Here is a 72,089-nt window from a genome sequence, read left to right as displayed (position 1 = left end):
GGATATAGTTGATGTTAGATCATAGCTCGGTTGAACCCACCAAGCGTTGGTATGTCAAGTTTGGTTGTCATATTTTCGTATCAAAACTCATCTAGAGTCGCATGATTAACTACTGTAGTCAACTTCGATTAGGTTAGACTAGAAATTCTAGGAATGTTGAGACATACAAGTATTATTCCGAAGACCTGAAGAATGAGAAGATGTAACGACTACAACGACGACATCATCCTTCCACTTGAGGTTAGTAATATTGACTTGATCTTGTTTCCATTCCTAACGTATCTTTCAAGTCGTGCTATATTAAAAACGTAACATGCGAATCTGTATATATTGTACATAATACTCTAGTGCCGAGACTTGGTCATAATAATATGATCAAAGTATCAAGGAAAACATCTTACGAAGTATAAAGGCTTAACTTTTGGAACTTCATAAATATGACATCGACATAATCTATTGTATATAGTTATTTGATTATGTGTGCATTATATGGGTGTGATTTCATCCTAGAAAACTATGTATCTTTATATAAGTTTAAGGAAGTAGATGTATGAACTTGTTTTCATAATTGAAAGCGAAATCATGATTGGTCTTGTTATTCATTGAATATCTTTTGGATGAACAATGGAAGATGACTATGGTAGAACCTATCTTAACTTTATTGAGACTTGAGGAATAACCGGTCATAGCCTATATGATATAGCTAGTTATAATTGGTCATGAGCTACAATGGAAATAAAGGTCTAGCAGATCATAAGCTATATTGGAATGCAAGTTGTAACCGGTTACAAGTTACTTTGGAAACCAAGGTATAACCGGTCACAAGATGAATTGGGAAGTTAGTTGTAATCAGTCAAAATCTACCTTTGGGAAGCAAGGTGTAACCGGTCACAAGATACTTCGGGAAGCAAGGTGTAACTGGCCACAAGGTACTTCATAGACAAAGGTGTAACCGATTACAGCCTATATTGAGAATCATGTTATAACCGGTCACAACATATATTGGAGTGATGGTTTATTCGGTTCCATGTACAAAACCAATAACCATGGTTCATGGTGTATGTGAATTAGGGTTTTGTGTTTGTCAAGATGAGAAGCTTCCAGATGTCGACATATTTGAACATGTACATAAATCTTATCATTTGTTGTTCAAAGATATTCCTTGATGCTCATGATGATCCCTGGTCCAAAATATTGAAAAATACTTAGTTATGATTTTCATCATATATGTTTTAATTACCAGCAATTAAAGCATATCATCTGGAAAATATTATTAGTTAATGTGCTAGACTAATAGTAGAAGTTTTCTATAAAAGTTTTCGGGAATATTGGATTAACATTAATTGGAAATAAGAAAACCGAATTTAGGTACTTTAATGCATATTTTGAGAATATTTTCAGTTTGGAATTTCTCAGTTATCGAAACAACCTTGGTCTATAATACTTGAGTTTGCATTTCTTGCAAACTATCCTAAGAGCCAGGCAAACTTCATTTCTTGTTGTTTCTGGTGGAGCCGTCTATTCAGAGAGGAAAGTACCTTAATTAGGCGAAATCTCTTACGACCGCTCGTTCAAAGACTTCTGTGGGATCAAGAAGCTCTACGAAAACCATTGGTGGAAAACTACATAATTACAGTGTTATTAGTTTTCGATTATTGATTTTATAGATGTAGATACCAAAAATCTACCGTGCCACGAGGCACAATATTAAAGGTGGAGCAACTTATTATGTTACAACAACGCACACTACATCTCTCCTTAGGATGCTAAGTTATGAAGTTATCTCTATCAACGTGTGGCGCAATGTTAAAGGTTGGAGTATCAAAGTATGCTACAACTGAGTACACCAAATCACTACCAAGAATAGGCACATGGGTGTGTCTGTCTGCCAGAGGTAGCTGAGCAGTCTGCACAACTTTTAGTACAAAGGCGCAGTCGTCAACCACGTGGGTTCTAAGTATGTGGCATCCTCTGATTGGCGAAGGTTCGCGGCCAACGAAGGTACAACTTGTACGAAGGTTTCACAGTTCACGATGGCATGTGGGGGAAGCTAAGGTGGCATCGTCTGATTGGAGATGGTTGGCGGCCAACGAAGGTACAATCTGTACTGAGGATGGGTAGTTCCCCAAGGAACGTGGGTCAGCTGAGGTGGCAGAGTCCGATTGGATAAAGCTTTGGGGTGAGCTAGGATTAGAGAAAAGACTCATCTCTCTACTTTCTCTCTTATTTATTATAGCTTCATACTTTCTTTGATGGAGTTCTTCCACCCAAATGTAACAAGAACAATAATAAACTTATCATCTTTACCCGTAGACGTAGGTTAAGATTAACCGAATAACGTAATCTCTTGTGTGTTGATAACTTAGATGCACTTACATTATCTTTTCTCTTAGAGATTTACTTACCGAGTTATCTCTGTTTTATGAGTTATCTCTGTATTATGAGCTATCTATGTTTTCTGAATTATCTATTCATCAGAGATATCTCTTTATTTAGCTTATTTGTGTACTCGTTTTTGTGTTACGGAGATACCTTTGATTTCTTAGCATCTGCTCTTGCGAAGTATCTTTACTTACTTAGTATATGATCTCCTGAGTAGATCTTATTTCGAACATACCTTACTTACTCAACAATATCATCTCAACTGAGGTATCCATACTACTTAGTATATGATCCTCTGAGTTGCTCATATTACGTAGACTACGAAAAAAATTAGTAGTCACAGTTTGGCGCTAGAAACGAGATGGACCGAAAAGCTCTCGATTTTCGTTATTTTGGATATCTCATCATCTTTTTTCTTTAGATCTTTGTTAGAAGATCGGATCTAAGAATAAGAGAGTTGGATCTTACTTTCTAGTAACGATTTATCATTCTTTGACAAGTTTTCGAGTATTAAACCTTGAAAAAAGATTGAAATCTTACGGTTCTACAAAAAGTGGTTATGAAACACCATTAAAAATATTTTTCAAATCTTAAAAAGCTATTATTTTTATTGTTATTTGCTTGCTCATGAGCAAACCTTTTCTGGATCTGAATACCCTTGTCTCCGAAGGAACTCGGTAAAAAGTTTTGGAGTAAAATCCCCAAGGTTATTTATGATATGAGGGTCTTTTTCCTTCTCATACACCTTCTTTTACTCAGCTTGCGGTATTCTCTGTCATTTTTTAGTATCTAAGCAAACCTTCTCTGGATCTGGATACCTCCGTTTCCGAAGGAATCTCAGTAAAAAGATTTGAAGTAAAATCCCTAAGGTTATTTATGAGATGAGGGTAGTTTTCTTTCGCATACCTTCTTTTACTCATCTTGCAGTACTCTCTGTCGATTTTGAATCTGAGGTTCATTTAGGAACTAAGTCTCAAACATTGGACAGTTCTATTAAATACGAACTCAGCAAACATATCTCTGTTAAGATTTATACTAAACTTTTTTTTTTTAATTTCCGTAATGGGGCTACTAGGAACGTAGCCTACCCCTTTTTCTCTTTACTCTCGGGAAACGGAAATACAAAGGTACAAAAAAAAGATGCCTATGGCAAAAATGAAGCTTATCTTTGGCTCGAGTGTATTCATATACATTCTCAATAGCCAAATACAGAAATGAAGGTTGTCCTTGGTTCGTACGTATCTAAGTATACGAATCCAAGGGAAATTACGAAGGTGATCTTTGGCTCGAACGTTTCCATACACGTTCTCAGCAGTCAAAGGCTATTACGAAGGATGCCCTTGGCTCGTACATATCTAAGTACGAGTATACAAGAGCAAATATGGAGCTTAACTTTGGATAGAATGTATTTATACACATTCTCAATAGCCAAAGACAATTACGAAGACTACCTTTGGCTCGTACATATCTAAGTACGAGCAGCCAAGGGAAAATATGAAGCTTATCTTTGGATCGAATTTATCTATACGCATTCTCAACAGCCAAAAAAAAAAACGAAGGTTGTCCTTGGCTCGTACATATCTAAGTACGAGAAGCCAAGGGCAAATACGAAGGTTATCTTTGGCTCGAACGTGTCCATACACGTTCTCAACATTCAAATACTATTACGAAGGCTGCCCTTGCTCGTACATATCTAAGTACGAGTATACAGGGGAAAAGATGAAGCTTATCTTTGGCTCAAATGTATTTATACACATTCTCAACAGCCAAAGACAATTACGAAGACTGCCTTTGGCCCATGCATATCTAAGTACGAATAGCCAAGAGAAAATACAAATCTTATCTTTGGTGCGAATGTATTTATACACATTCTCAACAACCAAAGACAATTACGAAGGCTGCCTTTGGCTTGTACATATCAAAGTACGAGCAACCAAGGGAAAATATGGAGCTTATCTTTTCCTTGAATGTATTCATATACATTCTCAACAACCAAAGACAATTACGAAGGCTGTCCTTGGATTATACGTAACTTAGTACGAGCATCCAGGGGCAAAGATGGAGCTTATCTTTGGCTCGAATGTATTTATACACATTCTCAACAGCCAAAGACAATTACAAAGAGTGTCCTTGGCTCGTACGTATCTAAGTACGCGAATCCAAGGGAAAATACGAAAGTTATATTTGGCTCGAACGTGTCCATACACGTTCTCAGCAGTCAAAGGCTATTACGAAGGTTTCCCTTGGCTCGTAAATATCTAAGTACGAGCATCCAGAGGCAAAACGGAGCTTATCTGTTAGAGCACTGCTCGGTTGAACCCACTAGTGTTGGTATGTCAAGTTAGTTGTCAATTTTAGTTGCCAAAATGCATTCTTGATTTAGTATACTAAAGATAGTTTGGGACTAGATTGGGTATAAGAAGTTGAATCAAAGTTATCCTTAAAGGATGAAGATTGAAGTTTGAAGACTACAAGAAGACATCAACCAGTACTTCATCAACAAAGGTATGTGATTGATTTCATTTGGATTCTTGTTCAATTCTACCTTTCTAATCTATCAAGATATATACTCACTCTATGGAACAATTCCGATGACGGTAAATGTACATTTATGTATATATACTTGAGGTTATTTGATTCATGACCTTGGAGACAATAACCTTTATCCTTATAAACAATCTCATGTTATAGTGAATGAGCTTACGAATCCAACGAGCCAAGAATCACTCAATTCCGAGTTATAACGATGAAGTTATGAGTGATTTATTAAAGTTCGTTAGTAGGAAACAATCCATGGGCTGTTTGTAACAGTTCACGGACTTGGACCCAATTACGTGACTAAAAGCTATTTTTGGTCAAGTTGGTGATGTTTCCTTGTCTAGGAAAGATGGCTATTAATCCAAACACATTTGATTACCATATTAAAGTGTTTTTGATAACTTTTAATTACTTCCTAAGTTAAAATGTGATTTATTCACATAAATATATATTTGCTAATTAATTATTTATTTAATTATTTATGCATAATATTATAACTTAGGAAAGACTCTCATAATTAGGAGAGTCTTGAAAAAGGAAAATAGATTTGCTTAGCTTCCAAGCTATTGTTCAATATAAATAAAGGGTTCATGAGTTTACACGTTTTTCATCCCCTTTTGGAAAATTGGCGTAAGCTTTGCAGGTTGTTTCCATGTCTTTTGTTCTTCGTGAACAAGAGTGAGATAAAAGTCTTTGTATTGGGGATCACGAAGCCAAGTTGGATTTAATCTTCGTGATTGATCATACAACTTGTAATATAGGTTTTTCACCTCTTGTCTATTCTAAGGTTTTCTCTTCTGATATAAAACCATATAAGAGTTGTTGATCATAAACCCTAGGTTTTGATAGATTTCAGTTTCCGATCGTATACCAACACTTGTTAGTCGAAATCGGAAGATAGAAAGAAAACTTCGATTAAGGTATAAGGTGTCTCGTAAAAATCCTTAAGAAGTTTTAAACAAGATATCTCTAGATTTATTCTAGTTATTCTTGTTGTAAAATTATTAAGGTTTTCATAACTTGGAAATTGATCTTTGGAATCACCCAAGTTTACTTACGGAAATCAGGTTCACGGACTCCTTGTGTGTACGCATACTGATTGTAAGTTAAAACCCTAATCTACAAGTTTGTTTGATATTACTTTTACCTAGTAATTGTTTTTATCAAAATAAACACAAGATTTCCAAAACCTTGATTCACATCTAAAGAGAAATCAAACCGGTGTTTTGTGAAAACAAAATATCAAATCATATCAATCGTGTTGGTGTATCTTCTAAAGAGAACTCTGGGTTCTGCTAGAAGATTTGTGTGAAGAGTTCTTAAAGAGAATCAGTATTCTGCTAGGAATTCTACAAGTGATGAATAAGGTATTACATCTAGTCCGAATAGGTAGTAAGAAATTGGTGTAACAACTTATAATCAGTGTGTGTTTATTCTGGACTAGGTCCCGGGGTTTTTCTGCATTTGCGGTTTCCTCGTTAACAAAATTCTTGTGTCTGCGTTATTTATTTTCCGTATTATATTTTATTTATATAATAGAAATATCACAGGTTGTACGTTAAGATCAATCAGTTCTTGTAACTGGCCTTTGGGTTATTGAGTGAATTGATTGACACTTGAACATTGGTCTTTGGTACCGTTCAAGTTAATCCTCTTATATTCATTCGGGCTCGCAAATCCCTATTTGTTGATTGCGGATTGAATCAAGATATAGAGATATAAAACTCTTTGATATACTTTTCATAGATTGAGTCTAACTGTCTAGTTGATTCTCTTGAAACTATATTGGAGTTTGTCTATTCAGATTGCCAAACGAAATATTGGGTGTGGTTGTTAGACCCCCGCTTTTTCATTATCTTTGGATCGAGTATTTTCATATGGAAATCAAGGGAGATCAACAGGATGCAAGGCTATGCAACCTAACGGAGGTAAGGCTGACGAAAAAAGAGCCGCCGAACAGCAACATGAAAGGAAAAAAAGAAGGGAGAACACCAAAGAAGTGAAAAACGAAGACTTCAAGGTTCCCGGAGCCCCCTCGCCTAAGGATACAAGCACTAACAACGCTCCGGAGGGTGATAACTCCAAAGACTGTCCTTGATTCGTACTATCTAAGTGTGAGCAACTAAGGAAGAAGATGAAGCATAAGGACGAAGGTTCAAAATACAACTTGCATGGAAGGACAAAGCTTCGTTTGTCTAAAATTCTTAAGCTTATCGCTTTGCGAATTTCTGGGGGCAAAGGAAGGTATGTAGCATCAACATCATCAACGAAAGTCAATCCCCCCAAACCGGACCTACAAACGAAGGTGGAGGTCATAATAATTGGAGCCAAAGACATCAACAATGGTTGTATTTTAAAATTTAAGTTTGAATCCTAAGGTATGCATGGAAGCGAAGCCCCTTAAAGGCATACTCCCCAGCATCAGGCATACATGGGAGAGAAGCCCCTTAAAGGCAGACTCACCACCGCCAGGCATGCATGTGAGCGAAGCCTGTTAAAGGAAGACTCACCATTGCAAAGAATGGGTTTTTTAATCCAAAGCTACATGGGAGCGAAGCCCCTTAAAGGCAGACTCCCCAGCATCAGGCATATATGGGAGCGAAGCCCCTTAAAGGCAGACTCACCACCGCCAGGCATGCATGTGAGCGAAGCCTGTTAAAGGCAGACTCACCATTGCAAAGAATGGGTTTTCAGTCCAAATCTACGAATTAAATGTACAAGTCAACAAATCCCGTGTGCATAGGTGTACGCATACACAAATAGGCTACAAACCATATTCAGCTACGAGGAGTCACACGACGACGCATAAGCAGACGCAACCTGTCAACCACCACTATTGGGATGCTTTCAGTCTAGAAATGCACGAAGCCTGTATACATTTGTATACCCACAAGTGCACAACTCAATTTCAGCTAAGAACGAAGTTTGTATACATATGTATACCCCAACTCTCCAACCTAAGGAACATACGAAGTGCCAACGATTAATGCAAGGGGAAGTTCGTTGTAAGAAGAAATTTTTCAATACTAAGAAGAAGAAACAATTCAATTCTATAGGGTACCCTTCGAATACACAAGGTTCCAAAGGAATTTGTATTTCTATACAGGAACGAAGCCTACGAGATCAACTCACTGCAACTATAACGAATCCTATAAGGGGCATCTCACTACAAGCAAAGTACCACGTGGAACCCAAGGCGAACATGTAGCTGACAAAGACGAGGAGAAAAACTCAAATTACATGGACGAAGGCTCCATAAAATGCAAATACTTTTCCTTTCAAAAGATGCAAGAACCAGCTTTCAAAAGCAAAAGGGGGCAAAGATACATCAATCACGGCGCCTCTACAACATCAACTAAAAACAACAAATACATGGTGAAGATAATACAATTGTAAGGTATACTTATATACGTAGCAATCAATATAAAGCTTGGATTTGGAATATTGATTTTAATGCGTGTGAAATAAAATAAACGTGCAAAAACAAAGGGTTAGAAATGACACCCACCGTCAAAAACTGACACCCACCACGACAAAAACGAAGAGTTAGAAATGACACCCACCGTCAGAATTGACGATGAGGCAAGGCAAGACATAACTGCACATATGTCAATACTCGGATCCTCAGGGCAATAGCTCCCTTCATGAGGCAGTAAGAAAAAGTAAGATAGGGATACCTTGTCGAAGTAAAGCAATCTTCGCGCTGAACGCGTAGGGTTACATGAAAACTATTGACCACGTAGGAACCTTCGCCACCACGGTATCTTCTGTCCAAAGCATACTTAGGTAGGACGATAAATGTTCCACCAACGGTTAATCATACCTTAGCACCGAGCGATGGCTTGATTGTGCAACAAACTTGACATCACACACGTAAATATTGTGCAACAAAGCAAGAAAAATGCTATAACACACACTACCAAAAGGTGAAAAATACCAAATGGTGTATTACGTATATTATTTACGCAGGTACAACAATATGACGAAAAGCTTAACCAACGATAAAGGTTCCAAAAGGTACACTTCCATTGCAAAGGAGTGAAGTTACAACAACGAAGGTACACCAGGAGACAACTCCATACCAGGCAAGTAAAAATACATCTTAGAGTCACCTTAGCCAAAAGAAAAACTAAAATGTAAATAATATATGCCTAATCAATAAGCTCAAACTCATCTAAAACTTAGCTGCATGCTAAGAGGGGGGTACCCTTTGGCCTAATTATATCTTGAAAGAATGACGGCTAGCCCAAAATTTAGCAAAAATACCTAAGCATCAAGCGAAGACTTCGCTTTTAAAAGGGTGAAAACCACTACCCCAGTCTCAGGTTTCATTTAACGAAGGCGTGGACTTCATACATACATACATACATACATACATACATGCATACGTACGTACATACATACATAGGTACGTACATGCGTACATACACACATGCATACACACATGTATACATACATGCATACATATATACAAACATACGCATATTTGTATGATAATATTAGCATTAGAATCTTATACTCCGAGGGTGCCTCAGCAAATTACTTCGATACTTCTATATTTCGAGGGTACCTCAGTAAATTACTTCGATAATTCTATACTTCAAGGATACCTCAGCAAATTACTTCGATACTTTAATACTTCGAGGATACCTCAGTAAATTACTTAGATACTTCTATACTTCGAGGATACCTCAACAAATTACTTCGATACTTCTATACTTCGAGGATACCTCAGCAAATTACCTAGATACTTCTATACTTCGAGGGTACCTCAGTAAATTACTTCGATACTTCAATACTTCGAAGGTACCTCAGTAAATTACTTCGGTACTTCTCTACATCGAAAAACTACTTTAATACTTCAAAGGTACCTTAGCAAAATACTTCGAAGGTGTCTCAGCAAACCTATTCGATACTTCGATGATACTTCAACGAAAATAATGAAGGAGGACCTGGATTTTTTATTAAGGATCGTTCTTCGAACAACCCTCAAGAAAAGGGGAAAACTGTAGATACCAAAAATCTACCATTCCACGAGGTACAATATTAAAGGTGGATCAACTTATTATGTTACAACAACGCACACTACATCTCTCCTTAGGATGCTAAGTTGTGAAATTATCTCTATCAACGTGTGGCACAATGTTAAAGCTTGGATTATCAAAGTATGATACAACGGAGTACACCAAATCACTACCAAGATTGCTTAATTATTAAGCAATAGGTTGTAGTATAGGCACATGGGTGTGTCTGTCTGTCAGAGGTAGCTGAGCAGTTTGCACAACTTTTAGTACAATGGCGCAGTCGTCAAGCTCAGAGTACGTGGCATCCTCTGATTGACGAAGGTAGGCGGCCAACAAAGGTACAACTTGTACGGAGGTTTCAAAATCACGATGGAACGTGTGGGAAGCTAAGGTGGAATCTTCTGATTGGAGATGGTGGGAGGCCAACGAAGGTACAATCTATACTGAGGCTGGGTAGTTCCCAAAGGAACATGGGTCAGCTGAGGTGGAAGAGTCCGATTGGATAAAGCTTTCGGTGAGCGAAGGTACCATTGGTACGGAGGATATCTCAGGATACGATGGACCCAAAGACAACAAAGATATATCTGGAGCAGAAGAGGCTATAAATACCAAGCTTCACCAACAAAGAAAAGGGACTTTGGGGTGAGATAGGATTAGAGAAAAAACTCATCTCTCTACTTTCTCTCTTATTTATTAGAGCTTCATACTTTCTTTGATGGAGTTCTTCCACCCAAATGTAACAAGATCAATAATAAACTTATCATCTTTACTCGTGGACGTAGGTTAAGATTAACCGAACCACGTAATCTCTTGTATGTTGATAACTTAGATGCACTTACATTATCTTCTCTCTTAGTGATTTACTTAGCGAGTTATCTCTGTTTTCTGAGTTATCTCTGTATTCTGTGCTATCTCTGTTTTCTGAGTTATCTGTTCATCAGATATATCTCTTTATTTAGCTTATTTGCTTACTCGTCTCTGTGTTACAGAGATACCTTTGATTTCTTAGCATCTTCTCTTGCGAAGTATCTTTACTTACTTAGTATATGATCTCCTGAGTAGATCTTATTTCGAACATACCTTTTACTTACTCAACAATATCAGTTTAACTAAGGTGCACATACTACTTAGTATATGATCCTCTGAGCTGCTCATATTATGTAGACGACAGGAAAATTAGTAGTCACAATAGACTAGCGTTTGTTGTAACTTTGATTGCATCTAGTTTGTTTATTCTTGAGAACCTTCTCTACTGATATAAGGCTCACTCAAACTACATCAAAGTAGCGACGAAATCTTTAGAACCATCTTCGGATCTAAAGACATCTTGTGATAATCCATTGTTAACAGATTCCGTTCTGTGCATGATTGATCACAAGAGGATTCAAGTGTTATTATGCAGGTTATTGAAGGCAATAGATGATTTGAAGACAAAAAAGAATTCTTATTAGTTTTCGTATCTTGTGGATTTAGTGCACAAACCTTGATCGACTGGGATCCAACCAGAATCCGTTTATCTTTGATAGACTTGATTGATTAGTTGCATGAGATTGGCATCTCTTTATAGTTTTTTTTTTTTGAAATCTATATTGATTAACTGCGGATCTATAGTTATATTATTTCGGTAATCAAAAGATAGATTGATCTAACCAGATAAAGGAGTTTATTAGATTAAACAAAATATCCTTTGTCAACGACTCATTAATATCTTCTATCAAGATTGTTTATAGTGGTTACCAACAGATTCTTCATTTGATGTTTGGAATACGATCCAAAGGACTTGTTATTCACGTGCATGACCCTAGAAGTCGAAGGTGCAGGGATCTGACAAAACTAAGTAGCTAGGGGTAGCCTGCTTGGTCTCAACTATATGAAGTTGGTATAGGATTTTCTATAGCGGCTTAATTATCAGAGTATTCAAAACTGGACTAGGTCCCAGGATTTTTCTGCATTTGCGGTTTCCTCGTTAACAAAATCTTGATGTACCTATTATCAAGTGCAAATTTTGTTGTCGTATCGTCACAGTCTTTTATCAATAGTCAATCACACAAGTGATATCGTTGTTGTGTTGTCTCGATCTCGTATCCATAAACGACCACACGAAGTGTCAACCGAATCTGTTGTATTGTCTCGACTCTGTCCATAGACGATCACATTCGGTAAAGGATTATAAGTGGATAGTTAAATATTATGGTGTATTTGGGTACCATCGTCTTTTTAATTGGTATCAGAGCAAGCAAACAAGAAATGATCTAAAAATTTGTGTTTGGTGCAATCCAACTGTTAGAGCATTGCTCGGCCGAACTCGCAAGCGTTGTTGTGTCAAGATTGTTTTTCAAGTTTAATTAACAAAACTATAAGTGTTGATTTCTAATCTACTTATAGCTAAGTCTCGGATTAGGATAGTAAGTGTAGTTGAGCTCTAGACTCCACGATGTTCATCAAATGAAGACGAATAACTACTCGAGGGAACTTGTGTAACTTCATCGACAAAAGGTATGTGGATACTTGAACATATCTATAAGTAAAGAGTCTATCTACTCTATCTCCTATTTGAAACAAAATTCGTATTGCTATATAGACTTCAATTATACACATTTGCTATTTCGAGTCGAATTTATCTCACTTATCTATTTCTCAAAATATGTGTTGGTAAGCTTTCGCTTTGTCCAAGTTCATCTTTACTCGTGATGAAAGTCATGTTGATTATTTCAATAACTTGAAAATCGGTTTGATGAAAATAGTTTGTGGATAACGACTATTTTAACATCCTCTAAGAAATTTTCAATGATTGAAATAAGAGTTTGGAACAAGTAACCATGTTTGGATATAAACATAGTGTGTTCTCACATTTGCGTAGAACTCCAAAACCGGGAACCTAAAGTATGCGTACCCTTACGCGTATTGGTGGTTGTCGGAAAACCGGGCAAGTATGCATACCAGTACGCATACTGGCGGAAGTTTCACGTCCGTGAATTTCTGCTGGAGTTTGGAAGAGTGAATATGTATGCGCACCCGTATGCGTACTGGCGTAACCAAACTTGGTCCGGCTACTTAGGTATGCGTACCCGTTTGCATACTTAAGTAGGTTACTTTCTAAAATCGGTTTATTCATGAACTAAAACATTTATATAATAAGGAATGCAATATTTGCAAACCGTGGCTATAATGTTCATGAATTGATTCGAGTAAATCAAAATGTATTTTGCTTTAATTGTGTCTTGTATACTTCTATGAGATCTAAGCAATTGAACAACTATCAAACTAGTTCATTTGAGTCATTTGAACTAGTTATGGTGAAGATGAATAAGGTTGATATGAAAGTGCTCATATGGCTAACCATTGGTTAACTATTGTTGAACCAACTAAGTGTACACGTTTAGGTACGGTTACTCAAACCTAAATGAAGGTGCATTTCATTTATGTATAACAAGCTAAGTTCGATATAACGGTTGAAAGATATTACCTTGAATCTAATCAGGTTTTCATCTAACGGTGAATATTGAATACTTTGTTACCGAGGTAACTTAGATTTCAAACCATGATTTGAAACCTATGTAAAGGATAACTCTAGCAACTGGGAGACCTAATCACCACACCTCCTCTGTGTTACTAGTTCTATAAGCTAGAGTCGATTCTCCTTTTATGTTTTTCACGAAACCCTATAGGTTAACGACTTAAAGACTTCATTGGGACTGTGAAGCCAGACCCAACTATTTTCTTTGAAGTTGCGTGATATGATCTTGTTGTTTTCTATCGTGATTGAGTGCAATCGTAAGATTGGAAAAGTAGTCACAAACACCTTCTTCTCATCGTTTGTGATTCCACAATATCTTGTTTCGTTAATCGATTAAGATTATTGTGAGGTGATTCATAATACCAGGCCGTTCTTCGGGAATATAAGTCCGGGTTATCAATTGGTTCCTGTTCACCTTAATTTATCAAAAGACAGAACAAAAACTCGTAGGTATATTTGTGGAAGACAGATTTATCTATTCAATAGAATTTTATGTGTGAGACAGATTTTTTTATCAAATCTTCGACTTTGGGTCGTAGCAACTCTTGGTTATGGGTGAGATCATCTAAGGGAATCAAGTTCATAGTATACTGTTGGGATCATAGACGTAAGGAACGTAACTGTACCTTAAATCAGTGTGATATTGATTAGGGTCCAACCACAGTCCAGACCGGAGTTAGATTTGTAGTAGGCTGGTGTCTTTAGTGGATTAATACAGCGTGGTGTTCAAATCTGGACTAGGTCCCGGGGTTTTTCTGCATTCGCGGTTTCCTCGTTAACAAAATTTCTGGTGTCTGTGTTATTTCTTTTCCGCATTATATTTTGTTATATAATTGAAATATCACAGGTTGTGCGTTGAATCAATCAATTGGTAAATCACACCTTTGGTTGTTGATTGAAATTGAATTATCTTTGAACATTGGTCTTTGGTACCGTTCAAGTTATTTTTATTATATTCAATCAGGCTTGAAAATTGTATTTATTTGATTGCAGATTGAACTGAGAGATTGAGATATAACTCTTTGATATACTTTTATTAAGATTGAGTCTGACTGTCTAGTTGATTCTTTTGAAAGTATATTGGAGTTAGTCTATACAGATTACTAAGTGAAATATTGGCTGAGGTTGTTAGACCCCCGCTTTTTCAATTGGTATCAGAGAAGGAAAACACGTTTAAGACCTCATAAGTCTGTGTTTGTAGCGATCCGACTCTATAGATAGAAGAGCTATCTCATTAAACGTACCCCCAGTCTTCGATGGCTCGAATTACTTATGGTGGAAAATTGCGATGCGTGACTTTCTTCAAGCGCGTGATTTTCAATCATGGGTTTATGTTGTTAATGGCTATAGTCCTCTGGTTGTTACAATAGGCACTGTAACTGTTCCAAAGGATATTGGTAATTATGATGCTACCGAGATTCTTGTTGCGAAGCAAAATTCTGACGGATTGAACGCAATCATCCATGCCATTACCCCAGATCTTCAACATCATATGACTACTTGCACAAAGTCTAAAGATGCTTGGGATATCTTAGAAACTGTATTTGAAGGGAATACCTATGAAAAGGAAGCTAGGCTTCAAAACCTGAATTCTGATTGGGAAAACCTTCGCATGGCAGATGAAGATTCATTTGATGAGTTTAATCACAAAGTGTTTGAAATTGTTAATGCATCTTTTGCATTAGGTAAGACTGTTCCTAAAAAGGACATTGTGATGAAGATTCTCAGATCCCTGCCATATATATACGATTCTAAGAAACACGCCATCGTTGAAGGAAATAACCTTGATGTGCTTTACAGAAATACTCTTGTTGGGAAGTTAAAGATATTTGATAATGAGCATATATACAAATCTGGAAAGGATTATTTCTTTCAAGGCACAAAAGAACACTAAATTACTTGATAAAAGTAAAAGTGTTGGCATCTCTGATGATGATCTTTCTGAGACTGATTCTTCAGATGAAGATCTTGACAAGTCAGTCTCGTTGATCACAATACAATTTAGAGATCTTCTTTTGAAGAGAAGTAAACAGTTCATTAGAGACAAACCTAAGTCATCAGTTAAACCTCATAATCGTGTTCCTCCTAAAATATGGGATACTGATGATACTGATGACGAGGATATGCCACATTGCTTCAAGTATAAAGATTTTGGTCATTTTTCAAATGAGTGTCCAAATCGTAGAAAGTACACTGGAAACAAAGATCTTCTGCAACTCTTAATGAAATGTCTGACCATTATGAATCTAATGAAGACGGAGAACAAATGGATTTTGATAATTATAGCACTACATTCATCAACACTGATTTTGATAATTATAGCACTACATTCATCAACACTGGAAATTAAATGTTGCACTCTTCTGTGAAAACACTGATTTTGATAATTATAGCACTACATTCATAAACCTCGATATTCTTCCAGAAGAAACTTCAAACACATTGTAGGATAAAAATGGATTTCTCTTTTCTCTCTGGAAATTATTTTTCTAACATTGCTGGTTCTACCGTTTGTCTAGCAGCCTGCACAGATGTGATGTATAGACCTTCCTCCAGTTTGACATGTTCTTATTGTACTCTCAGAGGTCATGAATTATCAAAATATTTCAAGTACAAACATAAGATAAGATATGTCAGCAAACTTCAACGGAGAACAAATCGATTGGCTAACAAGCTTAAACTTGTTCAAGAATCGACTGAGGTATGTAATCTTAGCTCCTCTTCAAAGAAGATAATATCCAAAGATGTGTCAAGACCATTAAGAAAAAGATATTGGTCTAAACAGTCTGAGAAACAGAGAACTAGGAATTCCATTCAAGAAAGGTATGGTGGACAGATTGTTGTTCACCCCAGAACAAAGTAATTGTGTTAATTAAAGTGTCTTGTCTCACGCGCCTGGATCAAAAGAGACAAGATTTGGCACTCCACATGCTTTAGAAAAGGTGTTTCTTCTTGGTTTTTTTTTTTTTTTTTTTTTTTGGATTCCTCCATCTTTTCATATCTCATTGATATTGAAAGGACTCTTCTCTGTTTTATCAATAAAAGAGGGTTAAAATAGACAATTCTGCCTCTTTTTTTGTAAGAGTTGTGCGTACATGAATCCTTTAAGTGTGTAAAGGTTCCGTAACCCTACATTCCTTTTTCCTTCCTTAAGAAACTCTTTTATCACAAGTTTGCTTGTGAGCTTGTTCTGAGAAATTCCTCTCACATACCCATATTGTTATGGAGACTCCAAGCATCATAACTTCTGATGGAAAAGATGTTGATATGATTGTTAAGCCATCAATCATGAAGGAAAAAGATATTCCTCCTGTTTACCCAAACTTGAAAACAAAAAGGAGGAATGTGAGAAAACCAAGAGTTGTCCCTTCAAATCGTCAGAAATTTTCTGGTGTTCCTGAAGAATTGAAGGAATTAAGAAAGGAGGTGCAGCAAATAAAGGATTTTATGTTTAGGACTCTTGAAATTCAGAAGGCCCTGGTTCGGCATCAGTCAAGAAGGTTTGTTGATATCAACTCCTATATTCATGAACCTTATGTCCCAATGGATGTTGACGACAAGGAGTTCAGGTACGATAAAGAATTTTTCAAAGGTCATAATTTCCAGGAAACTTCTTATAATAATTTATTCTTATGTTTTAAGAAGGATAACTAGGGTTTGGAATAACCATTATTGTGAGTACACATAGCTATTTCCAACGATTTTCATCTTGCAATGTTTTTTAGATTTATTTATTTAAATTCTAAAGTTTATTTGGAAGATAATTTTGCAGTATTAATATTTATGGTTTCATATATTGCAACTTGTTATGGGATATGTGTGTTTGCGTCCGTGAACTATGATTGTCCCATACATGTTCAAAACTTAAGTCAATCACAAGTCGGTATGAAAGTATTGATAAAAGATAGAATGAACTTTTGACAAACAAAAGTTAAGCCTTTTATGTCATTATGCAAATATTGATGGAAAAAAGGATGAACTTTTGTTTAAAAAGGTTAAGTCTATTATATGTCCTTGTGCAAATAGTGACGAAAAATAGAATGAATCTTTGTATATTCCGCAGTATTGGTCTTACCTGATCCATATCTTTATGTAAATACTGTGAGGCTCCGTAAGTTCTCTTATGTGAGCATTTCCGATTAAATTAATCATGGGTTTTCTTGTGGTTAATTTAATTGAGATTTTTGGATCCAAATTCATATTTCATGTGATTTGTTAAAGTCTAAAGAAATCCTTCTTTTCTTGTGAAGGTAAGGTCGCTCTTGTTGTTCTTTTGGGAATGACATTATATGGGGGGGGGGGGGGGGGGGGGGGGGGGGGGGGGAGGAGTTCTTAATTGAACTTGTGCTTAATTGCCAAATCTTTGTGGGGAGTGTGACTGTGGAATATTATAGGGGTTATCTTGTATCTTTATAAACTCCTTGATGAATGCATTTAGTTTCGGCTATATGATTGCATCTAAAAAAGTTGATATGTGCTTTCTTTTGGTCATGAAGTATCTCTATGGAAATTTCATTAGGATCCCACTAATTTCCGTACCTTTGCCAATTTTATTGACAAAAAGGGGGAGAATTAATGTGTAATTCATAATACAAATACATATGGTTTCCGGATCATTATTATGTAAGGAGGAGTGGTTTCATGTGAGATGAAGTATTGACTAAGAGGAAGTGATACATATCGCCATAGTATTGTTGTCGAAGTTGTGATACAGTTGAACTTTGATGCCATGTAATAATACTGTGACACTGTATAACAATGATTGAGAGCTATTGTTTTCTCATTGTTATAGTTGCGGATCTTCAACAACGATGACGCTGAACTGAACATCTTTAGAATCGTTGGAGTACTTGGAAGTGACAAAGATTTCGAGTAATGTTGAAGAACCAAGGAGATCAAGCATTTGGATGAGAATCTACAAAGTTTATTTATTGTTAGATCATTGATCGGTCGAACTCTAAAGCGTTGCTCTCTCAAGTTTGTTTGTCAAGTTTAGTTGCCAAAACTATGAGTCTTGATTTTTATTCTACTTATAGATAATTCTCGGATTAGGATAGTAAGTGTAGTTGAGCTTTAGAATCCACGGTGTTCATCAAATGAAGACGAAGAACTCCTCGAGGGAACTTGTGGAACTTCATCGACAAAAGGTATGTGGAGACTTGAACTTATCTATCACTCAAAAGTCTATCTACTTTATCTCCTATTTGAGACAAAATTCGTACTTCTATATAGTCTTCGATTGTAAACATTTTCTATTTCGAGTCGAGTTTACCTCGCTTATCTATTTCTCGAAATATGTATTGGTAAGCTTTCTCTTTGGCCAAGTTCATATTTACTCGTGATAAAAGTCATGTTGATTATTTCAATAACTTGAAAATCGCTTTGATGAAAATAGTTTGTGGATAACGACTATTTTAACATCCTCTAAGAAATTTTCAATGATTGAAATGAGAGTTTAGAACAAGAAACCATGTTTGTATATAAACATAGTTTGTTCTCACATTTGTGTAAAAGTCCAAAACCGGGAACCTAAAGTATGCGTACCCGTACTGGCGGTTGTTGGAAAACCGGGCAAGTATGCTTACACGTACGCATACTGGCGGAAGTCTCACGTCCGCGAATTTCTACTGGAGTTTGGAAGAGTGAATAGGTATGCGCACCCGTACGTGTACTGGTGTAACCAAACTCGGTCCGGCTACTTAGGTATGCGTACCCGTTTGCATACTTAAGTAGGTTACTTTCTAAAATCGGTTATATAATAAGGAATGCAATATTTGCAAACCGTGGCTATAATGTTCATGAATTGATTCGAGTGAATCAAAATCCATTTTGTTTCAATTGTGTCTTGTATACTTCTATGATATCTAAGCAACTGAACAACTCTCAAACTAGCTCACTTGAGTCATTTGAACTAGTTATGGTGAAGATGAATAAGGTTGATATGAAAGTGCTCATATGGCTAACCATTTGTTGACTATTGTTGAAACAATTAAGTGTACACGTTTAGGTACGGTTACTCAAACCTAAATGAAGGTGCATTTCATTTGTATATAACAAGCTAAGTTCGATCTAACGGTTGAAAGATATTAGCTTGAATCTAATCAGGTTTTCATCTAACGGTGAATATTGAATTCTTTGTTACCAAGGTAACTTAGATTGCAAACCATGATTTGAAATCTATATAAAGGAGAACGCTAGTAACTGGGAAACCTAATCCCCACATATCCTGTGTGTTACTAGTTGTATAAGCTAGAGTCGATTCTACTTTAACCTAAGGTTTTTCACAAAACTTGTAGCTTAACGACTTAAAGACTTCAATGGGATTGTGAAGCCAGACCCAACTATTTTATCTGTAGTCGCGTGATCTGATCTTGCTGTTTTCTATCGTGATTGAGTGCAATCGTAAGATTGGCTTGAGATTTCTATCTCCGATAGGCAAGATATAAAAGTAGTCACAAACACCTCCGTCTCATCGTTTGTGATTCCACAATATCTTGTTTCGTTAATCGATTAAGATTATTGTGATATGATTTATAATACTAGGATGTTCTTCGGGAATATAAGTCGGGGTTATCAATTCGTACCTGTTCACCTTGATTTATCAAAATACGGAACAAAAACTCGTAGGTATATTTGCGGGAGACAGATTTATCTATTCAATAGACATTTTTGTGTGAGACAGATTTGTTTATCAAGTCTTTGACTTTGGGTCGTAACAACTCTTAATTGTTGGTGAGATCAGCTAAGGGAATCAAGTGCTTAGTATCCTGCTAGGATCATAGACGTAAGGAACGTAATTGTACCTTGAATCAGTGTGAGATTGATTAGGGTTCAACTACAGTCCAGACCGAAGTTAGCTTTGTAGTAGGCTAGTGTCTGTAGCGGCTTAATGCAGTGTGGTGTTCAAATCTGGACTAGGTCCCGAGGTTTTTCTTCATTTGCGGTTTCCTCGTTAACAAAACTTCTGGTGTCCGTGTTACTTCTTTTCTGCATTATATTTTGTTATATAATTGAAATATCACAGGTTCTGCGTCGAATCGATCAATTGGTAAATCCAACCTTTGGTTGTTGATTGAAATTGATTGATCCTTGAACATTGGTATTTGGTACCGTTCAAGTTATTTCTCTTATATTCAATCAGGCTCGTAAATTGTATTTGTTTGATTTCGGATTGAATTGAGAGATTGAGATATAACTGTTTGATACATTTTTTATTAATATTGAGTCTGAATGTCTAGTTGATTCTCTTGAAAGTATATTGAAGTTAGTCCATATAGATTGATAAGCAAAATATTGGGTGAGGTTGTTAAACCTCCATTTTTCGCCAACCTATAAGAATTAAATCAAATGATTGATTCAGTTAACGTTGTGCAAGATTGCGAATAGTACATCTGAGTCCATCTCTGATGTTAAAGAAGATGCTGAAAAAGAGTTTGTAAAACTTCTAAAGTCTATAAGATCTTTGTCTATTAGAATCTTACTATTAAAGACATAATCCAATCTTCTGAAGAAAGAGATCCGAGAGAAAAACATTCAACTCAATATTCTAGCCAAAGAGAATATGGTTTTCGCTGTCAAAATAGAAGATCTTGATAAAATTATTCAAAAAAAAAGAGATTCATTCGAAGACTCTGAAAAATGATTCTGTTGTAATTTCTTCCGACGAAGAAACCAAAAGTCCTTGCTCCACTTTTACAGATTCTGATAATGTCATGTACCTGGGCTAGGATATATATGGTAGTTTATTATTATCTGGATGGTAGTTTAGGTCCTCGTATGTTGAGAGTGGTATCCGGCTATATATTAGCCAGAAGAGCTGTATTCGTTGGGAATTAACTAATGAAATGTAAAACTTATCTTCTTCTCTAATACCTTCTGCAACTCCTTTCTCTAACAATGTCTTCTTATTATCCCCCTAATTTGTCTAAATCTTCTCATAATTCATCCAGTTCTTCCCCTAATCCTCTAATACCTTCTATCTATTCCCAATTATCTCAATCCATAGGGATGAAAGATGTTCCTGATAATCCAATTTGTAGTGAGTTCACTACAAGTGGTATTAGAGCAGTCGATTCTGCGGCTGCAAACATGAGAACCCTAACAGAAAGTGAAAAGCTATCTATTCGAGTTGAATTACTAGAATCAGCTCTAGCTGAGATATCAAGAGTGTTGGGTGATTGCAAAACTAAACCATCTCCTGAGTTTTTAGCAGGATGGAAGGATTATTTAGCTACAGAAGTAATGAACCTTCTATTATTTGAGCGTTGGATGAGTGAATCCGTTGATCAGAACGAGAAATTTAATTCGGCAGAAAACTTTGAATTAGTTGGATTGGTGCTGAATAAATCGATGTTGATTGAGAAGGTAATCGATGAGAAACTTGAAGGAGCTTCTATTGATTTAAGTTCAACTAGTAATTTCACTCAAAATTCTTCAAAGCCACTAGTTCCAGATGCGTCAGATGAAGATTTATATTCTACTACAACAACCAATTTCTCGCGCAGATCTGGTGAATCGAAGATGAACGAGAACAAAGTTGATGTCAATTTAAAGTCAATTCAACTTGATTTAAGTTCAGAAAGAAATTTCTTCCAAAAATCTTCAACTCCTGGTGCAACAGATGAAGGTAATTTTCGAACTACACCAATAATTCCTTTCTGCAGTGTTTATGGATCCAGTGTTGTTAAGGAAGTTCGAAAATATAATGGAAATTCAATGTTTCTGGATTATCAAGAGGGTAAACCCTTCGTTTCTCAACATGATTCTCCTAATGTTATTTTCAATTCTCATGTTAGGAAGGTTACAAATGCTGAGGTAAAGGATTTCAAACTCATTAAGAGGTTTTCTTATTTGGTGGGAGTCTATGAATTCGGGTTTGATACAGCTACTTCCTGTCCGTTTGCACTCTATGTTTATTCAATTTTAATGGCCAACTACCGTGGAAATTGTGTTCATGAGATAAATAACAAACATGGGTATCAATCATATGGGTTGTCTACTGATTCTATTACTTCTATGTTAGCTGATAACATCATTTCTAGTACTGCTTGGCAAATGTGGGGTAAAATACTTCATAGGAGTACCAGAAACTGGATTATAGTGATACAACTGTTGCTAAAAACGTATGAGTCCAAGAAGTGTTGTTACCTTTGTATCGACCGTACTCATAAGGTATTTGATCGAGGAAAGTGGTTATAATTGATCAGGATGTATTCTCATTATGAAAACAACAGTTTTGATTTCAGTTATAGTGTACTTAAATTGGGTTTGCTTGTTCTGAATGGGTTCATTTCAAAGAATAGTTTCAGTGCAAATTTTATTTCTGAGGTGAACTCTAAACTTGGTTACCATCTGGATTTGTAGTTTAGTATTCACGTGTCTTTGAATTGGTAAAAAAAGGGATACCAGAGTGTTGTCAGCAAGCTCTTTGAGGAGAAGCCACAACAACATAATGTTCTCTGCACTATTTTGAGATCTTATGTAACAATGAGATATGAGTTTAGCAATGCAGGTGGACTAATTCTTCAGATTCTTGTCAACAGTAAATGGAGTTTCAAGGGCAATGTGGGCTTTCTAAAGTTACAGCTGAGGTACTATTTCCTCACAATCCTTGGTTGTGTACGAAGTATTTTGAGCAGTGCAAGATGTCCCGATTGTAGCATGTATATTACTGGAAAGGTATTTGATCGGGGACGGTGGCTAGGACCGATTATAAGTAGTTCTAAGTTATGCTTGAATATTCTTACTTCTGATATGTTGGTTCTTATGGAGTCTACTTGGATGAATGAGTACAATGGGGAATTTTTTTATGAGCTAATTCTAGCACTTCGATACTGTTCACAATCATTATGGGAGTATTCGAATGTACTTGTCTTTGTGTTTCTGAGAAATGGTGACAGGCAGGTTAATTGCAAGCTCCTTAAAGAAATGTTGCAGCTTGTTATTGGTCTTCACACTTTGGTTACTGCTCGACATGACCTTCCTTGTGCCAGTAGAGTGTTGGGTTTGTTGTTACAAGACGAGAGGAATTATAGAGAGTGGAGTTCTGCAAAAGAATTATGGGAACTAACGATTGTGAATTCTTCTGTACAGGTTCTTGGCAGGTTGATAATAGTGGTGAATGGAATGAACATGGCAGTTTAATAAATACTCGGTCGAAAGTTGCAGTTCTGAGTTGTGCTTTTACGATGACTAAGTTAATTCTGAACCATGCTCTAATAGGAACTCAGCTCGTGCTCAGAGTGATTCAAATCCTACTTGGAAGGCTACTGGTTGGGTACTTACGGTGGAAATTCAGATTAGTTCCACTTGGGTTGGGGAGTGTGAGATATGTTAGTTGGAATACTGACAATTTTATCTCAGTAGCGTGTATAATGTTTCAATGGGATACTACATCCTGGACTTCAGTGCGAGATGTGTCATTAACTGGAATTATAGAAGCCATCTGATTGGCAAAGCTGAGGTCCACAATCTTATTACAGCAACTCTTCTGAAGGGAAATATGTTCTCCAAAAGTTTGAGGAGTCATGAAAAAGATAGTTGTTATATTTCCATTCTTATGAGGTTACTTGAATACCCCAACTCTAAATTTTGGTGTTACATAATTCGAGCTCCGAGTATTGCTTCATCATATGACATGACATTGTTGGGAAGACAAATAGACAGAGATACTGCAGTTTCATATTCCACCTGGAGCGGTTGGCATTTGTTTTTCTATGCTCAACATGTTACTTCTTGGTGCAACAAACTAATGGACTGGAGATCTAAATGGGCTCTTAAGCATTGGGAGGATCAAAAGGGAAATGACCATTACAAGCTCAAGCAAAACCTCCAAGGGCAAGTACCTGGTGTACCGTTTCAGAACTGCAACCAAGAAATGGATAATGCAAGAGATCGCACAGTAATACCAGCATATGTAATGCCAAACTCCTCGGTGATCGATTCCACATATCCAGACCACTTCGGTGCTGTTATTTGTATGGCAGTTCATTTCTTCCTGGGAGATAATCGACTCCAGGCAACTAAAAGGTTTCTGGTACTACAATCAATACGATGTGTTGCTGCTAGAAAAGCCAACAAATGAGGCTCCAGTCTTTATACTGTCAACAGGGAACCTTTTCAGGCCTCAGCTTTTAGTGGCGGGAATACTCTGCAAAGAAATACATCCCAGTTTATATACAACCACAAATTGCAGGAACTACAGAAAAGAGAAGAATTATTCGTTTATGGGATTCAACAGCAGGGGTGCTGCTAGGAGCACTTACTTTCCAAGTTGATCGGTGGTTTACTGGGCTTGGCTTTCTAATGTTCTGGGACCTACAAGGAAAACTAGTGTTCATTGTTTCATTATCTCCTAATGGGCGTTACTGGAATGTCATGTACTTGTTGTGGTTAAGGCTCAGTTCCCATCCTTGAGGACAAGGATGATTTGGAGGAGTGGGTATTTTTCATGTACCTGGGCTAGGATATATGTGGTAGTTTATTATTATCTTGAGGATCTTGTATAAGTGTTAAAAGAAATATCTTTTCTTAAAAAAGTGAAAGATCATTCCTTAATAGAAAGACAGAGTGTACCCCAACCCGATAAAATCAACTAAAAAGAAGATGAAAGAGTTGATGTTCACTTCTGGAAAAAGGTTCTACCTCACTCATGTCGAAACAATGTTTGTTTACATGAAGGAAGTTCACCTATTGAAAGTTTCCGGAAGAAAGGGAATGACATAATTTCTGCCAAGAGAAACAATCAGGAAATTTTGATTGTCTCTGATGATCAAGTTGATGTGCATAGTAAGGAAATACTTAAAATGAGAAATCATATGAAAAATCTCATTAACAGAATTAAGAGAGATTTATCTATCTTTGAAAACTCTCACATCAGTCCATTTTCACCTCATGATCAAACCTATATCACAAGGAAAGATCACCTTCTTGGGAGAAAATACTTTGGATAGAAATTTCCAAAGAGGAACATGAACTATGGTTCTGATACTCGTTGTAAGAATGATAAGGCTTAATCCAATACAACTTAGTTGTATGGAGTATGTGCACCATCATCCAGGTTTGTGCTCATAATTTTCAGGATGTGGAAGCACATAAAATGAGAGCACATGTATTGTGTTTTTATCAGAAAAATTTATGACAATTTTCGGATAGCTGTGAATCCATATTGTCCAAAAAGTTCATGTTAACACCAGTTTTTCGACAATTAGGTTTCATTTATTTTTCAATTTTAAATACCCTATAAAAATATATTCTTCCTGATATGAGGAGTTCGGAATACCTTCAGAGATACTCCTCTTTGTAATGAAGGCACTTTGATTTTGGGAAATTATTTTAATAATAAAAGGTTCAAGTCTATTACACTGGGACACAAGTTCAACAAGAGGAACTTTGGGAATAAGAACAATATTAGTATGATTAAAGACTTAAGCAATATGCCATGTTCTAAAGCAGGTTTGGGTCATGTCAATGACAACCTCCTCTACAATATCCCAATGTTTCTGGAAGTAAAGACCTGTAAAACCATCAGGGACATGAGCCTTTTTCCTCCCATTTGAAAAACAACATTCTTTATTTCCTCACAGGTAAGAGGAAAGTTTAGAATAGAATTATCCTCAGGAGAAAATTTAGTGGGAAGATCAAGAAGAATTTCATCCTGAAATTGCTGAGGATGAGAGGAATACAGGTTTTTGAAATAATTAATAAAGGAAGTTCCAATACTATCTCTATCAGTTAGAATAGTATTTGAGGAATCCATAATCCAACCATGACATTTCTTTTCCTCCTAAAGAGGGTTACTCTATGGAAATATGGTGAATTCCTGTCACCTTCCATGAGTCAACCCTCTCTAGATTTATCCTTCCAATAAAGTTCCCCAAGATTGTAGATATATTCTAGTCTAGCTTTGAGTCTAGAACTAGTGCTAGTGTCAGTGGGATTGGAAATCTGAACCTCAGCCAAATCTTTCCTGATGGTAGATATTTGGTTTGAATATTACCAGAATACGATTTATTCCAATCTCTTGGTACTTAAAAGCTTAGCTTTTAGGTTATAGGCCGGAGATCCCACTACATTAACAGACCAAGAGTTGGCAATGATATCTATACAAGTAGGATCTTTAATCCACATAGCCATAAAGTGGAAAGGTCTGGGTGTACAAACATCCTCATAATTGCAACCTATATGCATAGGGCAGTGATTAGAAAATTCTCTAGGTAAATAGTTTACACAGAGTTTAGGATATAAATACTCAGCAGAATGGTTTATAATACACCTATCTAATCTTTCAAGAATAAGATCAGGACCCTGTTGCATATTATACCAAGTAAATATGAGACCAGAAAAACCAGGGTCATGTAAGTTAAATACTGAACAAAAGTTTCTAAGATTTGAAAAATCAGAATCATCAACCTCTAGACCACCATTCTTATCCTCAGTTCCTAGGAGCGCATTAAAATCACATACAAAGAAAACTGGTTCATCTAAAGGAGCATTAGACAGTTGGCATTGTTGTTCCCAGAAAGCATGCCTCAAACTACTGTTGGGTTCACCATGCATAAAATAAATGTGACAAATTTTAGAGTGAATAATGTCTATAGATGTGACATAAATGCCCCTCAAGCTTGAGGATAAAATGTTGAGTTGAATTTCCTTTTTCCAGGCTAGAACTAGACCAGCACTTCTTCCAATACTAGAAACATTAAAAGTGCAAGGGAAACCCATGTTTTTTAGCTTCCTAGCAGCCAAGTATTTGTTCATTTTGGTTTCCGATAAGAATATGATATCAGGATTGACATTTCTACATAACAAACTAAGTTCCTTGTTTGCTATTTTTTTTACCCAATCCTCTAATGTTCAAGCTAGCAAGTTGACATTATTGACATGAAATAATTTCTAAGGATAGCTGAAGTAGGATAAATTAAAGGGGGTGAAGGGGTTGAGTTTACCTGAACGGTGGAATCGGACCCGCCACCAAGAGAAGCACTGGCAGTATCACCACTTTGAGAAGTATCTTGTTGAGATTAGAAGTAGCAGCATTGTGATGAGAATTATTGCAGACATCGTTGTTGTTTAGATAAGTATCAGCAGGTACATTATAGCTTCCATAAGAATCAATCAAAAGTTGGGTGTTTGAGAACAATTGCAGAGATTGATAGCAGGTAATTCCCCCAGTTTGGTGATTGGAGGGTAAAGTTGGGCATAATCGGGTTCAGAGGTATCCTGTTCTTCTGGGATGACCAATAAACTATCTAAACTGGAATTTTCTCTTGTACGTTTTCTCAGGTCAGCTCTAGGATTAATCTTCCTTTAGAGATTTGATAGAGCATCATGCTCAGCTGAAATGAGAGTTCCTCTAATGATAATTGGTGTGTGACTAGGATCAGTAGCAGTTTTGAATTTTCTTGAAGAGTTTGATGTTCGAGTCGGACCACTAAAAACCAGTTCAGAGCCAGTGATAGATGCTTCAACAGTAAAATTCTGAGTGGTAGCCTGTTTGAAGATAATCGGTAACCCCTTGTTCTGCTGAGTCGAGTTCTGCTGAATCAGACCAACATCAAAAATCTTCAAAGTTGTGGATCTGTTGACAAAAAGTCCCATCTGAAACATATTTGATAAACCCTTCTGGGTAGTGTTCTCCATCTTCTGAACATTATCCTTAGCTTTTCCTTTGTTGCATATAAGAGCAGCAGTAGACTCGACTTGAGTATCTGGCACAATCTTAGTTTGTTGCATGATAGTATCCGTTATTGCAGTAGAAGTAGAGATAGCTTGTTTGTTTTCTGGTGGTAATGGCATCATGAGATTTGAGACAACAGGAAGAAAATATTTGTTGCTAGAAGAAGCAACTTCCTTGATAGCTTTCTGTTTCAACTTCCAAGCAGGATAGTTGACGTCTTTATGGTCAAGAACACGACATGAAGTGCAGAAATATCTTGGAACTTCGATGTATCTACACTCAATAAGAAATGGTTGGGTTCTTCCACCAGTAAACAAGGGGATGCCTATTGGTAAAGCTTTCTGCACTGGAATACTGACGCACACCTTGACATTCTTCTTTAAAGGATGATTTCCATAAGGATCACAAGCTTCAATGAGTTCTCCCATATTGAAAGTAAGTTTCTGAAAATCTTGAAATTCAGTACATTCTTTTGGAATATTGCACAGGATAAACCACATAAGTTCTTCAGTGAAATAGAGTTGGTAATTTGCTGGCCAGCTTTCTGGTGGAACAACTTCTATCACCATTAGATACCCGCAGACAAACCAAGGTCTCTGCGAGTTAATTATGTTAAAATCATCTTCAGCTAAGAATCGAATGAGAACTTTGTTGTGTAATCCACTAAAGGTTGTAATAGTAGGAGATTGAGTAAGAGGCCATTGGTTACAGATGCAATAGCGGATCGAGAAGGTAGGAACAAGAGTTTTAAAGCATAAATATCCCACCATACACTATTTCCAATTACTATCAGACTCAGCTAGAATGACAGTTTTGTCGATGAAGACTGGTTCAGAAAGTGTAGATGGTAAGGTTAATTTTTCAGCCATTTGAGTAGACAGGTTTTGAATTTCTTTATTTATCTTTTGAGAGTTATCTGGTAAATTGGAGAGATCCATTTGATATATAGACTTGATTTATATGAAAAGATATTGATTGGAGTGAGACGTACAGATAAAAAATATAATATGAAGGTATATAGAAAGGAATCCATTCTTGGTACTATCCTGATAGAGATCACAGGCTATATGGATGAAGAGATGACAATAGGTTTATATTTTTTTATCTTTTTGAACCTTAAAAAGGGAATGAGAAAAATTTGTTGAATAAAGTTTGACAAATTATCAGGAGAAAATTGGTATAAAGTAGTTGTTGTTATGCTGCTACTTATGCTTTGGAGACAGGATTTATCATACGAGTTGTCCCTGTTTTCCCCATATTTTATGTGTAACGACAGGGTTGGGATATTTGAATTCACGTGAGTTATATGATAAGAGAACCAAGTATAGACAAATCCAATGATCCATTGTAAACTTTTCTGGGATATATGTAAGTGGTACGTAAGCATGATGAGTTTAGGAGTTGGTGAATCATAAATAAGTTTGTCTTTTTTAGATAGACAAAGGTATGGTGGTATAAACTGCCAAAAGTAATAATGGTGTTGGCATAACAAAATGGTTGGTGAAGGTTGAAATAGTAGAAATGGTGGGAAAAGTTATATGGTGGTTTATAGTTCTGATTAATCATATGCCTCTTGGCATTGGGTTTGGGTTTGACGGCTAAATTAGTTTTGGAGACTACCCATCTGGCAGACATACTCCAAACCTCAATGGTGCCTCTCAACAGGTGTTGCATTCTCCTAATCTGCATAAAATACAAGATTTTAATTAGACACCAAAATAATTTATCAAAATTAGATGACCTACCTATACCTCTCTTAGTGGCAGTTCTAAACGGAGTAATGATAATAGAGATTTTAAGTGTTGAAAAATAGGCTTTTATAGGGTAATTATGATCATGAAGATGAAAGGAATACACATGGTTTTAAATGGGCTGGAAAACAAAGCGACGTGACGCTTAACCAAGCGCCATAAATGGTAGTTAATGTGCACAATGGGGTCCTTCAAAGGATGTTTAACTAAGGGATTATCATAGTCAAAAAAATACATTCTAGGTTTATGATCAGAAAAGGAAAGAATTAAGAGAAGGAGAGAAAAGTTAAGAGATGGCAAATCAAGGTGATTAGAATCTTCCAGGCAACATTGAGGAGAATATTCCGGTTGTTCCACCATCCTCAACAGAGTATGAGCAAGCCAAGGTTCTCGCTTTATCCTTGAAATTTTTGGAGCTTCAGAGATTGCGGACTGAAATTCAGGCTGAGATTGACAGGCATGCACATGAGTTGATCCGTCAAAGGGAAGAGCAAGAGAGGATTCATCGAAGAGAGGAAGAGAAGCTTGAAAGTCTGTATGTTGCATGGTTTCCAAAGTATCTTCCAAGATGTAAAAGAAAGGATGAGAAATGGGCAGAGAAGCACTCCAAATGCAAGAGGTATGATAGTGCCACTAAGAGTGACTCTGAAGCACCAGATGAAGGTTTTGAGTATCCTGTAGAAAAGGTTGATACCAGTGAGTTGGATTCATATGCAGCAGAGGATAAGGCAAGAATGGAAAAGTATCATGAAAGGAAATTGAGAAGTATATTTGATTTTGAGCGTGCAAATCCCAAAATATTTGCAAGGACCATGCAAGAGGGTGAGGAGAAAGCGGATGATGAGGAGATGTTGGAGAAAGAGACAAATGAGGAAAAAATTGGAGAAGATACTGGTGATGATGATGATTCTGAGGATTCTTCGTCACCTGACAATACTTCACCTGCATCGTCTGACAGTGAGGAAGAATGGCATAGAGAGGAAGAAGGCTGGAACACTGATGAAGATGACTATTAGACGTATCTTCACATGTATCAGAACTAACCAAATTTCCAGGTTTTGAGAAAAGCTTGAAAATGTTCAACAAGTTTTTTGCAAAGTGGTTACTCCGATGCTTGCCCCTGCTCTTCCTAATTTTGTTGCAGATAATGGTACGTAATCTGAAGTTTGTTCTTTCTCTCTTTGCGGCCGGTGTCAATTCTCTTCTGGATGTGATCATGATGTGAATAGGAAGTAATGTTTAGGGTATTTTTTGGGTAAGTTTCAGTTTTAATATTCTTGTGATTATGGTCATGAACAAGTTGTTTATGGTGTTGACAAGTAATGCTCGGTAGCTTTGGACTGAGATTGATGGTTTTTTGTTCTGGTACACTGTGTGTGTAATGGTTTAAATGAATGTTTAGGTTTGAAAGGCAAACGCTAGTCTGGGAACTTTGTATATATAGGTTAATGTGCTTGTTGTTTCTGATTTGGGTGTTATTAAATTTTTTTGAAAATTTCTAAGAATTAAGATGTTCTTGATGAATGAAATGAGTAGTGTAATGATTGTTTTAAACAAATGATAGAGATTGGACTTAAATATGAAGAGGATACTAATGATGTAAACACAGAGGAAATTCAGGTAATGTAAGGTTGAACTTTGAGTTCTCAGGGAAGAATTAGCCAAGAACATCAAATGAGGATTGTTGTGCTTACGTCAGGATGACGAAGCAGACACTCTCTTTATAGTAACACTTTTTTTTTTAGCCGAACTTATCCCACCTCTTATACAGCTTATTGATGTGAATTTTAGTTACCCAAATAGGAATAATTTCAGGTTCTCCAATGTTGACGTTGGTATTGATAAGGGCACCCGAGTAGCAATTGTGGGACCAAATAGAGCTGGGAAATCAACTCTTCTTGATCTCCTTGTTGGTGATTCGATTCCCGCGGAAGGGAGGCTCGAAAGAGTCAGAAATTGAGGATTGGAAACCCCTAGTGATTTGATTCCTAAGGATGAAGCAGCAATCGTAGGTTGTCGGTTATGGTTGGGACGTAATTTTTTTCCCACACTAATGTTGGTGTTATGGTTAGGATTTGTGTTTTCTCAGCAATAATTTTTGTATTAAAAAAAACAATTTTTTTAACGTCCTCTAAGCAATTAGTAGCAATGAACTTGTAACTCCAGTTTAGTTAGAGGTGTTCCTCACTATTTTGAGCATATGTTTCTTCATATTCTTCTAATGTTTTAAAAAAAAATCAAAAATTTCATCATTCTTCTTCTATTTCTCCTCTAAATATATGAATACTAATTTTTAAAATATAAATAAAATCATTAAACTAATAAAACTTAATTATTTGTATTAGCACTAACCAATGGCATATTACTTAAATTTTATCATTTCTCCAGTGCAACAGTCAAGAAATTTCCTTTATGTTTCTATACGCGCATTTGAGGAAAAGCCCACGTACAAGCGTTTTCTCAGTACGTTTTAGCAGCCTGATAGCCGATCGAGATAGAGTACTAACATGGAGATATCAAAGTACGAGAATATGAGAAAGCATATACATTCCAGATACTTCCTTTTATGACTTCCACTTCTCCCTCCTGGCCCGGTGACCAACTAGGGACCTTAGTGACTCGCAACAGGAGAGACTCCTTACAGACTCGAGCGTATGCTAGAGGTTCAAAGACGGAAAGATCTGCGAAAACGGATTTTAACTATTTTTTTCGGGCAGGCATCTCCTCCTAAAGAATTCAATTCAATCATCGAGAAGCAATTGAAGTTAGAGAACTAGGTGGAAATATCCTTTCTCAAAGGCTATGCTTTGATAGTCTCTTTCTTTATCGAGGAAAGAAGGAACTCTCGCAAAACGCCACCCCTTGGTTTGCCAAAATTAGTTGGATAAAATGTATTCAAGATTACTGTTTCATAACTCCTATTTTTCCTTTAGTCAACCCCAAACTATCCCCCTTAGAGTCCCATAACAGAATTCTTTTGAAAACCTTATAAAAGCATAAGTTATATTTTTTCCCCAAAGAAGTTATAAGTTATATATATTTTTAGAAAATAATAGGATTTGAATGACCTAAGGTGGAGTTCAGTCAACAGGTGGGGTTCAGTTCCAAGGGTGTTTGGGACGAACGGAATTGGAACTCCAGAGAGTTGAAACTCCATCATTCAGTGAAAAATCAAATAACACCTTCCCCCATGGAAGTTGAAACTCCATCTTTTCCAACCTCCACAATCAACCCCCACTGCCTTTTCGTATCTCAATTGTCAAATAGTTTTACTGTCATCTAGACCATCATTTTCTTGGGAAATGTATACCATATCTCCAAGCGGAGAGACTATTACGGTTTCTCAAGCTCTTGATTGGATTAATGCATATTGTGTGTGTGTGTGTGTGTGTGTGTGTGTGTGGTGGGGGGGGGTGTTACACGCTACACCGGAGTAATATCAGGGCAGGTTGAACGAGTTTGAATATTATGTACACAAATCATAGACACTTCACTTGTATGAGATGAACCGATTAAGGGATAACTTGATGATTGACATATCTACTCCAGTTTCTTGTACTCATGGTGGTGGTCATGGTGGTGTGGGTTTATTGTTTTGGTGGTGTGTGTTGGTTCTTACTTTGGTGATGGCGGTAATGGTAATGTAGGTTTTGATAAGTGCATAATTTACTATACTTTTGTTATCAATTCCATGCTTGTATTTTATATGTTTCTTTCATATTACCTTGTATTCCTGTTGTTTTGTTTTGTTTTGTTTGTCTTGTTTAGGTAGAATCATCCAAAAGGAGCGAAAAAAATGCTAAAGCGGACATAAAACATGAGCTTGGACTAAGGACTAGGATAAACTCGACCAAATTCAGGAGTATTCAACTCTATATTGTAGAGAATGAAGTGACGAAAAGAACGCAGAAATAATGAGGTCATTCCGAGTTTGTATGCAAAATTTGTGGGCAATACCGTTTGGATCAAATATGGCCCAATATCTAGTTACGTATGGGAAGAGGGTCTTACCGATCCATACCTCAAAGAAGTGACGAAAAATACTTGCCAACATTGGTTTTCTTAGTTCCGAAATATTTCCAAACCCAAATATTCTTAGGGATGTTTAAGGATACTTAAAAATATTTTCAAGGAGTGGAGAGTATCAAGTTCCGGACAGAGATTTTGGAAAAAGATACCAAGTGGAGACAAGAGTACAAGGAGCGAAAGCTATGGTTTCAGGTTCTTCCATTACCGAATCTTTTTCTCTTTGATTATCTCTGATGTATATCATGAGTTTTACTAAATCCATGAGTAGCTAAACTCCTATTTGATTGAGGATGAATTCTAAGTTCTAAAGAAGATTTGATTTAATATATGAATCTATTTTGATTTCTTCATATGATTATTGTTTGTTTTTAGTATAATGAATATTTATGATTGATTGATTGATTACGTTAGGTGGCCAACTAAAATGATTTCTTAATTGATTTATTGCTAGTAACGGGTTAAGATATCCGTAACTGTTGAATAACCCTTACACAAAGTAGAAAACGTAAGACCTTGCAGAGGGATTCTGTGGAGCAATCGCATGTAGAAACAACACTAGTAACAGACCTACCTTATGTGTTTGATGCTAGGATCAACCTAATTCATAAAACCAAAGCATCCGATTAGGTTAAATCGTGAGATCTTATTCATGGTGGCCTAGACGGATAGAATCTAGTAGTCGAGCACTTCCGTATCCAGTGATATTAGGAATTTAGGGGATATCTGAGCTTGTTGATATTCTACGGTTGGTGATAATCTATGATTTATGACGAATAGATGAATGTATTACTTCAATGATTGTTTAGTAACGAAGAAGGATTCCTCGATCATACTTGTCATCCTTGATGACATCTTAATTTATTTACTTTGTTATTTACCTTGCTTTACTTGCAACCTATAAACAAAACCCTCATATTTGTGACATTTGACAACTGAAAACTCCTTGCTCATTACTAAACATAGACACTTCACTTGTATGAGATGAACCAATTAAGGAATAACTTGATATTTGACATATCTACTCCAGTTTCTTGTACTCATGGTGGTGTGGGTTTATTTTTTTGGTGGTGTGTGTTGGTTCTTACTTTGGTGATGGCGGTAATGGTAATGCAGGTTTTGATAAGTGCATAATTTACTATACTTTTGTTATCAATTCCATGCTTGTATTTTCTATGTTTCTTTCATATTACCTTGTATTCCTCTTGTTTTGTTTTGTTTGTCTTGTTTAGGTAGAATCATCCAAAAGGAGCGACAAGAGTGCTAAAGCGGACCTAAAACGTGAGCTTGGACTAAGTACCAGGATAAACTCGACCAAATTCAGGAATATTCAATTCTATATTGTAGAGAATGAAGTGAAGAAAAGAACTCAGAAAGAATGAGGTCATTCCGAGTTTGTATGCAAAAGTTGTGTGCAATACCATTTGGATCAAATAGGGCCCAATATCTAGTTACATATGGGAAGAGGGTCTGACCGATCCATACCTCAAAGAAGTGACGAAAAATACTTGCCAAAATTGGTTTTCTTAGTTCCGAAATATTTCCAAACCCAAATATTCTTAGGGATGTTTAAGGATACTTCAAAATATTTTTAAGGAATGGAGAGTACCAAGTTCCGGACAGAGATTTTGGAAAAAGATACCAAGTGGAGACAAGAGTACAAGGAGCGAAAGGTAGGGTTTTGGGTTCTTCCATTACCGAATCTATTTCTCTTTGATTATCTTTGATGTATATCATGAGTTTTACTAAATCCATGAGTAGATAAACTCTTATTTGATTAAGGATGAATTATATGTTCTAAACAAGATTTGGTTTAATATATGAATCTATTTTGATTTCTTCATATGATTATTGTTTATTTCTACTATGATGAATATTTATGATTGATTGATTGATTACTTTAGGTGGCCAACTAAACTGATTTCTTAATTGATCTATTGCTAGTAAAGGGATAGGATATCCGTAATTGTTGAATAACTCTTACACAAAGTAGAAAACGTGAGACCTTGCAGAGGGATTCTGTGGAGCAATCACGTGTAGAAACATACTAGTAACAGACCTACCTTATGTGTTTGATGCTAGGATCAACCTAATTCATAAAACCAAAGAATCCGATTAGGTTACATCGTGAGAGCTTATTCATGGTGGCCTAGACGGATAAAATCTAGTAGTCGAGCACTTCCGTATCCAGTGATATTAGGAATTTAGGGGATATCTGAGCTTGTTGATATTCTACGGTTGGTGATAATCTATGATTTATGACGAATACATGAATGTATTACTTTAATGATTGTTTAATAATGAAGAAGGATTCCTCGATCATACTTCTCATCCTTGATTACATCTTAATTTATTTACTTTGTTATTTACCTTGCTTTATTTGCAACCTATAAACAAAACCCTCCTATTTGTGACATTTGACAACTGAAAACTCCCTGCTCTTTGTGGGAACGATCCTTGCTTCCATTATATTACCAATTAATTGTGTAGAAATAAATGATTTAATTTTTTACACTCACGACACGCATCAGGTTCTTATTTTGGGGTGGTGGAGGTTCTCCTTCTGGTTTAACTCCTGGAAGTCATAGAAGTCTGAGAAGTTATAGAAGTCAAAGATGTTACTGTTTTACCCCGAATATTATGTAAAAGCTCAAATACCACACGATGATAGAGGCTTTGACATTGAAGCAGCTCAGCTGCAAACTCCTAGTGGGAACTTTGACATTGAAGTAGCAGAACTACAAACTCTGGTAGTGTCTTGAACATTGAGGCAGCTCGGAAATTACTCTTTATACCCCAAATTGCCTCAATCACAAAGCAATTCACCCTTTTCACGATTGCTATCGTGTTCACCTTTGCACGAATGATCCGCCTCAAATTACTTTTCAAGAATTTGGAGACGATCCTCTTGACTCTATCCAACCACTAACCCAGACTCAAACCAGTGAGTTCTCTGCTTTATTGAACATCAATATTGATCCACAAAACCTATCTGAATGGATCTTTAATGGTCAAGGAAATCAGGGAAATTAGTATTTTATAGATGTAATTTAATTCGTTTGATATTTATGTTCTCTTTTTATTAATGAAAGTTATCTTAGAATTAACGTTTAAATCCAAACTGATTTAACATTTCATTACATAGCATTACATAGAACATGATCAACATTGAATCCACACACATAAATCTTAAAGATTTCATAACATTTATCCTAATTAAATACTCTGTAGTTGACTTCAAAAAAATTGGTACGGGCCAGAGTTTCTTTCTGAAAATATAGACAAATACAAAGTTAATATGAGTTAATTAAAACTGAGTTGTTCAATATGATTAATTAAAATTTATTAAGTTGTTCACTAGTTCTTCGATAGATAATCCAGAATGATCTTGGTTAACCATCTACAAAATTTACACATAATTTACACATAACTTCAAAGTTCTTCCTGGTTTTTTAATTTTCATTACCAACTAACGCCACAAACCTTTGAAACACATTATCTCATAAATTAAAACTGGTAAGGTTCATACCTCCATCTGTTGCAACAGATATCCAAACTCGAATAAAACCAACATGTTCTTATTAAGTGAAGCAAGCGTGAGACATTTCGAATAAAAGGTGTATAGAAGGCGAGTTGAATCGCAAGAGAGATTGAATATCTATAGATAATTAACTTATAGTCGTTGGATGACGAAACACTGAGCGACATAGATATCACCGAGTGACCAAGACTATGTTGCTGGCGACATTAAATTGATCGCGCGACATAGTCTCCACCGAGCGATCGAGACATAGATATCTCCGAGTGACCAAGAATATGTTGTTGGCGACATAAACTTGATCGTGTGACGTAGTCTCTACCTGAAAGGTCGAGAGTCTACCTTAGTGGGACAAGTGGAAAATTTGTCACTTAGCCCATTATGGTTATCACTTTGTCAAGAACGGGTTTTTGAGGCATCACTCCTTTTTGGAGGAGGGCATGATTTTATTTTGGGTAAGACATTGAGAAGTAAATTGAAGCCGCCCCTTATCCAAATATTTATGTTAATACCCAAATTACCCTTTTTAATTAAGTAAGTGTAATAATTATTTAGTGTGATGATTAACTGAATGATTAAGTTAAGTAATTAATGATCAGTGAGATTAAATTAATAAGTTAAGAAGAAGAAGAAGAAGAAGATGATGAAGATGGTTTTGGAAAGAAATAAAAATGAGATGGATGATTACGAAATGAGGCTTTTGGGTACTATGGGTAAATCTAGTTATGTTGCTTGAATTGGCCAAAACTTTCGACAAAATAAAAAACTTATAAACTGATTTCGACTAGGTCAATACAGTTCGGCTACGATATCTGAAGAACAGGTAGCCGAACTCCTCTGCAAGTGTAGTTTGGCTAACGTTTCTGAATACACAGATAGCCGAACTCAGCTTTAATGGAGTTTTTGCTTTGTTCAGTTATCTGTTTCCAGGACAGGTAGCCGAAATTTTAGGCTAGAGTATACAGAGTGATGTTCGGTTTAGTCGAGTGCACCATTTTTTTAGCGAAACTTTAAGTCTTAAATCAGCGGGACTCGTGAAGTTCGGCATGCTCGCAAAAAATTGCGACTCAAGCGAACTCAACATTTAGATATACAGAGAAGAGTTCAGTTAATGAAATTTTTTTGCGACTCAACCGAACTCAGGATTTTATCTCCTTACCGAAGCGTTCTCCGTGTTCTCCATCTTTAAAAGTTCGGTTATAAAACTAGCTTTCTTTTCAAAATTATCCTAACCGAACTTGATACCGTAACTTCCATTTTCAACTCATTTTGATAATTACTACTCATTTATTCAACTGAAAAACAAATCACAAGTAATGGGTTTGCGAAAAAAAATTTGGATTGACAATTGATCGATGACGACGAAGAAGAGAAGAAGATGAGCCGTCTAAAAGTAATGAGTTTGTGAAAATTAAATGTAATGTATTGGTTATAATTTTGATTTTGTTAATGATTTAGATTAGGTGGTTATTATGTTAGTTATAAATTAAAGGGGATTTTAATAAAGTGTCACACTTCCAATTTGCAGTTTAAGAAAATGCCACCGTTTTTTTCAGAGTTTATTTAATGCCACACGTTTGACCTTTTCCATCCAAAAAAACTGTTGCCATCAGTTAGTGCATAGGTGGCATTTATCCAGCTTAGTAAAAGACATATACACCCTCAAATCTGTCACCAACTCACCAAACCCATTCCTTATTTTGGCAGTTCCCTTCCTTTCTTACACTTCTTGTAGCCTTCACCGTCAGTTCATAGCTCAATCTTCTCAGCTTACATCCAAAGCCTCCAACTTGGAACTATTCTTTCAGCTTCTCTTGCTCTTTCTTCACTTTAGTCACAGCTCTATCTCTGCTTAAACATCTCAACTTCATTTACTCCAGCCATCATCCTGTAATCTGGCATACTCAGCTTCACCAGGACCACGGCCAGCTTAACCTCCTTTCTTCATTTCCAGCAATCTCTGCCTGCGAACACATCATAACTACCACCAAACTGCGGCGGCAACAATACCAGCTGCACCATTTCATCTCATAAACATACATCTCCTCATACCATTTCCAGTGCCAATTCAATTTCATTACCAGCACATTTGTTACTCATCTCGCTTGCAATCTCGCCATGTCCAGTTCAACAGCATCATACCCATCCGTAATCCATCACCGATTCCTCCTTGTTCTTGGGTTCACTGCACCTGCAACATCCACCAGTAAAACTCTCCAGCATCAACACTGTCATGTCACCTGTCCTAGCATTCATCTAAGTCACCAAATACCCATGGAACTCTGTAGCAACACTTCAGTTCCATGGAAATTCATCACCAACCATCGCAGTCATTTTCTCTTGCTTCATCTCAAGAGCCTACAGCAACTCCCTGCAGCTCCTGTGACATTAACCAAGCACAAACCACCTTCAATTCCGTTGCAACTACCACTGCAAAACACACATGCAATTCCAGCTCAAACCTATCTTCAGTTCATCTATAATATCAACAGCAACATCATTTCCTCAAGTACCATCAATGGCAGTAGCAGGAGTGTCTTCTTATCCCTTGTTCTCATCAACTTCCTTTCCTTGAAGTTGTTCTTCACTGAACCCTAAAATTCCATTCGATATTAATTTCATCCCCAAAATCACTCAAAACTCGAATCCGAGTTGAACCCATCTTCTATTCAACAACTTTCAGCAACATCCCTTGTACACGGGCTCAACTGGTAGAAACTGAGCTTAAAGAGGTGAAGAAAAATCCATTTAGGACTTTTATCGAACACCTAATGTGCCATTCTCATCTTGGTGTAACATTGAAATTTCTAGCGCTTCTAAACTCACCGAAACACCTGCAAATTCAATTCACAACAAACCCATAGTTCAGAAACTATTCAACAATCATAAATCTCCAAATCCAGTCCAAATTATCAACCAACAAGACCATTATCTTCACTGGTTTAATTGGTCTTCAAACTCCATCAACTGCTCAGCATTTCGAACTCATTTCAGCCTGGAAGTCGGGATATAAAAGCTCTTGATAGACCCTGGCAAATACCCATTGTAGGCTCTGAAAAATGATTCACGGAAGCAGCACATTTCCTCCTGTTATTCTTTTCTTTTTTTGTTTACCGGTGATAAAGACGGTGAACTCATGACTAGTATAATTGGGTTTTCAAGGGTAAATATGTAAATCACGAAAGATTCTTTTGACTGAGTCGGCGAAAAAGACCAAGTCTGTGGGTCCTGGCGGAAAAACTAACGGTTGTGGCATTTAATTAACTCTGAAAAAACGGTGGCATTTTCTTGAATCGGGATTTGCAAGTGTGGCAGTTTGTTAAAAATCCCTAAATTAAATTAGGTTAAGGATAGGTTAGTCATTTTCACACGTTAGAACACCCCTTATAAGTGTAGGGAAGATATCCTAATCAAACCATTGTCCCTCTCCAAAATGGAGTGGTGTCCAAAAAATGGCTCTTTGTGCAAAAGTGACAAATCTATGATTTGCCACACCCATAGGAACGTCCTTGGCAGCATTGTTTTTATAGGTTGTGTAAGATGTATGTTGATGATGTTGGGCATAAATATAACCCCAAATGTGCCTTCCAACCACAATTTAACCCGTTTTACACACACAAAATCTAGTGTACCTAAATTGAAGATTACTGGAGTCGCCCTGGTTACATGCTGCTCTTACCGACGACATTCCCTGATATCAACCAAAGATTACATTATCCTGGCAGAAACTGCAAGTTACATAAACATAAACCAACATTCTTTCTCTTTCCTTCTTATTTTTTTTTCATTTACAATTAACGAGTATACAGATATTACAGTCTCTGTTAGGAAGAGTATATATATGACAGTAGTCACAGGTTACAAGAAGTAACTGCTTTATGTTTTTGCTATATTTTTACATGCTTTCTGGTGGTGCACCTGGAAAATTCCCACTTCTTTGTTTGTTTGTTTTAATGAAAATTCCCACTTCTAAGAAATATAAATATATATATATATATATATATATATATATATATATATATATTTGACTACAGGATCCGTTGATGATTGACGCTGCCTGCAATTCAAAAGGCTTAAATTTAAAGATCATTTAAAACTGAATTACTCCATGATAGCATAATATCCCTGGTAACAGCTGGTATATCTGCAAAACAAAACCAAGTTCATATATCTGGTGTGAGAAATTAGTTTCCCTGGTAACCAGAGAAATTTGGTTTTATTTCTTAAGTGGCTATGACCTTCAGTGGGTTTGTTTTTCAAGGAAGTGTAACGGATACTTTATGGGAATGGAGGAAAAAGAAAGGGAAGAACTTAAAGTCTAAAAACAAAAATTTGTGATATAATCCCCTTTGCAATTTGGTGGGCTGTATGGCTAGAAAGAAACTCAAGAGCTTTCAATGGCAGGTACATTTCAATGGAAAATGTGAAGGATAGTGTCAAGACTTTCATCTTTAATTGGTGTGTAGGCACAAATTTTTTCGAAGGAATCACTCTGAGCATGGTACTACAGAATGGGAGGCTGTTGTTCATTAGCTTTCTGTTTTTGGTTCTTTTCTTTCATGGCATCATTTTAGTGTGCATTTGTTATTTGCTTTCACCAATACCATTACTCCCTTAGTGATGTATTGGATTTTTAATAAAATTTGCCCTTTTTGAGTAAAAAAAAAATTAGTTTCAACTTTGTGTGATCCTAATACTAAAGACATGATGCGGAAGGCTTTACCTCGTACAACATCCAAAGCAACTGAGGGCATGTCAATGTCATCCTGCACCAGTCTATACACATCCACGAGCTATGAAAAACGAAAGAAAAGAAGAAAATATTTTACTGATTTTGCTGAAAAAGAAAATGACTACAAAATTTTATCAGTGATAACCTATCATTAGAAAGATATTACAAACCTCTTGAATGTGAAGCTTGGAGTCTTCAGTTAAAGCTAGAAGAAGTTTTCTGCGAATTTCAGAATCAAGAAGGACAACGCGAGCTCCATCCTTAATAGTGTCAGTCAGGTCTAGTTTCTTTTCCACTTGAGATTTTTGACTGGTGTGGAACAGAGTAAAGGCACATAAGAATTTCAAAACAGAACAGTAGGACAAAGAACTAATAATAGGCATAAAGTCTTTCATGTGAATCAAACCTGATCGCGGGGTTGCTACTCATCTTATTAACATTTTCCTTTGCGAGGACTATGAGATTTTCAAGTCTTTTCCACTGGAAAAGCCCATCTTTAAAAAGAACCTAGTACATAAACCAGATCATCATCTTACCAAGTCAATCCTTACAGAATTTATCCCCCCATCGAGGTTGATGGTTAAAGGGTTCAAACCCATATAAATGTCATAGATTCACATGATATTAATAGTATAGAACGCCAAGTACAGAATAATATGCATTAATTTGTGAAGAGCGATTTAAAACACTGACCTGTATGAGGCGCTCACGTAGGGCAGGGTTAGGGTCTGTTAGAAGACGTTTCGCAACATATGGGTAGGCAACCTAGAAAAATTGTTTCAGTATCAGTGAAGTGCAACTGCATTTGGATCTTGTCAAAGAAAGTATAAGAATTACTTCAAAACATAGATGTGGTTAGTAGTAGTTAGTGCCACATGGCGAACATTATTATGCATTATTTTAGCTGAGACGAGTAGAAACCAGAAATAGCTACATCTCACTGAGCTTGTGATAAAGTAATACCATAATATCGTGCACATTATCACAAGCTCCGTGAGATAGAAAAAGTTCCCATATGCAACTTGGAAAGAAACGTAAAACAAGTCAGCAAAAGACTTCCTTACCTCTAGAAATTTAAATTCCGGCTTCAGGGTGAAACAGATCCCTTCCTGTGTCAATAGAGAACGGATAACAAGAGAAAACCGTTCTGGTATACGAATTGGGTATTGGTAAACTAATTGATTGAATTTTCCTGTAGCAACAGCATGTGAATCATATATCAGAAGGTCTACTAGGAAACATCTCAATCGAATGAAACTAATAGGTAAAGTAGTATTGTCCAAAATAAGGAAAAGTAAACAAAAAAAAAAAAGGAAAGTTCGCTTTGAAATAACAAAGACCAACAAAATAATAGATCAAGTAGATCCTCAATTTTACTTACCTTATTCTACATAGCCTACCAATGCTGGTTTCAGATTAGACTAACAAATGCTTAGGCTACTCTTTTAACAAGGACGTTTTAGTAAAGATAAACTTATAAACCTATAAAGCAAAAGATTAAGTAGTTTACCAGTTACACTCCGGAAATTAAAATCCGCTAGTCCTTTTCCAGATGAGTTCTGCCAGATTGCTTCAAGAGCGGGAACTATGGGAGTAACATCTGTTCCACTTGCCAGAAAACCAAGCCTGGTGAAATCATTTGCCATCTCGGTGTAATCCTCGTTTACAGCATGAACCACAGCATCGATTAAGATCTGCTTGTTTTGCTGGAAAACAGAAAGGAGAAGACAATCTCAGAGATGATGGAAACAAATCAGACAAGTAGATCTGGCAATGACCTGACCTAATCAAGCCACAGAAAACTACAGAGGAGATCAAAGAAAAACAGTAACATCTCAAATGTCAGGTTTCTTTGGATACTGCATTTGGTATTCCGTAAATTACTAACTTTAGGCAGAAGAATTATGAACTTAACTTGCCACTAATGGCTGAAGCCTGAGGGTGGAGTAATAGAAGGACTAATGAATTTAATAGAACAGATAACATGGGCAGAAGATTAGCCACTGCCGAGTGAGGGTGATTACACATAATATGTGTAGACATGCTTAGGTTCATCTTCTACTAAAAAGAGAAAAGTAAAGCCTACTCCAAATAACTCCAAAGCCAAATTTGACTTTAATTTATGTACCTGACTGAGCTGTGCAACATTTCCAAAGTCAACATAAGCAATACGTCCATCACGCATAGCAAAGACATTTCCAGGATGTGGATCTCCATGAAACAACCCAAATTCTAGCAATTGCCGCAAAGCAGCACTTACTCCAACAGTCAAAAATCCGTTTACATCAAGGCCTGCTTCTTTAATAGCCTAAGGTAAATAGAGAAAACTTGTGAATCTTGCCTTAAGTGAATGCACCTCATCTTAGAATTTATGTACTCTGCTTAAAAAAATAATACTTTTACTCGCAAGCCTCCCACTCTTCAATCATATACAAGTATTTTAATATTAAGGTATTTTAATATTAAGGAGATGAGATATTTCAGAGGATTGTCTATTTGACATACTGACCTTTGGGTTAGTGCACCGAATGCCATCAATCCATTCCATAACTAAAACACGTGAACCTGAAAGCTGTTTATAGACCTCAGGTATTTTTACAGTTGGATCATCTTTGAAGTTTTCTAGAAAATCCTCAATGTTTCGAGCCTCCTGAACGCAAAGAAACAAACAAACCAAAAGCCATAAGGATTCAAAACAACAAGGAAAGCACTACAGTATATATGGTAACAACTGAAGATACAAGACTGAATCCACGCAACTCATATCTTCAAACACCCCAAAATTTCAAAAAGAATCAACATTATGACTGGTGATTGACAAGTCTTTGCTTTTCTATCGTTCAGAACATCAAATGCATAGGTATTTTTTCCTTTGCATTTGATGATTTTTATACTTTTCAAAAAATTTAAAATAAAATCCTTGGCCAAAATAAAAACTGTGACTGAAAAATCAACATATTAAACAAAAAAAAAAGAGAGAGAAGTTATTATTCTATAGGTGATCGTTTAACCATATACATTTAGTGTAAATAGTTGTGACTACCAGAGTATAATCCAGCTCTTCCAAGAGCTTCTCCCCGAATTCATCAACAATAAGTTCGGCGTTGCATCCTAATTTCTGTAGACTGATCCCATTCAAGAATGAAGCAAGCATCCGGAATAGGAAAAGATCCCGGTAAATTATAGGTTCGATCCCAGGTCTTTGCACCTGTCAAAAAATAAAAAGAATCAACAATCCATAAGTTCGATCGAAAAGGGGTTTACTAGGTATACATATAACAGTTAATGAAATAACCAGAGCGTTGAAATAAGCATTCTGAACTTATTGCTGTGATGCATAACAGTTAATAGTGCTTTGGATATAATGCTTGTAAGTTACACCATTTGATTATCAGAGAAACAGCAAAGACGGAACCAAGTTGTGAAATACTCCTATGTTAGAATATGAGAGTACTACAACAGTGATAGATGTAAGTGATATGGAACAACTTCCCGAGCAATATCAAAATAGAAGGTTGCCTTGTTCGAGAATAGCAATAAAAAACATCCAAAAACTTCAACACTAATGGTGGATATATCTAGCAGCACAGACAAGACAAATATGAGTACAAAAATCTCTTGGAAAAACCACTTTTCAATATTGACCTATATATTTTGGGCCTTCCCCTTGGAGGTGACCATTTTGCCTTATTTACTTTCACAATAAACCCTCCATGTTCCTATTCTATCAAACTCTAACATCAGTGCTGAGATGACCCAGCATAGACTCGATACAATGGCGTGGATAACCACTGTGCTTGTGACCTGAAGACCCAAGGAAGTAAATGGTGAAAAGCTATAGGTAGCTGCTTCAACATGGCCATTGCTAATTTAAACACACATAACTATATGATTCATATAGTTATGGAGTCCTCGATTACGAAAATCAAGTCAAACAGGTTGATTTATAGTATGGAACTGGTAATAGGTATCAGTCCTAAATTTATTTGGCCTGATGCATATAAGTAAATCTAGAATTTGTTATCTGTTCCTAAATACGGAATATATTTCAATGCATGATATTATACCCTTTAGAAGAAATTAAAATATCACAAGACAAATCTTAAGCAAATTGATTTGTAGCACCATATGGACAAGGACCTGAAGAAAATTAAATCAAACCACCGGGGATATCGCATACAACCTTAATAGCAACTTCCTCTCCAGTGTCACGTATAGTTGCACGATAAACTTGACCTAAACTTGCAGCTGCTACCGTCCGTGATGAAATTTTGCTGAAAACAGCTTCTAGGGGCTGACCTAGTTCCTCCTCAATAATGGTGAATGCAACCTATACATAACTTATCAGAGCATTTCCCTAGTCCCATCAGAACGAAAACGGAAAAGAAGAAAAAAAAGAACCTTCTCAAAGATGACCCACACATTTGCAGAAAGTGAACTGTCACCTGATTAGGAAAAGATGGAACATCATCTTGAAGTATGCAAAGTTCATTCATATAATCTTCTCTAATAATATCAGGTCTATTTGCTAGAACCTGTTAATGAGAGAACACGACAACAACCAATTGTTAATAGAGACGATAAATATAAGAAATATGTTAGAAAGGTCTCATGCCATGAATAACAAGGCACTAATATACACCTAAGTTCAGCAAAATGTTACACTTAATGCGCTGTATTCTCATCCATGGATTTGATACATATATGCCTAGCATTCCAAATTCATCTTCGCCATATTAAATTTGAGGATAAAATAGAAAGTTGGAAAGAAAGAAACCTGTCCAGCTTTAATGAATGAAGGTCCCAAATCACAGAGAAGATTCCTAAGTTGTCGAGCTCTAAAAGGAACAACTTCTTGATCTCTTCCGATCAGAAAATCAGATAAAAGAGCAGACCAATAAATTCCTAATTTCCAAACTATCTCCACTCCACGACCAATAAGTGATAATACAGCTCCATTTGATTCAAACACTTTATTTCTAACCTAAAATCCAACAAAATACAAAATCATCAAACAAATCCTTACAGAACAAACAGGAACTAGAACCGTGCGACTAATTAAATTTACCGTTTCTGGAGTATACTTTCGAAAAGGAATACAGACACCACGTTCAAAATCAAGTTGCTCCATTGCACTACTACTGCTACTTGACTCAAGTGATCCATCATCTTTGTCTTCATTACCACTACTACCTCTTTTTCTCAAAGGAGTTAATTTCTTTTTTGGAGTTGAAGTTGTTGAAGCTAAATTCAAAACCCTATTATACTTGTTCTTCTTCTTTGTTGATGAATATAAAAAATGATTTTGATTTCGTCTACTAGAAAATAAACTATTCTTTCTTTCACAATAACAACTTGTTGTTGCAATTAGATTGTTTCCAGATAATTCCATCTCAACCCTTGATTTTTGTTTAATTAAAGAAGAAGAAGAAGAAGAAGAAGAAGAAGAACTGGAGAAGAGAAGGAGAATTAGAGGTGTACAATTGGATCAATTCAAAATGAATGAGCGAATGATAACAACAAAGGCGAACATTAGAGTATTATGCAACACCATAGTTTATATCCGTTGAGATTGTGATGGGTATCATGAGGATGATCTATGGTGTATAGGGATGGAAAAAGGGAAATGTAATAATATCTCGGATGGAGGTGTTTGTTAAGTAAGGGGGAGGGAGAGATAACGGATAAACAGAATTTTTGTTTTGTAGAGGACAAGGAACTCGTGGAACAAGGAGGTTTCTTCTTGTACTTGTAACTCTTGATTGGCCACGATACATTAATGCCACTCCCTTTCTATCTTATGCGGAAATGCTTTTGCATACCCGAAAATGATAGATCGGCCACCCTCCCGTCAAAAATCTCGTGTGTGAGGACGGGTAGTGGAATTCCTAACCCCATAAACATGAGTCCAACTTTGTGGACCCTTCTAAAAAGGTGCACATTCCGGTCTTTATTATTGGTGAATATGGTGTAAGATAAAACTGTTTTCCGTACCGTAAAACCAGTTTTGGTATTAGCATATCTAATAACGATATTTTTTTCATTACACCACGAGTTTCCACACAATATATATTCTCTCTTTATGGACAGAATTTATATCTCCCTGTGTTCACCCATTGCCTATTTTTTTTTTGTATTTTCTTACCTTTCCTCTGCAAATCGATAATAGTTATGATATTGTTTCTTTTTAATTTTTATTGGGAGCTTTGATAAAGTGCCCCACTTTTGAATATAGCAAAAAAACAGTGTCTCGTTTTTTCCAAATTTTCCAAAGTGCCCCGTTTTTTTTTCAAAATACGGGTAATGGCTTGTTAGGATGGTTAAGTGCCAGCTGGCATCTTACAAATGACTTATACACCCCTCGAGCGTGCATCTCACACACACAGCAGTAACAAGGTTGGAAATTCTTCGCACGTGCAACTCACACGGACTCAGGTAACATAACGGCCAGAAAACACGTGGCATGATCTTGTGCACACAAAAATGAACGACCATGATTAAGCTGACAAAAAAACGGCTATCTTCATCTTCTCCACCCTATAAAAACCAGAGAAGAACCCTAATTCATTCATATCAATCAAACCATATTTTTTTTAAGTTACTCATCAAATTCAAACTTAGAAAACGCAAACAAGTAATGGGTGGTGGTCAGAATGAATCTCCAAGTAGTAGCAACATCAAGAATAAGGGAAAAAAAGGCATGATTGATTGTGCAATATGTAAACAAGGAAATCATGACACACAAGTCTGTCCTTGGATGTATTCTAGGTGCAAGCATATTCCATGCGTTGGTGTGAGAGCATTACTTAGATCTACAACAACTGAAAACTATGAAAAAATGTTCTTCAAGTGCACAATACCAACCTGTAGTTACTTTGAATGGTTTGAAGATGCTTTAGACCACTGTAAAGCCAAGGACATTATGCTACCATCAACAAAAAGTTGTTGTGCTTGTGGAGAAGAAGACCACTGCTACAATGATTGTCCACTGCATAATCAGGTTTGCTTTTCTGCAACCTGCAAATCCAAACTCATACTAAAGATGTGCAAAAATCAACACAATAAGAATATAGCTTACCTTGCCTGTCAAGATTGTGAATCTTTTAGATGGGCTTCAGATGGCCTCTACATTGCTGCAAAAGTCAGGGTTACAGAATCTGCAACCCAAATGGCTGCCATATGTAAGCAATTAGGAAAAAACCTCCATATGTAATATGTAAAAAGTTGCTTTAAGAACTTAGTTTACTACATTTCATATCCTGTCATAACAAAAGATGTTCAAACATACCAAAGTTCACAACCAGTTACATTCTTACAATAACTTAAAGTTCACGAATTAACCATTCATAAAAGATACCAAAAAAAAGGAAACTGCAACTTTAGTTTTTCTTTGCCTTACTAGGTTTCTTTGTATTTCCTTTAGGATCTGTCATAGTCTGGCTCACTGTTTGTTTAACAGATCTAACATTTCTGAAATTTTGAGAAACTTTCTGCTTCTTAGTTCCAGCTGGTTTTGAAGTAGATGCACCTGGAGTATCATATGATTTCCTCTTCTTAGATCTTGAAGATGTTGTTGCAGGTTTATCAAAGCTTGTGAGAGTTGCACCATCAACTTGAGTTCTTTGTCTAGGTGCTTTAGAGTTCTGCCCAACAGCACCACCAGAACATCCCCTACTGTTGTGGCCTCCAATCCCACACCTGCGGCATTTGTAGACTCTGGGATGTGGTGGAGGTTCATCATATGCCCTCCTTCTTTTAACTCTAGGCCTTCCTGTTTTCCTGCCACTTTTAAGAGGGGTTAGCTCCATCTCTACCTGCAACCAAACAATAAATGGAAATGAAAAATGAAACCCTAAAGGAATCATATATGTTATATAAAGAAGAATATGTGAATATTAAATACCAAGATAGTGCTTTGCTGGTTTCAGATCTAGTTTAAAGTGCTTACCTTGACCCATTCTTTGACATCAACCAATGGTTTCAGATGTGGTTCATATGTGGCTCTAAATGCTGCCACAGAGTAGTAATGAGAGCAGTACCTGTTCAACAACAAAAGTAAATGGTTAACAAACACAAAAAGTAAATAGTTGACAAGAACAAAAAGACAAACAAACAAATGTATAAAGTGAACTTACTTATTCCATTTTGGTCTGTATCCTTTCAATGCACAGAATGCATGTATGCATACAAACCCTCTCAGCTGCCATTGAAGACAAGAACATGTTTTTTCTTCCAAATTAACAGTGAAAACAGAATGATTTTGCTAACTTCATATAATTTTGCTAAACTGCCCCACTTCCAAATTAACTTCATATAATTTTGCTAAACTACCCCACTTCCAACCTTAGAAAACACATGACGAAGTCCATAGTCCATAGAAGGCTAAAGCTTAACTTCTTTGGAACAAATACACTAATATATTAACTATACAGTAGTGCTACTTGCTTACTTATTTAAGCTTAAACAACTATCATATAATTAAGGTATACAAAGCCATATATAAAGGTACATAACTAAAATATAATACTTAAAAAGAAACCAAACGAGAATGAACTAGGAGGAGAAAGGGAAGAAGACGATAAATCTTAAAGAAAGGGAGTAATTGAGATTGTTTATGGAGGAAATATAAGCAAATCTTTGTTTTTATTTTATTTTTAGGATAAAAAATTAGAGATATTTGGCTCGGCTAACTTAGCCGAACAAAAATACATGTAGTTATATCTCCACGTCATGGATATTATGGGCCATCATATTGTCTTCATCCAATGGATTAGGAGATTTGTCAAAAGGGTTTGTCAAACCCCTTTTTTAAAAGATCCCGATCCAATTGTTTATGACTGATCAATCCGGATCATAATTCAGAGAAAGGAAGCGAGGTTCTCTATTTTGAACACTTACCACAAAGTGAATGTACTCTCTTCCTAAAACTTTGAGGGCACACATGACTAAATCTACATCTGGAACTGGTTCTCCGATCTCTGCAAGTGAATCTGAGATATTTTTGGGTTGATGTAAAAACTCGCTAATAGTGGAAGAGCCTTTCTTGATAGAATATAATTGTGATCTCAGCATTGATTTTCTGGCAAAGAATTTTTCAGTAAAAAGCTTTGCAAGATGTAGTCATTTCTCTCTAGCAGATAAATTTCCAAAAAGTTCAGATGATAAAGATTTATCAACAGTTGCACTGATACACGATCCAACAAATTTATCAAATTGTAACCATTCAAAATAGTTTGGATTTGGAACTTGAACGTTATTGATGAAAAGCATCGGCATTTTTGGAGAAATCGATCCATCAACTAATCCATATAGGTTTGTACAAATCAGAATAGAATACATCTGATCTTTCCACACAAGGTAATTTGAACCATCCAATTTAACATAAACAAAGTTAGGAATATTGGGAAAAGAAATACTAAACTTACTGGGAAATATAAAAGAATTATATGTTTGTTGAGGAAATTGAAATTGAGATTGTTGTTGTTGTTGAACAGGATGTGGAGTTTGTTGTTGTAAATAACGATATTGTCGAGGAGATTTTCAGAAGATGTAGTTTGAGATGGAAATTGGATCGGTGAAAAAAAAGATGGATATCTTTAAGTAGCATAAGGAGATACATAAGATGCAAGTGGTTGAGAAGAAGATAGTGAGGTGGTGGTGGTTGTTGTTGAGAAGATGTAGATGGTTGTGAAGAAATCACAGGTTTTGGTTATCGATTAGGAGAAGGTAAAGGTGGAAACAGATCATGATTATGTAACTGTTGATGGTGTTTTTGTCGTGCATCAGAAGATGCGTGTTGAGTTTGTGTGGTTATGGTCATTGAGAAATCAAAAGTTACAAGTCCAATGGTGAATTAAAGGATTGAAATTTTTTTTTGATAATTCCTCTTTAGTATCTGATACAATGTAAGAAAAGGTTTGTATTGGTTGAACATGTTAAAAGAAAAAGTACGGGACTTAGTCCTTTATATAGATATGGACAGGAACTCAAGACTTTCTGTTACATATAACATGAACTGATCTGTACAGCTGTGACAGGCTGCCAAGTATCTGAGATGGAAGAATCTGGACCACTAGATTAGCTAACAACGCAAGCTTGCCTAGCCGAAGACTACCTTCTCATTTATCCTGACTGAGGGACAGGCTATGCAGAATACACAAACGGAGATTGCTAAATGATAGAATTCCGGGAGTTTTGGCGGGATTAATCTTGATCAGTTTAAAATCATTGTGATATCTCCTAATTTTCCCCCGAAAAGGTTTTTTCCGGTTACAATCGTCCCGTCATTGGTTACTTATCATGGCCTCCAAGTAGGACCCTTCATTCCCATATGGGTATAGGGAGAAAAAATGGGGAACAGTACACTAAACAAAGTGGATGTCTATGTAGATCGCCTTCGATTATCGGGTCTAGATGACACTGTTTTAACTTAATTGAAGTCTTGAAGGTAATTTTTTTTTGTTCTTTTTTTTCTTTGCACCGGAGAAGTTTAGAAAAGCCTTCTTGGCAATATTAGATCCATTTTAGAACCACCAACTCCAACACCGAATATAGTTCTTTGCAGAGGTATTGTTATCAGTAGCAATGATGTTCCATTGTCTTCCCTGTTTTATATGCTTATTTGCATTTCCTTTACTGATGTCGTTTTACCAACACTATCATTTCTTATAAACAAGCTTTTATCCATTAATGTATCTGTCTATTACTATCGCAAGTTTAATTGTAGAAAATATCGTAAGCACAAAATTATTATCAAAATCACAACAAATAGTATAATGGCGGTTAACATCAGAAGATTAGATAACCTTAATATCAGTAATCAATACTAGGATAACAAACAAATTAGGTTCAAAAAACATAGGAATATTAAGTTGATGCAATAGATATTATTAAAAACAAAGAAAAGAGATAGATTATGCATACCTCAAATTATTCTTAGGAATAACGATTATGAACAGTAATAATTATTTAGAACTAGGTTTCCCGATTATAAATAAGGATCAAAATTAAACTTGAAAAATTTTAAAAAAAAAAAAAATTTCAATCAAAATGAACTGTCTGAAAAATAACTAAAATACTCTTAAATAGATTTCGGGAAGAAAACACAACTTGCGCAGCAAAAAATTATGAAAACAACCCAAAACCGACTCAGACTCGAAATTTGCTATTTTTGGGAAATTCGAGATTTTCATATATATTAAAAGTACTTTCAAAAAGAAATTGTATGCCACAAACGATGACCCAAACGGACTCTTAACAAAGAAATTATTATGAAAACAATTTTTTCTAAAATAGCAAAAACGTATTTGGAAGCCCTAGACAAAGGAAATTTGGATAAATTTAAATAATCGACCGCTTCATCTTTATCATTGGGGAATTTCTCATCAAAATAAACATCCATTGGTCTGTTTCGCAAAAGTCGGATCTTTTGCCTCCAAATAGGATATTATGTGCTCGTCTGCATCATTTTCCCAAGGTCGAGAGAAATTCTCCCTCGAATTTTAATGATCATCGTCATCTAAATTATCTCTATGATGAAGCACCAACTGTTTGACATTAAAAACATCAGGATTAGGGATATGTCTAGGCATCTTCAACTTATAAGCATTTGGATTGATCTTAATGATTTCCACTAGACCAATCCTACGTGCCTTCAGCTTGTTACACTCACCCAAAAAGAAACGATCATTTGTTAATGTTGCCGCATGTTTATACTTCTCATTAGACCAAAGTAAATGCTCTTCAGCCGACTTATGAATCTGTTGCAATTGTTGGATACGCTCTTTAGGCTCGGGCTTCAATTCTCTTCAAACCAGTGACATGTGCTAAATTAATTGGTGCTCGTGGATTGTATCCATAAACAACCTCAAAAAGACTTATATCCATGCTATAATTTATCAAGCGATTAACAACAACCTCAGTTTGGGGAAGTTTCTGATCCCAACTTTTCATATTTTCTACGACCAGAAATTGCAATATATCATCCAATAAACAAGTCACCACTTTTGTTTTTCCATTACTCTAAGGATGATATGCACTAATGAAGTTAATCCTCGTATAAGCTAGCGTCCATAAGGTCTTTTAGAAATAACTTAGTAATCGTGTATCTCGATTAGATACAATAGAACTTGGTAACCATTGAACAATATATTTTCCGGAAGAATAATTCAGCTAACTTTAATGCAATAGTGGTCTTCTTGCATGCAAAAAAGTGTGTCATTTTTTGAAAAATGTTCAACCACTACAAAAACTAAATCTTTACGAGTTGAGTTCATGGTAAACCCAATACGAAACCCATACTCGAATATATCCAAGACTGACTTAGAACTTTCAATGGAATATATAACCTTCATTAGACGTTTTTCCTTTCAATATTTGACAGATTCTACATCTATCTAGAAACCTCATGTCTCATTGTAGTCCAACGATAAGTCTTCTAGACAAGTTAAAAAGTTTTGTTTCCGCACATATGTCCTTTATCATGTAAATCGTTGAGAATATTCACTCGGAGACTAGAATCTAGAATACATAATTGATTACCCTTGAAAAGAAAACTATCATGCATATGGCAGTCACTTTTCGCTATTTTATTGAGAGCATCCACAATTTTCGTGAGATATGAACAAAACATATGAAGAGAAATGTTGAATCCATGCATTTATCGAATTCAATAGCGCAAATTAGACTTACCAGGGCATCCATCGAAAAAAAAGATCTTCTCGTTTTATTTGTATATATTTGTAAGTTAAGACAAAATAAAACTCATGAAAGAAGAGAAACAAAACTTACATAGCAGTGAAGCATTTCATATTTGAACTTTAAAACTAAGATATAAATAAGAGAGAGAAACATGTGATAATGTAGAAAATCGTTATCATATACCCAACTCTAATGTGGATATTTCTAGGTTGGAACAGGTAGGTGACACTAATTGTTTATGGTCGTACGACCCTCCTCAACTTAAAAGGGAAACTACTTCTGCAACACAACCACGTAAACATCTAATGCATTATAAGAATCAAATACCCAATACCTACAAAACTAAAACAAACATTAGAATTACCTCGTTTTCCCATTCAAACTCATCCCACATAGTTCTAAATGTAACTGAAAAAGCGGGGGTATAACAACCACACCCAATATTTCATTCGACAATCTGTATGGACTAACTCCAATATAATTCCAAGAGAATCAACTAGACAGTCATACTCAATCAAGGAAATATATCCAAGAGTTATATCTCAATTTCTCAATACAATCTACAATCGAACAGGTAGAGATCTGCGAGGCTGATTTATATGAGAAATAACTTGAACGGTACCAAAGACCAATGTTCAAGTGTCAATCAATTTCGATCAATAACCAAAGGTTGGATTTACCAATTGATTGAACTAAGCACAACCTGTGATATTTCAATTATATAAAAAAATATAATGCGGAAAAAAAATAACACAGACAGTAGAAGTTTTGTTAACGAGGAAACCGCAAATGCAGAAAAACCATGGGTGCTAGTCCATATTTGAACACCACACTGTATTAAGCCGCTACAGACACTAGCCTGCTACAAGTTAACTTCGGACTGGAATATAGTTGAGCCCTAACCAAATCTCACACCTATTTAAGGTACAGTCGCGTTCCTTACGCCTCTGAATCCCAGCAGGACTCTACACACTTGATTCCCTTAGATGATCTCACCCACAACTAAGAGTTTCTACGACCCAAAGTCGAAAACTTTATAAACAAATCTGTCTCCCACATAGAAAAGTATATTCTTATAGATAAATCTGTCTCCCACAAAAATACCTACGAAGCTTTTGTTCCGTCTTTTGATAAATCAAGGTGAACAAGAACCAATTGATAATCCGGTCTTATATTCCCCAAGAACATCCTAGAAATATCAATCATCTCACAATAACTTAACTATATGGTAGTAGAACAAGTTATTATGGAATCACAAAGAATGAGACGAAGAGCTTTGTGATCAATTTTTCTATCTTACCTATCGGAGATAAATCTCGAGCCAATCTTAGAAAAAATATTACTCAATACAATAGAACAAGTAAGATCAGAACACGCAACTACATAGAAAATAGTTGGGCATAGCTTCAGAATCCCAATGAAGTCTTTAAGTCGTTAACCGTTATAATGGTTTTAGGAAAAACCTAGGTTAAAGGAGAATCGACTCTAGTATGCAACTAGTATCACACAGGAGGTATGCGGATTAGGTCTCCCAGTTGCTAGAGTTATCCCTTATATAGTCTTCAAATCAGGTTTTGATAGTTTAGAAACAAAGCACTCAATATTCACCGTTATATGAAATCCTGATTTAAGATTCAAGCTAAGTTTGATTAAAACCAAAGCAATATCTCTCCACCGTTAGGTGGTCTTAGATTGTTACACACAAATGAAATATACCTTCATTTAGATATTGGTAACCGTACCTAAACATGTATATTGAGTTGGCTCAACAATAGTTAACCAAAGTTATCCATATGAACACTTTTGTATTAACCACATTCATCTAACACTTCTAGATCAAATGAATCTAACTGTGTTACTCATAAAGTTGTTCAGTTTTTTATATTCTCATAGAAGTATACAAGACACATTTGAAACAATGTCGGATTTGATTCAAGAGAATTAATTTATGAACATTAAGCCACAGTTTGCAAAGATTGCATTATCTAATTTATAAATGTATTTGTTCATGAGTATGAAATCATACTTAACTGATTTCAGAACTTAAACCAACTCAGTTTGAAAACAGGTACGCAAACTTAGGTTCCGGACTTTGGTCTTGTCCAACAGTTCGCAAAACAATATGCATACTATCGTTCCAGGCCTAACTCGGGTAGAACCGTCCACATACTGGTATACAAACTTGGTTTCCGGACCTGAATCATGCCACAACAGTTTGCATACTGGTATGCATACTATGTTACATCTAGACAATAATTAATTTTTCTAAACTCTCATTTCAATCATTGAAACATCCTTAGAAGACGACAATAGTTGTCTCGCACAAACTATTAGCTTATGAGTAATTCTCAAGTGATCGAATGATCAATATGAAACATTCCGAGTCGATATCAAATGACGGTCTCACACACATCATTTAAGATGTTTTAAGGAAATTTTCACATGATCATCTTTTGACTTATCATTTAGTTTCCAACAAATAAATTGTTTTCCAACTAAACTCGTCAAGAATAATGATGAACATAGTGTTAGAGCATAGCTCGGTTGAACCCACCAAACGTTGGTATGTCAAGTTTGGTTGTCATATTTTAGTGAACCAGAACTCATTTAAAGAGTCGCTTGATTATTTACTAGAGTCAACTTCGTATAGGTTAGCTAGAAAGTTACTAGGATATGAGAGTTACAAGTATTATGTGAAGACTTGAAGAATGTGAATAAGTAAAGAGCTACATCGAAGACATCATCCTTCCTCTTGAGATTAGTAATATTTGACTTGAACTGTTTCATTCCTAACGTATCTTTCAAGTCGTGCATATTGAAAACATAACTGCGAAGCTGTGAATGATTATACTCTAGTTAAACATGGTATTAAGGAATTACAATACGAAGTATAACGCCTATCTTTTGAAATTCGTATATAAAACATCGACATAATCATATAAATGCTATTGTGATTATATATGGGTATGGGTGAAGATTTCGTCATAGGAAATAATGTTTTACATTCGTTTAAAGGAAGTACAATTCATAAACTTGTTTTGTGAATCGAAAGGGAAATCGCTAGGCTTATTGGTATTGTTATTCATGGCAAATATTTGGATTACCAATATCTGTGTTTAGTATAACCGCTCATAACTTGTTTATGTATCTTGGTAAAACTATTCACAATGCCTGAATTTTGTATTGATATGACTTTTATTAGTGAAACCAATCTTAAGTAATCACCTGAGATGGTATGTGTTAGAGCACTGCTCGTTCGAACTCGCATGCGTTGCTATCTCAAGCATGTTTGTCAAATTTAGTTGTCAAAACTATATGTATTGATTTCTAGACTACTTATATCTAAGTCTCGGTTTAGGACAGTTTAGTGTAGTTGAGATCCAGACTCCATGGCGATCATCTTACGAAGACGAAGAACTACTCAAGGAACCAGTGGAACTTCATCCGACTAAAAGGTATGTGGAGACTTGAACTTATCTATCATTCAAAAGTCTATATCTCTATCTCCTAATCTTGGGACAAAGTCGTATAAGTATGTTAGTTTTCACACATACACATCTAATATTTTGAGTCGAGTTTACTCGCCTAGATTTTTCTCGAAATACGTGTTGTTAAGCTTTCGCTTTAACCACTTTTCATCTTTATCCGTAACGAAAGTCATGATGACGTTTCAATCTTGAAAATAGCTTTGATGACGGTAGTCGTGAATAATGATTTTTATAACATTATAAAAAAAGGTTTCAATGATTGAAATATAGAGTTGAGATTATGTGACCAACTATGAATATAAGCATATATAATGTGTTCGCACATTAGTGTATAAATCCATGTGCCGGAAACCAAGGGTGTGTGCTTGTGCATGCAACATTGGTGAAGGAGACAGGTTGGGTACGCGTACTGGCGGAAGTTTTCCAACCGAAAATTTCTGCTGGAGTTTGTAGTTTACAAACCGGAAAACCAGTCACCTTAGGTACGCGTACTCACAGAAGTTTTCGAACCGAAAATTTCTGCCGAGTTTCCAAACTCAAATCTGGTAGCTAAGGTACATGTACCCGTACGCGTACCCAAGCTGGTTATTTCTCAAATCGGAAGTTCATGAACTTAAAACAATAAATTAATAAGGAATGCAATCTTTTCAAACCGTGGCTATATTGTTCATGAGTTGATTCAAGTGAATCCAGCCTATTTTATTTCAATTGTGTCTCTGTATAAAGACTTAAGCAATTGAACAACTCTATCAACTAGTTATTATGAGTCATTTGAACTAGTTATAAGAAAGATGAATATGGTTGATATGAAAGTACTCATGTGTCTAACCTCGGTTAACTATTTGTGAACCAACCAAGTGTACACGTTTTGGTATGGTTACTCAAACCTTAATGAAACACATTTCATTTGTGTATGACAAGCTAAGTTTCGATCTAACGGTTGAAAGATATTAGCTTGGGGAAATCAGGTTTTTCATCTAACGGTGAATATTGAATGCTTTGTTACCAAGGTAACTTAAATTGCAAACCCTGATTTGAAAACTATATAAAGTAGACATCTAGCATCTGGAAAAACTAATCCCCACACCTTCTGTGTGATACTAGTTAGTTTGCTAGAGTCGATTCTCCTTTAACCTTAGGTTTCTTCCCGAGACCCTGTAGGTTAACGACTGAAAGACTTCATTGGGATTGTGAAGCCAGAAGAAACTACTTCTCTTGTAGTTGAGCGATCTAATCTTGCCATTTTCTATCGTACGAGTTCAATTGAATAATTGACACGAGATTATATCTCTGATAGGGCAAGATAAAAAGAAATCACAAACATCTTCGTCTCGTCATTTGTAATTCCGAAACATCTTGTTTCGCTACCATACGATAAGATTGTTGTGAGGTAATTGATAATACTAGGCTGTTCTTCGTGAATATAAGTCCGGATTATCAACTGTTTCCTGTTCACCTTGATTTATCAAAAGACGGAACAAAAACTCTTGGGTATTTCTGAAGGAGACAAATTTATTCAATCCTATAGACTTTTCTGTGTGAGACAGATTTGTCTATCAAGTCTTCGACTTTGGGTCGTAGCAACTCTTGGTTGTGGGTGAGATCAGCTAAGGAAATCAAGTGCATAGTATCCTGCTGGTATCAGAGACGTAAGGAGCGCAAATGTACCTTGAATCAATGTGATATTCATTAGGGTTCAACTATAGTCCAGAGCGAAGTTAGTTTGTAGTAGGCTAGTGTCTGTAGCGGCTTAATACAGTGTGGTGTCCAATCTAGATTAGGTCCCGGGGTTTTTCTGTATTTGTGGTTTCCTCGTTAACAAAATTTCTGGTGTCTGTGTTCTTTCTATTCCGTATTAATTGAAATATCATAGCTTGTGTGTTTAAGATCAATCAATTAGAATATCCAACCTTGGGTTGTTGATTTAAATTGATTGACACTTGGATATTGGTCTTTGGTACCATCCAAGTTAGTATCCTTGTATTTGATAAAGACTCGCAGATTACTATTTGGTTGAGTAAAGATTAATTCAAGTGAGAGAGATATTAACTCCTCGATATACTTTTCTCTAGATTGAGTCTGACTGTCTAGTTGATTCTCTAGAAAGTATATTGGAGTTAGTCCATACAAATTGCTAATTGAAATATTGGGTGTGGTTGTTATACCTCCGCCTTTTCAGTATGTCGATATTTTGTAATTGGTATGACCAACTATAGACATTGGGTAACCGATCATATTAAGAGGTGCAACCGATCACAAGTATGTGGAATCGATCCTTGTAAGAGTTACAACAAGTCTTAGTAATTGGTAACCGATCCTATGACTTGTGCAACCGATCACAAGTAAATACCATAATTATGTGGTAACCGATCCTAGTACCTAGTCAAGCAATTTTTGGAAAGCTAGTGTGACTGATCCTAGTACCCACATGAAGGTAGAACCGAATCTTTGTGTTTTGGTAGAACCGTGAAACCCATTAATGGTGATTTGATAGGATAATCAATCACATATATCTTGGAAGTCAGATGAACCAATTCTAAACTCGTTTAGAAGTGTGGCAAATCGGTTCCAAATTGTAAATAGGAAAAAGGATTGTTTTAGGGCAAAAATTGATTCAGCTATTTTTGGTAAATTTGGGGTGTGTTGATGAGAAACGAATTCAAACCCCAAACAAATGCACTGCACGGGAGTAGTTTTGAGTTCGAGAGATCAATCTGTAAGACTCTGGCCTAAACCAAGAAATGGCCGTTCCATATTCAATTAGGTCACAAGGTGAAGGAGAAGGGTTGATCTTAGGGAGGGAAGCGGAGAAGGTGTTTGAGATCAGAATGTTGAATTATGAAGGTGTGGTTGTTTATGACTTGTATCAGAAAAATGGTTTTTGTCTACTTGTGTTGATAACACTTGTGTTTTCTTCTTGTCGAAATAGATTGAAAACATATTTATACAAGTCATTGAGCGTACCCTGATCTCATAGGAAGTGGAGGAAGTTAAGTAATGGAGAAGTGGAGTTGTGCGGAAGTTAATGATCATCGTGTTTCCGTTATGAGGGAAGACTGATCACACGTTCACCCACTACTGTCATTACTGTTAACCGTCCGCGTTTCCTGACTCTTTCTCGTAATGGGGGCGTTTCACGCTGCACGCTGTAAACCGCCAGACCAATACCCCAGTGAGGATCCCCCAGTTTGTGACATGTTTGATGTCTCGAGTAAGTGGGTCGAGTCGTGGGACTCGTTGCTGAAAGCAGCACGTAGTGCTTTTAGGTCAAATAATAAATTATTTGTAAAACCGGTATCTATAAAGCATTGATTATAATCGATGTATGTGAAGCATCGCTTTCAAATAAGCAGCTGAAATAATCGATGTTCTAGAAGCATCGTTGTTTTTGAGCTCGATCAAATCAGTCACGAATCAAGCGTCTTAAAAGCAGCACGGCCGGCCCTCTTTGGGTGTTCGTTTGAGAACCCTATGGGCGAGATACCACTTGGTCAATCGCTTCCTGTGGGGAAGAGATGGCCGGTAATCACAATGCTACTTTATTAAATTTCTGAAAACAAATCTACACTATCCAACTACGCTAGCGAAGTTGGATGGACGAGATGATTTGCGGCAGTTGTACATTGCCATTGTTGTATTTAGGGTTTGGAAGTCGTGCGGCCATCCCTATTTTGGTTAGTCAAATCAAAGCGCTGGGTGCTGATTCGAACAGGTCGATTTTCCATTTGCAAAGACGAGCCACCGGTGTGCACGCTGACATCTCTCGGGTCGTCTAAAGTTATATCTAAGCCACTCAAATCGGCTGGCGAAGATGAGTGGTCACGATCAATTTGCGACATAAGTGTGTTGCCGCAAAGCGTTTTTTAGGGTTTTCGAACAACGCGTTCACCCTACTTTGGGCCGGCGATTTGATGCGCTTTGGTCTTGCTATGAACAAGTCGATCGACTACGTGTGGAGTTGGTTTGATGGAGAACGCGTTGGCATCTCATTAATCGTTTGAAACATGATCTAAGCCGTCCAACTAGGATGGTGAAGTTGGACGGACACGATTGATTTGCGGCAGTTGTATAACGCCGCTTATTCAATTGAGGGTTTTAAAGGCTGCGCGATCGCCCTTCTTTGGATGTGTGATTCAACGCGTTTCTGGTTTGCTGTGGGCAGGTCGATCGACCGAGAATGTAGTTTGGTCATTGGTGATCACGCTAGTACCATTTCGATCATTCGAAGGAAGATCTAAGCCATCCAACTAGGCTGGCGAAGTTGGACAGATGTGATGCATTTGAAACCGCTTTGGCCGGTCTCAAATCGTTTGAGCTCTTCTTAAAAAACACGATCACCCATGTTAGGGTTAATCGTTCGAATCGCTACAGAAGTATTAGATGAAAACCGTTCGGCTAGGGAGTTAGTGGGCCCGCCGGTGGTCATCGTGATGATTGCCTAATTCTGTTAGGAGCAGGCTAGGCCTATTGAATCACACGTCCAAATCGTGCAGTCATGATTATTTTTGAGACTGGTATTAATAGTCTAGATTTTTCTTAAGGAATTTAAGCGTGTTCGTTCGAGCTAACTTAAAAGTGCGTCGATACAAAGTTGTCTTTGTCGGAGAGTGATGCAGCCTGTTTGAGTATTTCCATGCAGATCTCAATACTGACACTTCGGGAGATTCATGCTACTTTGCTGAGAACGAACATTCAATCGTCATGTCATGTCAATATTGAGAGTTCGGCTGGGAACATAGTGTATGAAAATACTAGGCAAGTCATGCGTTAGTGAATAATGCTGGTGGAAGGTAAAATTCACAGAATATTTTGGGATTGTTGTTGCACGCACCATTCTGAGTAAATTTCATATATACAGATATATTGAATTTCTCAATACATATGTGAGCGAAGAGGCTTAAGAAGTCATTACTTTTAAATGTCTTATGTTCCTTTGCAGGATGACACCGCTTTAAATTCAGGGTTTACGATTTTATCCCTTGAACTAAAAACCACCATCAACATTAAGTCCCATGCTTAGTACGTAACAGAGACATTGTTGCGGGGTAAGCACTAGATGGTGACAAATAAAGGTAAAACTTACGAGACAAAGTCAGATGTTACCAGGAGAGATGGGTCGGCTTGTCTTTTGGAACATGTCAAGAGGCGTTTAGGTAAGCGTTCCCCTAGCATGATGTCGGTTGGCCCCGGGTAGATTAGGCATATTGTTGGTTGTCTCAAACTGCATTCCAAGTCCCTTGTACATATGAGTTTCGTTCGAGAGCACGTCCAAGCTTTCCTGTCTTCGGTTAGCATGGAGGAAAAGTGGAGGCGCGATGAAGCATCTCAGCTAACAAGTGCTAGGGCTGAAAGGTTTGCTGCCCGGCTAAAGTGAAAGAGGGTGGAGCATAACATGAATACCCTTTTCATGACGACGTCATAATCCTCGACTCTGATGTGGACGTGCCCTATCATGAGGAATATCCTTAAAAGGTGAAAAAGATGTTGAAGGTAGCTCAAGAGGATGTTGAAGCGGCTCGATAGGATATTGAAACGACTTATTGAGAGGATGTTGAAGCAGCTCCGGAGAGGACTCTAGTGAAGGTGTCATTGGCCCTGGCGTTGATGACACTTCTTTGATGTTTAGTAGTCTTTGTTTCATGTGGTTGGAGCCAGAGATTGATCGAATAAAATCCCTCATTCATGCTGTTTTTATAATTTTATGTCTCCAGTTGGATGAATGAATGAAATCTTCCGACTAAGAAATTCAATTCTTAGAAAGATATCGCAATACCTTGAAACTTTAGACATAGCGCTCCTCGGTAAGGTTGGAGTAGATCTTGTGTACATGATTTTGTAATCTGAGCTCTCCCATTCTTTTGTTTGATATTCCACTTACAGACTACACGCTTCTTGAAGATTTGTGGCGTACCGGATAGGTAGGTAGAAGGATGGACGATGTGTCGCGAATCTTTAAGGACTTCGTTCCAAGCAACATCTTTTGAACCGTCTTCTGAATCTTGGATGGTTGTATGGAATGGTTTGCGATGAGCAGTCCCCAGTTACACTTCAGATTCGTTGGCGTGGATGGATACGAGAAACCATCTCCGATTTGTACTTTTGGAGTCTTCAATGCACATGTACGTCTTCATGTTGAGAATTTTCTGCTCCCCGTAAAGCTTCAACGGTGATGTTGCGTATATTAGAAATAAACCGGTTGAGGTATGTGAAGGCATCCTGTGCTGGCAGTCCCCAAGTGTAATTATCCCGAGATTATTTTTTCTTGAAAGACGTACTTTCATTGCATTTGCGGGTAAGGTGTTAAAGCGTCTTCGGCCTCTGAAGAGAGCGCTGAAGCGACTTCGGGGGAGAGTGCTGAAGCAGCTTCGAGAGAGAAAGAGCGTTAAAGCGGCTTCTTCTGGAGAGAGCGTTGAAGCGGCTTCAGGAGAGAGCGTGCGTTGAAGCGGCTTTTGGAGCATGCGTTGAAGCGGCTTCTGGAGCGTGCGTTGAAGCGGCTTCTAGAGAGAACTCCGGTGAGGGTGCCCTTAACCCTTGATTTCGAAAATGAGTTCTTCCCATTCTTGTGAGGCGATACGATATGGCAGATGGGAGGACGACACACAAATAGTGCTGGCTGGCAAGTCGTGTTTTCTCCTCATGGGGAAGAATACCGTTTTTATTGTAACATCTCAACGCATGCAACGCTCTCTTCCGGTAATTCAAAATAGGGAAGATAACAAAAATGTTAAGGATTAAACCAACCTTCAGTTTGATTTTCCTTTGAAAATTACATGCTTCTTGATTGACCATCTCTCTCGTGTTGAAGAAGTCCTTGACTGACGGCGAGGGAATTTCATGCTGAGCCTCAGTTCCCAGTTCACGTGGTTCTATCCCACATGTTCGATGGGTTAACCATGATGAGGGTATCACCCTTTTGCACCCGTGTTGATGACTATGTACAAAACCAGTTGGCTGGAGCTTGGATGGCTACGATCAAGATCCTTGACAGGGACGAGTTATGACTACAGGCACAAACCTTCGCTACACCAAATATGGGGATTAGCAACTCAGATTAGCAAAAGCTTAGCAGCTGTTGCGAATTTTCAGTTGCTACTCTTTGTTGCAACAAATTCGCAACAGTTTGAAACAGTTCCGAATTCGCAACTAAACTTAGTTGTACGCGTGCGAAAAATGAATATGGCTGCCTACACTTCCAAACTGACTCATTATTCAGCCTATTCAGATACTAGAGATAGCTGACTCGGTTATCTATCTCTTCATCATCGAACAACATCTTCTCCATCTCATTTTCTTTTCTCCTCTCTCTCTCGTTCTCCCCGTAAATTTTCTATCTGTCTACCACCATCACCATCTTTATCATCAACATCAAAACCAAACCCTTATTGTCGTCGTCGAGGAAGAAAGGTATCGTCACTACCAACACATAAACTATTTCTTGTCCTCTTTTATTTCACTTCTATGAAGTAAACCCTAGATTCAGATTTTTTTTTTCTTCTCCTTTTGATTTTCCACTCAAAATCTTTAACCTGATCTCTAATATTAGTTCAGAATCATGTTCACCATGTTATTATCTGGGTTAATCTTATTATAAATCGTTTACAAATTACAGATTTTTGACCAAATGAGAGAACTCATAGTAAATCCGATTGCAAACTGTCTATGTCTATGAGTGTTGTTGGCCCGAGGTTTTCCCTTAAAATTCTTTCTCTTTTTGCAGAAGTTTCTTTGTAAACACACTTGGAGAACTCTTTCCTTGGGTTCAAGTAATTTGGGGTTTTTCTCTTCATACTCCCAAGAAGTTCCCGAAGAAGTATAATGAAAAGAATAACACCTGAACTGCATGAGAAGGAACATTGTGAGACTGAATCTTGGGTTTCAACGTCTTGCACTTTAATTTATCCACAGGATTTGAATCAAGTACTTGTCTTCTATCCAGCTGTAAACACAAGCAATTGGAGATCCAAAAGCAGCACCGTGAAGGGTACCCAAGGAGGACTGGCAAGTCGGCAGAAGTCCGCAGGAAACAAGCCTGTTGATTATACTCTTTCATCCTCCCCAGCTGCCTAGTCCTCACTGAAAGAGAGCATCCTCCCCGGCTGCCCAGTGCTCACTGAAAGAGAGGAGGGATGCCAAGCATTCGGGTGTGGCTATTGCTATCTATTTGGGATCCTTGCATTTTCACGTTTTGGTGCTCATTTGATTGCATGTTTGTTGGTTTTTTCTTTCTAAATGCAACATATGAATGGCAGTGTCGTCTTTTAATGTTTATTTTCGCCTTAACATCTCATTCTCTCCGTTTTGCTTCTATTTTTTCCCCAGAGGCTATGGACTTCAGGGATTGGTGTGGGAACGAGGTGTTTAGGCTTATCGGCTCAACATGTACATTTGATATTTTAACATCACAAGAATTAAGACATGAAATTTCTTTTATTACTAATAATGTTATTATTAGTAATTTTATTATCCTTTCTCTTGAACATGAATTTGTTTGAAGTGACTCTTTCGAAAAAATGAAATAATTGCAGTACCCTTCCTTTGTTGGACACGAGTATCTATCTTGTAGACGATATTAGCCGGGGCATAAACTATCAATTATAGTTTTGTTGTAATACTTCCTCACCTAACGACTAAACATTATACGTCTCATGGCCATTAGATATTTATTTGCTGTAATAATTTTTGACTTCTATATGAATTATTGTTCCTCACCGTTGCCCCTTTCTCTAATTTAATTTTTGATGACTCCTTGTTTCCCCGGACACAAGCTTCCTGGGATTTTGTCTGAAGCAATCAACTTCAGAGGCTGAGACACTTTTGATAGAGAACCTTGGATCGTATGATCCTGATCATAAGTTCATCGACAAGTTTTCGAACTACAAGGAAATGCTGTCAGCTGATGTACTTGAAATTGCCTTTCAAGCTCGCAATGACCGCAAGTATGTTGGGTCTTTTGTAGGAGAATTAAAAAATAAGAACAATATAGGCCGCATTGGGGACTTAGGCCACACAGGTACCGTGGGAGCAGCTTCAGACGGATTAACACGGGGAGGAGGCAAGTTTTGATTTATTTTTTCTCCTTTTCAATTAGATAAAAATGCAAGATATGATTTGTTTGGTTTTAGTGCAATAATGTAAATTTAATGATAATTTTGCATTCACCACCTGTCTAAATCTGGTGTGTGTGTTTTTTTTTGTTGTGTTGACTGATTTTGTTTCTTTACTTTTTGCTCAGGGGGTGCCTTCTTGTTAGGAAATTCTTTTTCCACAGTGATCCAATTTTGTTTTACAGATTCGGGAAGAGGTGTCCTTGGATGCGGGGGATTGCATTTCAGTTTCAGAGCTACACAAGGTGGGCTGAACATTGGTAAGTTCTTCTACTTATTATGCATGAGTAAGTTTCTGTAATAATTATAAATGCTCTCGAAAGTCTCTTTGATTAACTATTATGTTCTTGTTGTCACCTTGTGTTATTATCTCAATTACAGATGTGGTAGGATATTTCTGAAACATCATGATGTTCTAGAATTGTAGATAGGTAATTATTTCCTTAAATCTCATAGTTCATAGTCAATTATTTCCTGGAATTTCCTGTACTGCTGGACCTGATTTACTTTCTTGGAATTTGATATCAATTTTCATTTTAGTTCTTTCTGATCTGAGATTTATATTATACCAGGAAAAGACAAGAAGCGGTTTTGTGGAGTATTCAGGACCATATATCTACTGCAGCAGTAGACCAAGGATCCGCAAATTCAGGGTCTAAAACGCCCTCTAAAGTACCGGTGAAAAAGCTTCTGAGAGCCCTTGGGTTGGACCATGTGGTATATACCAAGGGCATGACGACACTGTTGAAGATGTGCAGTTTTGTACTTCAAGGTTATTGACAGTTATACTTGGATATGTTTTTTGATGGTTTATACGGTTATAAATTCTCCATACAGTTTTGCGGATGTCATTTTCTTGTCTCATTCTTTGCGATGCTCGTACTGGTACAGGTTCGACCGTCAAGAAAAAGCAATATTCATTTTTATTAGTTGCTTATGTTAATATGTTCTTCATGTTTGTTGCTGACTTCATCATTTTTTTTTTATGGTGATTCATCTTTTTCTTGAAAATTTTCTAATGATTCTTAATTTTATACTGGTGTACACTCTGTAGGAAGAGATCTTTCATGATTAATCCAGAGTTAATTGTTGGCATGCTTTTCTTGCTTTGTATGGATGACAATGAGGCTATTGAAATTGTTGGCGTGGAAAGGTTTTCAATTTATACTGGGTGAGTTGATCCTTCTAATACTGTTTGTTTCGTTTCATGACCAAAAAGAATATATAGTTGTCTCCTTAATTTTCTCTGAGAAGGAAGAAGAATTGTAACGCTCCTTAGTTTATGGTCTTGTCTTGAACAGACAGTAGTATGTAACAGGCTCAGTTTTGGGCAAAATGTGCCATGTGAAAGGTTTTAAATTGGGTACAGAGTGCATCGTCCGTTGACGTTATGCTCATTAAAATACTCTGTTTGAGAGTTGGTGCGAACTGAGTACTGTGTTTGCATTCCATATGGAATGCTGCAGGGTTGGGTGGTTGGTTATCTTTACCAGTTCCCGATTTTTCTTGCTTCTATGCTAAATATATGATCTCATATTCTTGTTGTCTATCTAGGTTTTGACATATGGCCTAATAGGGGAGCAGAACCGTGAATCTCTTGAAGTGGACTTTTCCAACAAATATATAGGTGGTGGTGCTATTGGTAGAAGCTGCGTACAGGTTTGTTGAATTTTTTCTTTATGCTTAGTGGATGTCATTCGTGAATAAGCCAAGCCAAGGAAAACATCACTGAACTCAACTTTGGCATTTGTTAGATCAACCATGATAAGTGGAATGTTATTTAAGCTTAAGCTTGGGGTATCTTTTGTTGTGTTAGTGCAACGAGCAGTTTACAAGCCAGGACCTCAATTGAGCTCAAGCTTGGGTTTACCTTGTTCATACTTAAGGGAAGAAGCATTGTAAGAACTTCTGAATAATATGCTTTTATGAAATGAACATGGTCAACTTCGCAAAGTAACCCCACTTTCTCCTGTTGCGAGTTGGTAAAAAGAAAGAACGTGTTGGAAATAGAATGCCTGATTCTCCTCCAAGATTATTCTTCTAGCAAGCTGATCACGAGTATATGAAGACATAATTTTTATGAAAATTTTTCTTTCCAGTGGAATACATCTGACCCATGGACAATTGTTAGCATTTCTGATGATTGCGAAAGCAACTGTGGTGGTGGGACATTGCAGGTAAACCTTTAGTGTTACGAATCTCGAATCTTTACGTTTACATACTCCCAAGTGCTGAATAGAAGTTGAGGTTTCTCTACTGATAATAATGTCAATTTCTAACTGAATTGTGTTCGGCACAGATTTGATGCATGAGCTATCTTATTTACAGGCTAGAGGAGGAGGTTCTGGAAGAACTTGAAACTAGGTACAAGTTGAGATCGGCTGGGATGCAACTGATTCTTGCTGGAGTTGGAGGAGTTGATACTGGCTGGGATGCAACGGAAACGAACCCGTTGCGAAGAACTGCAACATCGACTTTTGTAACAAAGAGAAACTGTTGCGACCCCACTTTGCAACTGCCACCTGCTAATCACTAAATTTGGTGTAGTGCTTGGCAGTGACAAGTGGTGGTTACGGCCATGGATCTTGAGAGGAAGGAACGACAGCTACGAGCATGGACCTTGGTCGGTCACGAACATGAATATTGACGCGCTTTAATAAATCACGCACGCGAGTTTATTCTCCTTTCTTTATTTTTTTGGTGAAGTAGCTCTTCCCTGATTCCCTGTGTGTGGAAAATCGCCTATTGTTGTTTGCATAAATACTCCATCGTAATCTGTACGGTTTCGTGGACGGAGTCCCCAGGAACTATACAACCCCTGATGGGAAGAGGGTCTCTGCGAACTCCTTCAGTATCTAATTAAAGTTCTCCTGCATCTGTGGTAACGACAATATTTGGGATTTTCCATTTGTTCCTGAGTTGGTGGGCGCCTGATAGGAGGTAGTTTGATGGCATCATCTTGAATCCATACTTCCAGGAGTTCAATCACTTCATCGATCGGTAACGGGAAGTTTGGAGCAGCATCTCCAGTTTCTTGTTGTTGTGCGGGAGTCTTTAGCTGCGGCCTTACGGGATGGGGCCGTCTGATGCGTTGGTGCTGCACGTTTGAGTTATTGTTCTGCAACTGGAGCTTCTCCCCTTCCTCCTACACTCACAACGCTTACAGAGGGTTGAGTGTTGTATTATTTTTTGATGAGACGTCTGTTTCCTCGAATCTCACATGTATCTTCATTCTTGGCGGGCCTGATTCCTTCCAGCAAAGCTGGTGCTGTTATAGCCAACCGCTTAGCAGCTTCATGAAGTTCGAAGAACGTATGGAAGCGTGGGTTCTCCAGTAAAGCGCGATAGACAGGTGCCATGCCATTAATGCACAACTCTAATAATTGATGTTCAGTCACATTTGGATCATAGTGCTTGAATCCAATTGGCTATACGGTTTGGTGTAATGTTGTTGTACCAGGTGTACGCTCTCCCCGTAAGTAACTTTGAGAACTCTTTCAGGCGGAGGACATGATTGTATTCGTGCTCTTCTAATGACTCCAGAAAACGAGAGATGTGTTCACGAGCATTACCAGTTCCATCATAAAGGGAAAATTGAGGACAACAGTATCCTCTCGGAAGAGGAACTCTTTGCACATCAGGAGGATACGGAGATTAATGCTGGTGCATGTCCACCGGGTTTTCCTTGCTTCGATTTTGGAGGAGACACTCCAGATCCTCACGTGTGATGAAGTTGGATGGCTGATTCCTTTCTCTTGAGCACTCAGGAGTAACACAAACTTCTTCATCCATGAATGTACGCTCTATTGAAGTGCTTGCGCCAAAAGTGTTGAAAGTACTCTTTATTGGCTCCACGGGATGACGCGGCTCTTGTGGTAGTCGTTCGGCTAGCGTCTTGAGGAAAGTGAGTACCTCTTTCTGAGTTGTGGCCATGTCCGTCTGAGCCTTAGCGAGAACTTCTTGTCTTTCCATCAAATCGAAAATGGTAATAGGGGGTTGGCCTCTTCTGGATCCTCCAGTCTCTCGTCCTGATGGGGGAGGGGAAGTATCTCTAATAACAACCAGGGGCTTTACGCTCGAAGAAACATTGGGAGTGGCGGCAGCGGCTCTGGATCTTGTGATTGGAGGTGTCACGCTTAAGGGAATGATTCCTGCACCATTGGTGTTGGTGGTTGAGGATGTAGTGCCACGAGATGCGTTGATCGTGTTGGTAAGCGACACAGTGGTGTCACCGATGTTCACGCTGACATCTCTCGGGTCGTATAAAGTTAGATCTAAGCCACTCAAATCGGCTGGCGAAGATGAGTGGTCACGATCAATTTGCGACAGAAGTGTGTTGCCGCAAAGCGTTTTTTAGGGTTTTCGAACAGCGCGTTCACCCTACTTTGGGCCGGCGATTTGATGCGCTTTGGTCTTGCTATGAGAAAGTCGATCGACCATGTGTGAAGTTGGTTCGACAGTGAACGCATTGGCATCTCCTTGATCGTTTGAAACACGATTTAAGCCGTCCATCTAGGCTGGCTAAGTTGGACAGACACGATTGATTTGCGGTAGTTGTATAACGCCACTTATTCAATTTAGGGTTTTAAAGGCTGCGCGATCGCCCTTCTTTG

General features: G+C 37.0%; 4 protein-coding genes and 2 long non-coding RNA genes across 16 annotated transcripts; 4 read left to right on the top strand and 2 right to left on the bottom strand.

Annotated features, from left to right (window-relative positions):
• The first annotated feature begins 21,331 nt into the window (after positions 1–21,331).
• On the top strand, positions 21,332–24,949 carry LOC113287296. 2 transcript variants are annotated; one of them, XM_026536001.1, is made up of 2 exons: positions 21,332–22,087; positions 22,261–24,949. In XM_026536001.1, the coding sequence occupies exons 1-2, from the start codon at positions 21,358–21,360 to the stop codon at positions 22,272–22,274; spliced, it is 744 nt and encodes a 247-aa protein (XP_026391786.1). In that variant the 5' UTR covers positions 21,332–21,357; the 3' UTR covers positions 22,275–24,949. The 2 variants fall into 2 exon arrangements, with proteins under 2 accessions (XP_026391786.1, XP_026391785.1); XM_026536000.1 differs by having other exon boundaries at positions 22,257–24,949.
• A 1,520-nt stretch (positions 24,950–26,469) lies between these two features.
• On the bottom strand, positions 26,470–27,183 carry LOC113290725. Its single transcript, XM_026540309.1, has one exon. The coding sequence runs from the start codon at positions 27,181–27,183 to the stop codon at positions 26,470–26,472; it is 714 nt and encodes a 237-aa protein (XP_026396094.1).
• A 1,759-nt stretch (positions 27,184–28,942) lies between these two features.
• On the top strand, positions 28,943–30,905 carry LOC113290724 (luc7-like protein 3). Its single transcript, XM_026540308.1, has 2 exons — positions 28,943–28,985; positions 30,214–30,905. The coding sequence occupies exons 1-2, from the start codon at positions 28,943–28,945 to the stop codon at positions 30,903–30,905; spliced, it is 735 nt and encodes a 244-aa protein (XP_026396093.1).
• A 10,240-nt stretch (positions 30,906–41,145) lies between these two features.
• Positions 41,146–47,757, bottom strand: LOC113287295 (protein ACTIVITY OF BC1 COMPLEX KINASE 1, chloroplastic-like). Of its 2 annotated transcripts, none has more exons than XM_026535999.1 (14): positions 47,254–47,757; positions 46,963–47,169; positions 46,631–46,720; positions 46,369–46,515; positions 45,229–45,393; positions 44,695–44,835; positions 44,314–44,493; positions 43,696–43,891; positions 43,250–43,377; positions 42,879–42,950; positions 42,592–42,692; positions 42,356–42,494; positions 42,177–42,246; positions 41,146–41,510 (listed from the first exon to the last, which is right to left on the bottom strand). In XM_026535999.1, exons 1-14 carry the CDS (start codon positions 47,575–47,577, stop codon positions 41,482–41,484), a joined length of 1,989 nt encoding a protein of 662 aa, XP_026391784.1. In that variant the 5' UTR covers positions 47,578–47,757; the 3' UTR covers positions 41,146–41,481. The 2 variants fall into 2 exon arrangements, with proteins under 2 accessions (XP_026391784.1, XP_026391783.1); XM_026535998.1 differs by having other exon boundaries at positions 41,146–41,597; positions 47,254–47,756.
• Positions 47,758–65,668: 17,911 nt separating this feature from the next.
• On the top strand, positions 65,669–66,981 carry LOC113287293. Of its 3 annotated transcripts, none has more exons than XR_003329940.1 (3): positions 65,669–65,776; positions 66,090–66,513; positions 66,692–66,981. It is a non-coding gene; the product is annotated as an uncharacterized LOC113287293 (long non-coding RNA). The 3 variants fall into 3 exon arrangements; XR_003329942.1 differs by having other exon boundaries at positions 66,090–66,560; XR_003329941.1 differs by having other exon boundaries at positions 66,090–66,578.
• Positions 66,982–67,609: 628 nt separating this feature from the next.
• Positions 67,610–71,033, top strand: LOC113287294. 7 transcript variants are annotated; one of them, XR_003329949.1, is made up of 7 exons: positions 67,610–67,736; positions 67,858–67,907; positions 68,049–68,248; positions 68,531–68,647; positions 69,031–69,135; positions 69,576–69,653; positions 69,805–71,033. It is a non-coding gene; the product is annotated as an uncharacterized LOC113287294 (long non-coding RNA). The 7 variants fall into 7 exon arrangements; XR_003329946.1 differs by having other exon boundaries at positions 69,293–69,653; XR_003329948.1 differs by having other exon boundaries at positions 69,031–69,374; positions 69,467–69,653.
• Positions 71,034–72,089: the final 1,056 nt, after the last annotated feature.

This window comes from Papaver somniferum, chromosome 6 (genome assembly GCF_003573695.1).
Source record: "Papaver somniferum cultivar HN1 chromosome 6, ASM357369v1, whole genome shotgun sequence".
Classification (NCBI taxonomy): domain Eukaryota; kingdom Viridiplantae; phylum Streptophyta; class Magnoliopsida; order Ranunculales; family Papaveraceae; genus Papaver; species Papaver somniferum.
This window is presented reverse-complemented; position numbering and strand designations above follow the sequence as displayed.

What these genes read in the sequence shown, in the direction of transcription:
- LOC113287296 (XM_026536000.1), top strand. Translation starts at nt 21,358, where the DNA reads ATGTCTTCTTATTATCCCCCTAATTTGTCTAAATCTTCTCATAATTCA. An exon ending in TCCTGGTGCAACAGATGAAG is followed by an intron (nt 22,088 to 22,256) that starts GTAATTTTCGAA and finishes TTCTCATGTTAG; the next exon opens with GAAGGTTACAAATGCTGAGG.
- LOC113290725 (XM_026540309.1), bottom strand. Translation starts at nt 27,183, where the DNA reads ATGGGTTTCCCTTGCACTTTTAATGTTTCTAGTATTGGAAGAAGTGCT.
- LOC113290724 (XM_026540308.1), top strand. Translation starts at nt 28,943, where the DNA reads ATGACAGTTTTGTCGATGAAGACTGGTTCAGAAAGTGTAGATG. An exon ending in TGGTTCAGAAAGTGTAGATG is followed by an intron (nt 28,986 to 30,213) that starts GTAAGGTTAATT and finishes AGAATCTTCCAG; the next exon opens with GCAACATTGAGGAGAATATT.
- LOC113287295 (XM_026535998.1), bottom strand. Translation starts at nt 47,577, where the DNA reads ATGGAATTATCTGGAAACAATCTAATTGCAACAACAAGTTGTTATTGT. An exon ending in AAGAGCTGGATTATACTCTG is followed by an intron (nt 44,836 to 45,228) that starts GTAGTCACAACT and finishes CTTTGCGTTCAG; the next exon opens with GAGGCTCGAAACATTGAGGA. An exon ending in CGGAATTTAAATTTCTAGAG is followed by an intron (nt 42,951 to 43,249) that starts GTAAGGAAGTCT and finishes CAATTTTTCTAG; the next exon opens with GTTGCCTACCCATATGTTGC.